The 72,089-nt window shown below is 39.5% G+C and overlaps 4 protein-coding genes across 4 annotated transcripts in view; 1 reads left to right on the top strand and 3 right to left on the bottom strand.

Moving 5' to 3' along the window:
- LOC140949905 (uncharacterized) overlaps positions 1–3,334 on the bottom strand; it is a 17,170-nt gene extending 13,836 nt beyond the window's left edge. The window contains exon 1 of the mRNA XM_073399055.1: positions 2,695–3,334. Coding sequence (XP_073255156.1) covers positions 2,695–3,313 — 619 coding nt within the window. The 5' untranslated portion in view covers positions 3,314–3,334. The remainder of the gene's footprint in view (positions 1–2,694) is intronic.
- Positions 3,335–36,001: 32,667 nt separating this feature from the next.
- LOC140950624 (octanoyl-[acyl-carrier-protein]:protein N-octanoyltransferase LIPT2, mitochondrial-like) lies at positions 36,002–37,780 on the bottom strand. Its single transcript, XM_073399865.1, has 2 exons — positions 37,318–37,780; positions 36,002–36,320 (listed from the first exon to the last, which is right to left on the bottom strand). The coding sequence occupies exons 1-2, from the start codon at positions 37,775–37,777 to the stop codon at positions 36,055–36,057; spliced, it is 726 nt and encodes a 241-aa protein (XP_073255966.1). The 5' UTR covers positions 37,778–37,780; the 3' UTR covers positions 36,002–36,054.
- Positions 37,781–37,822: 42 nt separating this feature from the next.
- Positions 37,823–41,625, top strand: LOC140950451 (pseudouridine-5'-phosphatase-like). Its single transcript, XM_073399680.1, has 3 exons — positions 37,823–37,900; positions 39,886–40,104; positions 40,895–41,625. The coding sequence occupies exons 1-3, from the start codon at positions 37,837–37,839 to the stop codon at positions 41,299–41,301; spliced, it is 690 nt and encodes a 229-aa protein (XP_073255781.1). The 5' UTR covers positions 37,823–37,836; the 3' UTR covers positions 41,302–41,625.
- An 11,883-nt stretch (positions 41,626–53,508) lies between these two features.
- LOC140949926 (conserved oligomeric Golgi complex subunit 6-like) lies at positions 53,509–67,111 on the bottom strand. Its single transcript, XM_073399077.1, has 20 exons — positions 66,996–67,111; positions 66,771–66,914; positions 66,576–66,647; positions 65,652–65,710; positions 65,186–65,297; positions 64,639–64,721; positions 64,122–64,192; positions 63,411–63,504; positions 63,095–63,171; positions 62,227–62,278; positions 61,003–61,091; positions 60,863–60,927; positions 60,329–60,420; positions 59,547–59,661; positions 59,067–59,198; positions 57,826–57,993; positions 57,188–57,295; positions 56,146–56,199; positions 55,508–55,587; positions 53,509–54,319 (listed from the first exon to the last, which is right to left on the bottom strand). The coding sequence occupies exons 1-20, from the start codon at positions 67,080–67,082 to the stop codon at positions 54,172–54,174; spliced, it is 1,902 nt and encodes a 633-aa protein (XP_073255178.1). The 5' UTR covers positions 67,083–67,111; the 3' UTR covers positions 53,509–54,171.
- Between the last annotated feature and the right edge of the window lie 4,978 nt (positions 67,112–72,089).

Genomic DNA, 72,089 nt, shown 5'->3' with positions numbered 1-72,089 from the left:
GATTACTCGAATTAGCAGCGGTCTGTTGCTTTTGCGTTTCCGGTCTCATTCACTTCCGTCACCGAGTGATGCGGTTCACAGCGAGCGAAGTCAATTGGCTGACTCTTCCCCAGTCGTCTCTCATTTACTAGTATTCGGCGTGGAAGACTAGAACGGGCTCTTTAACAGAGGGGATGAAATAATTAATGAGTAGAGACAACTTAGAGACGACTGGGGACGAGTCAGGTCAATTGGTACAAGTTTCCTCTCTTGTCCTTTCTTTTACTCGGTACTTCGTGCCTCGGTCGCTCTTCGGTCACCCTTCGGGCGACGTGCCGTGTGCCAGCGAGGATATGGCTTACGGTTATTGATTTTCAAAAGTCGATCTGGGTCAGATAAGAAGCGAAGAAATCGTTTACAGTAGATTTATAAAGATCCCATTGGGCTAATTAATCGTGCTAAGCGACAGGTATAGACATTTTTCAAGGTGAGACGTTAAATAAGTAATTCATTTATTCACACGAAGCTCCTCTGGACCCTCTGGTTTTAGCCATGTTTTTAAGTAGGAATTATTTTGAATGAATAATGAAACAATTATTGAATTCGGCTTTCGTATCATATGAAGAATTATGGAGATCTCGGAGGGTGTTATCCGCCTCGGCTACGGCCTCGACGGATAACACCCTCCTCGATCTCCATAATTCTTCATAAGATACTCAGCCTCATTCATTAATTGTTAAATATTGTATTCTGATCATCGCTCATTAATTGCCAATTAGTCTCTCCATACAGGGCGTGCGAGAAGGAGAAACGCGTGTCTCCCTCGCGCGTGCCCGTTCTCTCTTTCGCCCACTACTTCCAAGCGACTGCTACGCAGGCTATAGTTTTTCCGGAATCGAGGCCCTTGATTTTCCCGTAGTTATGCAGGCGTATTAAAAATTAAATACACTCGTCTGATAGTCTCTCGGGAAAAACCTCTTTCGTGGTGTATTGAGGCGTTACATTTCTCAGAAAATTGTTGCAATTACTGGAACTCTACGGGCTATATGCCAGGCAGCCGGGAAGGGTTTTCGGAAAACTAAATGCTCGGCAGTCAGAAAATTTTCTAGAATTTCTTCAAAATCCCTTTTTCTAATCGTTTGACAGTATTCTATCTTCATTTAGAATAACCAAGCGATCAGGAAAACAAAACTGGCTTCGCAGCGGAGCGATTGTGCTTTCTTGGGCTTAGAGCGGAGTAGACGCTGTTTCGACACTTACTAGAAAAATTTCGTGAGTAGCATCGCGTGACTCACGGCACGATTTCACTCACCAAGGCTAAATACCCGGCAGTCTGAAAGCGGAGCTGGAAAGTTAAAAAGCAAAAAGCCTCCTCTTCAGCTCCAGAATACATGCATACTAGCTAGCCGCTATTAGTTCCCAAAACAATCGGAGAAAGACTGCGTTGACTTGGAAACTTTATTTCGCAACCTCGACCCGCCTAAATGTTCCTATAGTTTGGCAAAATTTACTCGAATTCTCCTCAAAATATTCTATCATGGTTTAGAATTGATGAGTGACGAGAAATAACAGAGTTTCTTAACCAGAGGTTAAGTATCACTCGGTTTAGAGTACATAGCCTGTGTCGTGGTTGACTCACGGGCACGGTTTTTCCTCCGTCTAAATACCCGCGGTCCGATTTCAACAGGAAGTGTCTCTTGAGCCCCCATTGAAAGTACAGGACACCCTCGGGGAATGCTGTAGTGTCCGCCTATATAATATGCAGGTTTCGATATATAACGTCATATGTAAGGTGTCCAATGCCATTCAAATGAACAGTGGAAGCGTTTAGAATACTCCCAGAGACCATGACGATAGACGTTTTATCAAAATGAACCAATTGATCATAGTACCATAAAAATGGATTGCAACTCCAATTTGAAGAAATCAGATGAGAGTGAAACAAGCTCTATTCAAACAAAACGCATACAAAACAATACTGTACTCCTGTACTGTGAAACTAATCAAATAAGGGACGGACCATTAGAAAACTTATGGGGGGGGGGGGGGGGGGGCGGGCGAAGAACAAAAAAAAAATTGGGGGAAGGGAAAATTTTAATAAGTAGTTTCTTAGAAATCGATTTTGAGATAAATATTAGCGATAAAAAATCACGACGTTTCGACCTCTCCGAGGTCATTTTCAAGTGTATAAAAGTTCTCTAAATTAGCATAAATAAGTTAAAAACAAGTTATAATAGATAAAAATGTGGTGAACGCTAAAATGTGGTAAAATATGTAAAAATGTAAAAAGTGCTAAAAATATTTATAAAGTCAAAAAGCAATGGAAATAAAACAATGTTAACAAGAACTACGCTAAACAAATAATTTGGCGCGAATTGAATCGCACTGTTTGTTAAGCGTCGGTTTCAGTTCTTGGATAAAAAACATTTCAAAAATAAGAAAGTCAAATTTGTTCTGACACTTTCTTAAGATTCTAAAACTTTGTGCGATGTCTTCAGGCTCCATATCATGCTGCTCTCTGAGGTGGTTTCCGATTGCCGATCCTTTGTGTTCTTCAATTGGTTAGTGTAGGTGTCGGCACGTGTAGCACACACTGGAAAGAATACACCACGCATTGTTGACTCACAAGAGGCGGCTTGTCTTCCTTGACCTTAATTTCATCTTTGATCTTCCTACTTGTGTAAACTGGGCTGATGTCTGCGTTGATCTTCCTACTCAGGTCAGCCAGCTGTTTACGTACTACGTTTGCTGATTTCTGGTCTTTGAAGGGCAACATGATTCTGATGGGGGCTTCTCTTTTATCAGCCACTTGGGTGTGTGAATCCTCGGACACTTTGGATTCAATGAATTGGCGAATGGTTGACTGCACAAGGTCGTCTGGATAGCGCAGTCGGGAGAAGATCTCTTTAAGGCGTTCACATTCCTCGTGAAAAAACTTCCACGTAGACGAGAGTTTAAACGCACGGTTAAGCATGGTGTTCAGGAATGACCGTTTGTATCTGGCGTCAACGTGACTGTGGTAGTGTAGCAGAAGTCCAGTGTCCGTTGGTTTTCTGTAAACCGTGGTGTCTAGGCGGCAACCATTCCTGATAACATTCATTCCGAGAAAGGGAAGCTTGCCATTTTCTTCGAGCTCCATTGTAAAATTGATAGAGGGATGACTCTCGTTTAATGTCGTCAGGAATTCTGAGGCTGCTGTCAGATCCGGCATTGCGCTAAGTGTATCATCTACATAGCGCTTGTAGAAGGTAGGCAACTTGTTCTCTGTTTCCAGCTGTTTCTCGATTTTGCACATGAAGGCGTTTGCCATTAGGGGACCTAGTGGCGAGCCCATAGCTACACCGTCCACTTGCTCGTACAAAGTTTTAGAATCTTAAGAAAGTGTCAGAACAAATTTGACTGTCTTATTTTTGTTTTGTTTTTTTTATCCAAGAACTGAAACCGACGCTTAACAAACAGTGCGATTCAATTCGCGCCAAATTATTTGTTTAGAGTAGTTCTTGTTAACATTGTTTTATTTCCATTGTTTTTTGACTTTATAAATATTTTTAGCACTTTTTACATTTTTACATATTTTACCACATTTTAGCGTTCACCACATTTTTATCTATTATAACTTGTTTTTAATTTATTTATGCTAATTTAGAGAACTTTTATACACCTGAAAATGACCTCGGAGAGGTCGAAACGTCGTGATTTTTTATCGCTAATATTTATCTCAGAAGGAAAATTAAATGAAAAACAATTCATGCACGCCAATTAACCCTAAAAATATTCATGCAACGGCCTAAAAAAAATTCATGCAAGGAATTTGATATCGAAAAAAAAAATCCTGCGGCCCGAAAATTCCCCTCCCCCCCCCCCCCCCCCCCCTCCATAACTTTTCTAATGGTCCGTCCCTAAGTTCGTCAAGTCAAGTTTTTTAATGTAAAAATCGAAAAATTTGTGAGGGGGGCGGGGAAACTGGGAATTTTGGGGGGGGAAGCTTCTACCCCTTAAATACCCTAGATAGAACCCTGTTTAAAAGTTGATGGTTCAGGCATAAGCCTCGTTCCTGGAGTCTCTCCTACTCTCGCTCCGAAGAAAGTCTAGGATCATGGTTGGCAGAAGCCAATCGTATTAGTCTTAGAGGGAGTCACCCTTGAAGTAAGGAATTGTAGATTGTGAAAAATATTTCTATTCTTGTGCATGGAAAACTTTCGTATTAAAAGCTGCTAATTATTTATTCTCGTTTCTATGAATTTCTGTATTGACGTGACCGGAAGATAGCTTACATGAAACGTTTTTTCTTCAAATCTCTCAAATACTAATAGAATTAGCGGCACCCCTTAAATCCTGCATGTTAACTACAAATGTTAAATTACTGAAACCATCCTCTTTTCATCAATTACATCTTATAGGTTGTGTTCGAAAAATGCGGGCAAGGACGGGGAGGGGGGTGAGGAGAAAAGGGTGGACTCGTCCCTTCTCCTCCCAGTAATCGTCCTCTTTCTGTTTTTTTGGATGGTCTTTGTTTGTTCCAGTGTTCGATTTTGTATTGTTTTGTTTTGTTGTTGTTTTTTTTCATAAGCGCTTTTCATATCGCAATGTTGGCTCCTACGCTCGTCCTGACCGTGAACCGCTTAGAGTTTGAAACATGTACAGGGCATTACATAAAAAATAAAGTGAAGCTTTTTAGCAGTGATTTGTTTAAGAAGTATTCTGTCACAAGTTTTGGCAGAGCATTCAAATTGCAACACTGAGAACGCTCTTTGTAGCGTTGCGTCTCGCTTGCGAAACAAAAATCAATGTAGAAATGTGATATTTCAATCATCGACGAAAATAAACCTTACACTCATCACAAGAATCATTTGAATGCAATGAAAGTTTACAACACCCGACCAGTGAGCCTCACCATCTAAGTTTCACCCATTAAGATTGTTCATTTTTGCGACCACTGAAGTAATTACTTGCTCCAAAGTAATCAACGCTTTCAAGCGATAGAATTCGTGGACAGACCCCTTCCGGAAAAGCTCGACATGTGATTTCTATTCTATGGATATGAGGTGCTACGAGTAGAGTGCGTGACAGTCAAGTACAAAGCTAACGTCAGACAAAATTAAGCCTCGTTGGTGAATAGGTAAGGATAGTTTAGGGATAGGTAAGGGTAGTTTTAGGGATAGTCTATGACGTCACCCATTGTTATAACGTAGGGAAAAAAATGCGTTCCTCCATATATAATGAAGTGGACAGGTTTACTAATGAGCGAATACTACAATAGACACAATAGGCTTGCCTCGGCTTGCCCGCTAAGTACCTTGAGCCCGGTTTTCACTATTAAAAGGAATAAGAAAGCGATCACCTAGCAACAGGAGAAACGGCTTACTATATCTTATTTAGCGCTAAAACTCGGACATATAAACAAAACGCTTACAGAAAGTGGAGTTGAAAAGTCTTTATTTCAATTTAGTTTGCTTAAATTTGGCTAAGGGTTGATAATTTACAAATTTATTTGCCCAATATTTCGACTAGCCTGAAACGAGTCTTCATCAGGGGCTAGAAAAGCTCAACCTCGTTCCCAGGGTTCTCTCCTACCCGCCCCTGGAGAGAGAACCCTGGGAACGAGGTTGAGAAAAGCTAAGTGAGAATAGAATAAACGGTTACAGTAATTAAAATAATACAAATATAAAAGTAAAAATGTGATTGGTGGAGAAATACAATAGGGCTTATCCTCGCTAACGTTTTGAGGGAATAAACAATTCCCAAGTGTACAACTGTCGTGTGTGAATTTTGCTTGTACTTCCAAACTTTAATGCTTCAAGGGTCAATTCTAAACCAAGGGAAATGTGATACAACTCCTAAGCTTACCACTGAGGGGCATTGATTTTGCTTGTACCAGCAAGTGGGTTAATGATCAAAAACTAATCAATTGTAAACCTACAATACTCGTCACAAATCGTTGAAACAGACACCGCTTCTCTTGAATTTTCTAGAAAATTCTTGAGATTTAGTCCTCACAAAGTTGACTTTTTGTGTCTTAAGAATCGTGTCTGATTTTATTGCTAGCAATTATTAGTCGCGTGTTTCAATTGATCCTTGTTAAGTTATTAATTGGTTTTTTTGTGTAATACGTCAGGATGCTCCCTTGGGGTTTTTACTGCAGAGCTAATTTGTATACAACGGTGGGATTGAGAACTCGCATGATTACCTGACTAACGGCGCGTAAAACGCTGAGATTTTAATAGTTTTTCATTTCCTCGAGACTGAAAGGAGAAAACGATTCTGCAATAGTCAGACAAACTTGAAATAAAGAGTTTTCAGTTCCACTTTGTGTACACGTGCGTATGTTTTGTTTTTATATCCGAGCTTTAGCGTTAAATAAGAAGACGTATGTAACGGATGCTTTAATACATCGTTTTGTTCCTTTACGACTACTTCTTCAGGCTTAAAAAATGGCTCTGGAATCTTACAACATTACATCTGACTACATTTAAAATTTTACACCACACTTTACTCGTCGAGAATGGGGTGAAACTGGTACCACCATTTCTACCCAACTCCTCCTCTGCCTACGCCCTGATCAGGGTTTCGTCATCAGTGAAGTTTTCTAACAACAACGGGGAATTGTCTGCCAAGAGAAACAAATAATTATATAATAGTTATGGTTCTAAGCCAATGAACGGAACATGAACCTCTTAATTATCAAAGATAACACTCCGGCACACATCAAAATGCAAACTTGATACCGTTCACCCTTGGTACTTACTTCAAATTTACTGAAAACTAAGGCAACAAGTTCTGTAAGAAAACGATGCCAACAAATTAATTGATTTTTTTTTGCCTAGGCCACATTATTGAGGTAAACAGAAATACTTAAATATAATGATTGTGAAAAGAAAAAAAATTCCATACTGGCGACTAAACATGATCCGACCTGTTGTCTTGGTCTACTGAAGGAGCGGGAGACGGGAGGCTCTTAGCACAAATGTTGGACGATAGGAGGGACTCTTGTTCAAGAACCAAATTTACGGATAGTTTTCAGTTATCATTATTTATAATATGATAGTTTGTCATAACGAGCTAACAAATTAACAAAAACAAAATACTTTTTCAAAGCAGGGCAAGCAGGGAAGGGAGCAATACTTAAATATGTTTTGAACTTTGAAAAAAAAACATTTATTTGAGGAATACGACAAGGAACTTGATTATTCCCTGATGTGACCAACAAATGTTTTGCAAATCATCCTGAAAGAAAATATTACTAATTCATTGATTTAGCCAGGTGCTTTTAGATCGTACCGTATTTATTCGAATAAGCACCCAACCTCGAATTAGCGCCCACCGCGAATAAGCGCCCACCCTCTCCTGATCCCAATCAAACTCAAATAAGCGGTCATCCCCACCCCACCCACTTAAGTGAATAAATTTTAATAAGAGACTTCCCCTAGGACGGAGTTTTCTTCAGAGTATTGTACAGAAACATTGCTTTGCTACTTCTTCGCGTTTTGTTATTAGCATTTATTGTTTTGTTGCAAAATAAACATACTTCACTTGCTGAAAATGGTGAAAATTTAATAATTGCCCAGCCTCGAATAAGCGCCCACTCTCAAGGTCCAAAAATTTAATAAGCGCTCAGGGCGGTTAATCGAATAAATACGGTATATATTGACATACCTTCACTGATGCTTTCCTGTATATCTTGCGGGTGATCAGCTTGTAGGTAATTCAGCGTAGTGCGTTTGCCCTTCTTACACCTTTTACGAACGATGTAAACGACGAACAAAACAATGATTGCACCAACGGCGGCCGTTGTTGCTATTGCCCAATATGGAAACTGCTCGATGTGGTGGCTGCTGCGATACTGGGGAGATGACGAAAAAGGTTTTTTCGTTGATGAAGCATACGTTACGCTTGCGGATGGGGCAAAAGAAGTCGATGAAGGGTGCAAAGGAGTTTCTGTACGTGTAACAGAGGCAGAGTAAGATGCCCATGTTGTATATGCAGCCGTAAGATTCGTGATGACAGCGGAAGAAAGCACTAAAGTTGGTGAATGGTACAAAGTTGACGGCGTAGGTGTAACAGACGCAGTTGAACGATACGTGATGACAGCGGAAGGTAGCGGTAGGAAGGGACTTGAGGACGACAGAAATTCTTAGAAAACAAAAAGAGAATTGTAGTAATGTCAGCGAAATTCAAAACTTGATTTATAGTACACCGTTACTGTGCAAAGTCTTGGTGGCTCAGGGTTGCGCATCAGTTACCTATCATTTACATGTATAAGCAAAGATACTTGGTAGTAAACATATGCTTTGTCAACTTGACACCTCGCTTATTTAAATCAATTTTCTTTGTTTACTCAAGAAAGATAAACAATACCCACTCCTCGTTTTCATGGTCTTTCATCTCCCGAAATGGAGACGAGAGGAGAGACCCTGGGAACCAAGTTGAACAGCACCCTGAATATTAAATTGACTCTACTGTGAGCTGTGACGTCACCGGGAAAGACCCAAGGTACTGCCAAATGCTGGCTGTTTTCTCACGGGGCAAGAGAGAAGACCTAGGGACTAGGCTGCAAATGAGGAGGAACTCACCAGGATAAAATCCCGTGACGGTGGTGTTTGGTCCGTAACCGCACGATGTTTTACAACCAACTTGGAAAACGTAATACTGGCCTTGTCGCAGCTCCTCGTGGTTATTCCGGGATATTATCCAATGGCTTGATTTTCTGTCAGTCTGGATGATGTGAATAATCTGTCCTGCATTCTTGGCCCACATTAAAATCTGACAGAACTAAAAAGATATTATTGTTCAGAGGAAACAAGGCTGTTCGTCTTGCGCCACTGCCTGAAAAGCACAATTCCTTCGAGGGCGTAGATTTAAGGAAAGCAAACAACTATTTTTTTTTCTTTTTCAAATTGTAAAATTGCCGCACATTCATAGAACCTGTCGCACTTTGCAATATCCATCATCGAACTTTGTAACACTTTGTGGCACACGCACACACATGTACTTACAACAGGGGTTCCAATGCATTCGGAATTCGGGCCGTACGTATAGTACTTTGTTAATAGAGGCCTTTTTGCGTTATTTTATTGTGGAGATAGCAGCTTCACTTAATTGTTACTAAGACTTACTAATTAATTCACAAGAGTTTCAATTCCACTTTTATTACAAAGTATCATCATCAATGAAGGTCATTACCAAGTTCTGCACGTTTTATAACAAAGCGTTATGAATACTCCACTTCCCTCATCTGACAAGTTCGTCACTGGCCAACTTACAAAAGAGTAACGATTTTGCACAAACTGTTAGGTGTGGTTTCGGTAGCATTACCTAGAACAAATACCTATTGTTTTGGAGAATTTGAGCCTGTGAAATAGATCATTTCTTGATACGAATATTGGTAAGCGTAAGAGAGTTTTTTTATGGTGGGGGAGGGGGGGGGGAGGAAGACAGGGGACAGGAACCACGGAGAGTAGGGGGTGGGAAGGGCTCGGGAGCCGGGCAAGAAGGGAGAGAAATAGGGAGTGGGGGTGGAATTGCACAGCGATGCTAGATATTTCGCAGAAGGAGGGAGGCCAAGAAGAAAAGGGTGAGAGCTGCGGTTTCCAAGGTATGTGAGGAGTGAGGTTTGGACCTCTTACATCCCCCCTAGCTCCCCAACACGTTCATGATATCTAAACGCGGTATGAGCCCACCTCTATGCTCGCACGGTTTGTTTGACTCGGTGGATTCCATGTCAGCAGAAAAGCATCATCCTTGCGGCTGTTTCCAGCAATAAATGTGACTCTCAGTCCAGTTACCGCAACAATTGAAGGTTTTATAGATACGGAAATTTTACTGCCCAGACCAGTACCACATACGCTTTGTTTTTTGACGGTAAATGTATAATTGTTAGCACAACGGAGATTCAGGTCCAGACTTAACCGTGACGTAACGTGTCTGGTGGTACCAACACTGCAGTGGATACATTCAGTGACTACCAAATAATTCTGACAAAAAAAGAAAATGAGGGAAGTTATTTTAATGGACTAGTATTAACTATCAGCTCATTTTCAGAACAAACCGAGACCGTAGGGCACAAAAAATGTCTTATCTTCCGGAACTGAATGAGTTCCCCCTAGCCCTCTCCCCTCCCTCCTCTTACACAACGATCTGAATCCGCCAATGTATAGTGGACAATTTTTCAGTCTCAGTCAACCTTGGCCCACTTACTCTAAAGCGGGAACAAACTTAAGCTGCTTAGTAATCCTTGTCTTCTTGCAAGAGTTCCAGTCGGATCTGAGGAGATTGTATTGTTAGGATTTTCAGTCAAAAACGGCTTTTAGGCAAAAGAGGCAATCGTGGATTACTAGAAAACATTTGGGCAAAGTAACTAATCCAAATCACTGCACCTTTGGGCTGTTTGCTCTCACACTTGCTATATGAGAAAAACATCCTGATAAAGTAGCGAATTTCTCGCCATATAAAGACTATATAGGCAGGGAAGGCTGAGAGGAGATGTCAGTTCCGTATGAAAAATGTCAGGGGCACCCAACGAGAATATAGTTCAAAACCACTTAAACATAGCATTCACTTGTTGAACTTAACGTATTTCAGTATCTAAAAGGTAGATATAGGTATATTTTTGTCCCCTAAAAAATTTTCATCTTTTCGGATTTCCTAGCTGAAAGTCTAGTGATGCGAAAATTGTAGGGATCAAAACTTACCTTTTCAAAAATTTCAGCCAGAAAATTGGCTCCCGAAAATTCTAGGTGACCTTTTTACGGTAAAAATCCGTTAAAAATGGGTAGTTCTACCATTTTTTAGATGATCGAAAATCCTAGGAGAGGCAGACAAGCAAGAAATTTTACGACAAATTTCCGAAAATTCTAGATCTCAAATCGTCTTCCGAACAGCTATTTTCCAAAAATTGTCGTTGGGTGCCCCTGAAATGTCTTTGTTTGTACCTGAACAATCCCGATATCGAGCGGAGCTTTCCAGGTGAGATGAACAAGGGTCTTATTATGGTCATCTAATCGTGCTTCCAAGTCTGTAACTGGTTTCAACACTGCCAATGGACATGCAACCACTGTTGTCTGGGCATATTTACCAGATCCATACCTCGTAGACACTCGCAACATTGCAGTCCACCTCGTTCCCCTGCTCACGGATACATTAGTGGAAGTTGTATTGAGGCCACTAATTTGTGTGTAATTGAAATAGCTGTACTGACAGTCATCACACTTGTACTTAAACGAGTAGTACTGCATAGAAAGAAAGGAAACAGTTTGCAATTACTGTTGTCCATATGCGATCTTATCTTAAATCATTATCAATAATATCCTGAGAAAAAAGCCGAGTCATTTGGCGACTCCACCATTGATTTTCCCGCGGAATGACGCCTGAGAAACAAGCGCAAATATTCCATATTGATAACGTAGACAATCAAACTACGAAGGATAATAGGCATTGCCCTTTTTGTGCAAACAAAACTCGTTGTTGTTGCTGTTGTTGCTGTTGTTGCTGCTGATTGGTTAAAGCAAATTCCAACGCGGTATGACCAATCAGAAGCACTGATCAGATCTGGGTGGTGACGCGTCATCTGTATGGAGTTCTGCCGCTCGTTTCTCAGGTATCATTTCGGAAGAAAACCAGCGAGGGCGTCGAGAAGCTGTCGACTGTTTCTTCTCAGGCCACGTCAACAACAGCTTCATTCAAACTTTCAATTGAACACGACAATGCATGAGAAGAAAAAAATATTATTACAGGAAAAAAATTATCAATGAAAATCAATCAACAATCACATTGTCAACGATGGTTAATGTTAGCGACAGAGGTCAGAAGAGCTCGAGATTTCGAAAGAGTCACTACTCTCATTTAGTCTAGACAACATGACATAAGTCGAACAGCCATATACTATTGTATGTATGCGTGACACCTTTCGCAATCGACCACCTATCCAAAGTACCAAAACGAGGATATAAACACTTGACAGCTTTTGCCGGACATTCCCCACTGAAGATGATTTCTCAAACCAAGGCCTAAATTAGTTTCGTTTAAAAAAACAGACCTTAAGGGTTCCCTCACCCCACCTTCCCCACTCCTCAGAAAACAAAATGAAATTTAGACAACTTCAACCTAGACTGCAAAACAGTCGGTTTTCTCCCAAAATCAGTAAAAAATTGACTGCTCTGGCGTACTTGAATACGCAGAAATACGGACTGTTTTGCAGTTTAACTTCAGCCCGCCTTAACCGGTCCTTGATACCACATATAATTTGATGAACAAATCGACAACAACTTTCCATGGTCTTTCCTTATCGACCATAGGAATGACGTGAAAATGTTAAAAGCTCAAGTGGACTGCAAATTTTTGAACATTTTGACGTCATTTCTATGGTCGATGGGAGTGAAGAACTTGGAAAATTGATGGCGATTTGTTTTTTATAAATAGACATGTAACATTGACAGTTTTGACATAAATTTCGGTGGAAGTTCTCGGTAAATCGTGATGCGCGAGAAAAAGAGTAAAACAAATTGCACCAACATCAGGTCATTAACATGGTCTGTACTCTTAGTGACCATAGCTCTCCACCAATTAACGTTCGAGAAATCGCTCAGTTATTGTCAATAACTATCTCTTTGATGTTTTTCTCCTTCATTTTTTAAAATCAGTTATATTTTTGTTAGGTTTATCTAACTAACCGGCTTCACCTTAAACCTGAAAGAAATTTTTGGGCGTGCCAAATCATAACGCAAAACATCGTTCCTCAAACTGCTACTTACATAAAATCCAGCTGGATTGAAATCTGTGGGTGGAGACCAGTGGCAAGTGAGAACAGCGCTGTACGCTTTAACCTGACAGGAAAAGTCTCTGGGCATACCGTTTAACGGTGGAACATACATTGCCAGTTTATAGGGGGAACCTCTGCCATGAGATGTGATGACGGTGATCTCAAACTCGTACGCAGTACCGTAATATGTCACATCAATATAAGAAGAGGTTGAATTAACGATACGTGTGCTCCAGTAGTCACTGAAAGAATAACAACTGCCGGCGCCTCTTATACATCTCCATCTTACCTCGTATTGCTGCCCAAAAAAGACATGGTCAGTAAGCATACATGAACTTGTAAAATCTTACTACCACCTGTTTTTAGCGTTTTTGCATAATTCATATTTCCTAGGGAATTTGGGGGGGGGGGGGGGGTGGCGGGGGACCGGGGCTGTTACCGTATGAAAGACACAAGGGCTACTATAAGAATTAAAACCCTAAAGGAGACAGTGTGGGCGTGGCTCAGGCTATATTTGGCCCCTAAAAGAGACCATACTAACACAGGTTCCGTCGACTCTCGCCTTGCGGACATCCTGCTAAAGCGAAAACGCATAAAGAAAGGACTGAAACAAACTCCCGCTATTACGGACTCTCGCTATTGCAGAAATGTGGACACTTTCCTGCCCCCAAGCGCGACATTTGAATCGTCTTTTCTCTCGCTATAGCGGACACTTGGCGAATGAATACTTCGTCAAAAATCGTGAATCACAAAACATAAATCGACAATACGATAAAGGAAAGTAAAGAATCAATTCTTCTATCGGTTGCGAACATGAGAATTTCCTGCTTGGGGCCGGATCTTTTTTTAGATTTGTGAGGCTACGTTGGAAGCCTTGTTTCACCTTATTTCAAGGCTTAGTTGGAATAAATAAAAAGGCCATTCATGAATCGATCAGTCTTCTTTAGAGCTTACAAACATTTTACGTTATTTTAACACTCTACTGTAAAAACAGGTTTCTGTTATGAGTATACTGGGTCTGCGCAGCATTTCTGCGATAAAAGAGCTTCCAAGAACAATAAAAAACAAAATATTTGACAGCAAGTTAAATAGCCATTCACATTACTGGAGGAGTTTCCATTTGGTTTTTTAAGCCCCTTCTTATGTATCCTCTGTCATTGAACGAGCTTGGAAGTAATAATATATAGCATATTTATAATCTTATCTCTAATCTTTTATGGTCATACAGTACAAATAAAGAAGTAAAGAATTGCCGAAACTGCAATGCTTCTGAGACTTAAAATAAAAAAAACAAATGATTTCTCTCGCACCCCGCTATTACGGACTCTCGCTATTACGGACACTAAATCTTCCCCCCGAGGGTGTCCGTAATACGCTAGTTTTCACACCGCAGAAATTTTAATGCATTCTTTTGTAACAACGAGGTTAGACTTTGGCAATTCCCTTTTATATGGCGGGAATATAAAATGTCAGAATGTGCTCAAAAGACTTCAGTCAGTTCAGAATGCAGCAGCAAGGGCTGTCACCATTGACAGGTAAAAGAAGAGATCATATCAACCCTATTTTGGACGGGCTCCATCCCACTGGCTATACTAGTTGAACAACGTGCTATTATTTATAACTTGATAAATATAGAAAGACAGTTAGTGGTTTAAAAATTTTGACAAAAAGGTCCTTGTAATGGATTAATTCTAGAGGCTTATTCTTAATGCTAATTCTAAATGCATGATTAGCCACGAAGATATCAAGCTTTTGATACAAAAAGTTGCAGCACCGGTCACAAAATGACTGGAATATTTTAATATTCCAGTATTTAAAAGCCCTTGCTCCGATCCATACTTACAAAGTCTGGGATAAACAGGGCCCGTGCAGGGGGAGGGGCTGGGGAAGCCCTGCCGCCCGCCCCCACTTTTGAAAAGAAAAAAAAAACTCAGAAAACTAACCTAAAATAATAATACTAGAAAGGGAAACGAAGAAACGAAAAGACTTTGGTTTCAAACTTCATATCTTCCAAATACGAGTACAAATTACCATGAAAAATGTTAACTTACCGCTGGTTCACTGTAGTACCAATTCCAATGTAAGTACACTTGCAATCCATACTCCGTCCCACTCATATAAGAGGAAGGAGAGCTCACTTTTAGTTTTAGCGGTGGCGCTGTTTTATGGAGAAAGGACGACCAATTACCCCGACCAAAGGCTGTAACAGAATCGACACGTATGAAGTACTTGCTGCCTGCCATAACAGGCAATTTGAAGTTCGTTTCGTTGACATGGATGCTGTGGTAGCCGTGGTAGCAGTAAGAGAGCTGAGTGTCATTTGTTTTACACCAACGGACAAAGTGATACTGCAAGAGAAAAGTTAACAATCTCTCTGAAAGGAACAGTACAACTTAAAGCCCAGTTCGGTAATAATTGAACCTCTATTAAGCGGCCAGTATTCAAACTCCCGAAAAGTTAATTTTGTAGAGAAGAATGACAAATTAAACCTTTTTTTACGCGGCCGGCTGCGGCCACCCTTTGGACGTCTTAACCTGTAGCTGAGAGTTCTCTAATTTGTTCTCACCTCTATTAAGCCGCCATCAAGCGCTGTGGTAAAGGGTATTTTCGTGAACTTGAATTGCTCGTTTTATTGACCGTGAATTGTGAAATCACCTTTCTATCCCTCGTGAAACGTGATTTTCTTAATTGCCGTGAGCCGTCCTTCTGTGTTATATCGGCCTTCAAGATCCTTTTGTACGAGACAACAGAGAGCTTTAGCAACGACCACGGTGACGGCAACGAGGGCGTCAAAAAAGCGATACGTTTATTACGCAAAACAACAACTTTGCACGTACATCACGCTTTTTTTGTACATTTCTTTACCGTCCTTGCACGACTACGACGTGAAAATGCCTAATTGCAAGTTTTATGCAAGAGGTAAATAAGCGACGACGAATCTCTTTTTCTCTCTCTAAACTTAAGTGCGGTCCTCAAGAAATCAACTCCAGGGAAATTCGCCTACACTTACCATTTTCAGCAAATTGGAATAAAGGCGAAAAAGATTGAGAAAACGGGAATTCATTTTAAAACTGACGTTTTCGTTGCCGTTGCCGTCGTCGATGCTAAAGCTCCCTAACTTTAAGCCACGGGGAGGGGGTGGGGGAAAGCTACTTCCCATAAATTCTCCAAAAGATGTTCTCAAAACTTCTCAGCGGATTTGTGTAATAGTCATGCGCACTACGCCATGAAGTCAGATTGCGTAACATTCTCGTCCCCAGAGCAACTCGGCTTAATTTGTATCCGATTAGTGGACCACGTGACCAAGAAACGACGGGCTCTGGGGACGAGAATGATTGCGTAAGCACTGGGGTCGAGATTGTGAGACATGTGAGAAGGTTTAGAAGGAACGACATCGCGGTCGAAGGTGGGATTGTTTCCCACTATCATATTTTGGTAATTTGCAACTTTATTGATTTTATCTCGCTTTTAAGACAGTGTGTGTTTTGCTTTATCCTTTAAACAATTTTCCCCTGTCGAGTAAGTGGAGCGAATCCATCTCCTGAGAGTGTGAAAATGGAGTATGCAACGCATAGTTGCGAGGATGAAACAACCTCCGAAGAGTTGAGATATCGAGTAGCTACAGTGTTTTGCTGCAAACCTAGGGAAAGTTAAGGCCGCTTCAGGGTACAGAGCTTTTGTTTATTAGGGTTGTTTGAATTTTAACTCTGAATTCGTTTAAGGTGTTGACTGATCGTAATAAACGAAGTAAAATGTGATCACGTACTGTTATGAAGTGTGAATCTGTTTATTCAGGTATGTAAGCTCATATTTATAAAGACCCTAAAGCTCTCTTGATTAGACTTAATTCCGATAAATTTGACATTTTCTTCAGTAATTTTCGATGTTCGATAGTCCAGCGCGCGTTGTTGTTACCCTTGCGTTTTGCAATTTCAATACCAAAGGACAAATACGATATGCGAGAAAAACAAAGAGGCATGATATTATTTACCCCCCCCCCCGCCCCTGCTTCAAACATTCCACACAAAATAGAAACCATAATAAGAGTTCTGTTCATCATCACAATCGTCATCGTCATCATCATCATCGTCATCATTATTTTTTTATTCTATAAAACAGTTCTTGTTTACGACGCAGTAGCTACCATTGGTGACCGTCCTTTCTACACATAGTAACGATTTTTGCGAACCCAAAAAGAATTTTTTCAAGCTCTGCAGAGAACGACATTTCTCCCGCAACTGCAAATGTGAAGTTTCGAATCACCAACCAATTTAGTACGATTTTTATCGTAGTTTTAGTACATAGTATTTATATTAGTTATGTTTGTAGTTTTTAGAAGACCGTGTATTTTATTTAGGATATCTCTTTTAATTTTAATAATTATTTTAAAGTTTTTATCATTTTAATGACAATAAACGCCTCCTTTCTCATTAAATTACATATATTGTTGCCCCCCCAGGGATTTCGCCCAGAAGGCGAAATCCCGAGGAGGCACTCCAGTAACTCGTGCGTGTATTAAGGAAAGTACGTACAGTTGAAATATACAGTCAGTGTGCTAGAAAAAAATCTCGATTTGCTTGAACAGGGGCCGCGAGGAATCTGTAGGTAATGATGACGTTTCTATTGTTTGCGCCCGCCAGTACGAAATGGTTAGGATGACGTAAAGACAGAAAAACCCGAAGGGACCGCCTAGGTAGATTTTGTGACATTTATTGTGCAGTCGTACTTGGATACTAGCCTGCGTAGCTGGCGGTATTGTGTAGTAGTCGAGTGAGATTTGGCGGCGGAGCCGTTGTAATATAGTCGAGTGAGATTTGACGGCGGAGCCGTCACGAGCGGCTAAGCCGCGAGAACCTTAGCCTGCGTAGCTGGCGGTATTGTGTGGGTCCCTACTCCCTTTTTTTGGAACACGGCTCCGCCGCCAAAACTTTAATCTCGCACCCACACAATACCGCCAGCTACGCAGGCTACTTGGATACTCGTTTGCGTTACGTGTTATCAGTGACATTCTGTGGAGCAGTTGTTTTAAAAGTTATGGACCAAAAGACACTCGTTAAGCACAGGTGAAGTTATAAGGTGCGTATAATTGTGTATATATAAACACTTGGAGAGTTTGCCAGACACGAGTTCATAAATCTTTGATTTGAAACCTTGCCAGACACTCTTTCTCTCTCTTTGACCGGAATAATACTCAGCCCCAAACAAGCAAGACGAGTGAAGAACGGCTAGCTTATCACTAGCAAAACAATGGACGTTTACAGAAACTCGCCGACAATCAAATTCTGTGCTGAATTATTCCCTGCTCACAGATGTCCTTCTGTTATAAAGTTTAAAACAAGACTAGAATGCGCGAGCGTGAATTGATCAAAGGTCCTTTTTATTTCTAAGGCTTAGTTTCCGGCTAATAAAATGAACTGAATGTAAAAAGTGAAAGAGAAATAGCGAAAAATTCAACTTCTATTTAAATCTTTTCTTTATGGTTTAGAATAAACTATTCTCGCAGAATGTTTTGATCAAATCTGTATAGATTGAACTGAAACTGTGCATGGAACCTTGCGTTTCCTGTATTTATCTCACCTGTTGTATGGAATATGTGTGAAAATCTTCATTATGAATCGGTATATTTCAAAGAGCTACACAACGAACAAGAATACAATTGACCGACAATATACAGAGCGGGGGCAGCTGTAGTGTCGGCTATTACTATTATATTGTATAATGTTACAGGTCAGGGCCTTTCAAGATTGATTCTGTCATTCATTTGCAACACCGTGACGTTCGGCACGGGAGGAGACCCAGCAAAAACATCGATAACAATGAAACGCCGCGCTACAAATGAATAACAGTAAATCTCAAAATACTGAACAGGAGAATTAAGAAAAGAATTTCTTGTTTTCAATGATTGGCAGGTTACCTTGATATCTTTAGTGTCCATATTAAGAGGTGGATCCCACGTGATGGCCATGATGTAATCATCATCAAAACTCGCTTGCAAATTACGAACTTTACCAAAGTATCGACTTATCATTACTGAGATCATGGAGCTCTCTCCAGGGCCAAAGTCTGTTACTGCCTGAACAGAAAATGAATAACTATGGCCGAGCTGCAAGTTAGAGATTGTACAGTTCGTCCCAGGACACGCTTTGTGGCCATTTCGTTGACCGTAGTAGCAGTCTGTACAGTTCCAGTTGACCATGTAATGCTAGGAAAATTAAAAAAGAAAGGTGAACTTTAAGGATTCTTATTTTTATATTGCACTCAATACGGTGGCCAGGTTTGGTTAGCTCTTTTAATGGATGTTTTTGTTGTTCTCCTGATTCAGTGTCCATTTACTGTCGAAAGCTACGTGTAAAGGAAAAAGAAAAATTTGAAAAAAGAAATTCCTAAACGGCGCAAAAACCTCGAAAACAGTTTTGTGACGTCATAAAATGTCACGTGATCATTTTTGGTTTACTTAAATCAGTGTTTTTGAGTCGAAAAAGGAAAATCTAAAATCATTTTTTCAAATTCAAGATCCTGCTTCTCACTTTCAAGGCTATTCACGGTCTCCCTCCTCCCTACATCAGTGAACTTATAACTGTCAAACCCAAATCTACCTACGATCTCCGCTCAAACAACAGTACTCTGCTGCTATCTCCTACACAGAAAATGCTGTCTACACGTGGTGCTCGCTCCTTTGCTACTGCTGCCTCTGCGCTTTGGAACAAACTGCCTGCTTATATTAGAAATGTTGCTTCCTGAAATAATTTAAAGAAATCAATCAAGACCTTCCTTTTTAACGAATCACTTTAAGTTTTATTTTTTACTTTTTCGCCATTCAATATTGTATTTAATTTTATATGAAATTTTTGTAAAGCGCTTTTGGTCACATCTGGAAAGAGCGCTATCGAAATTTTTAATTTATTATGATACGATTTTGGCCAACTATAAAAGGTTTGTGTGACCGGAAAATCAGCTTATTTTGCAAAAAAAAGTGTGAAAAAAATATCATAGGGATCGTTTCTTAAGGAAACTGTATGGTTCCGGGGACTGCACTCAAATTTCTTTGAAGTCCCACAACTCGGGTTTTAAGTGTCGTAGCCAGAAAACGGTTTTTGGTGTTTTCCTCCTCTTCTAAGGTTCTTTCAGATGATATAAGTTTGACTATGAAATTAAAAACTGCATTTAACCCAGTTTGGTGCCGTCAGCCGTTGTGAAGTCATAATTTCACATTTTCGACAAACAAAAACATAATATCATTTGGTCAACAATCGTAGTCTATCTGGCACGTTTGGTCAAGATATAAAAAGAAATGTAAAAGATACGTAAATCTAGCCTTAATAAGACATTTGAGGGGTGGTTTGGCCCAACCGTGACGAAAAGAAAAAAATCACCAGCCTCGCATTTCGACAGCAAATTTCGAGAGGTAGGCACACTTTGCTTGACAATTTTTGTTTTCGAGTCCCGCCCTAACCGCCTGCTGGCCTGTCTACCGTCCGTTTTAGACAAAACTATTCCTTGGTCATGCTTGCGTATACTAAACAGCCGCCTGGTAATATTTGGCCCCTGCCAGTAGTGGTATTTAATCCTGTTATATGTTCTATTTGGGTTATTGTTTCAAATTATTTGAGTGGAGTATTGTTTACTAGAGCACCTTTAGTGCCATTCCATTACAAAAGAAATATATTCAATTAATGTTTACATAATATTACCTTGATTTTACGAGGATTAATTTCAGGTGGTTTCTCCCAAGTTAGAACGATACAATTGGCGTTAACAACAACTGCCTTTAGACTGTGTACTGGAGGATAGTCTTGATAGGATAAAACATAGCAACGTGTAAAAGAGCTATATAGGCTAGAAAAAGAAAACTTGGAGGTTGTAGGAGGGAATTCATTGGTCATTTTCCTTTTTTCCCTTTCCACGAGTCATTTTTAGTCATATGAGGCGTTTTCTTTTTTACTTATACTTTTATCCCTATTCAGACCGGGCTTTTTTTTTTTTCGTTTCCTGCAACCGGGGAGTGACTTCTGGAGCCCCCCCGTCCATAACTTCAAAACCGCTCATGATACGGTCAACAATTAAACTTACACAGTGTGCTCATCATTTCTAACTTCTTTGAATCTCTTATACCTTAGCAAATCGATCTGTATTGTAAAACGATTAGGACATATGGATTACACTTAGACTTAACTATATTATGGTACCATTATGGTATTATTTTTTGGCCGATCGGAGTAGTGAGACACGTGGCAATGACCACAAGGGTTTTAGCTCTAGATCGAATTTTCCCGCTTAGGTGGGGTAAAAAAATAACCCTCCTTTACATGCAATCTTACAACCCCGCCATTCCGGGGGTACACTTTCTCAAGATTATTGAATGGTCGCTAAGCACGTAAACAAGAAAAATTCTGACAAACCACGTTTTTTGTTGATTCATGCTCTTCTACACTCACTTGCAGCAAGCTTCAGTGCTGTGGCATTCTATTGTTACCTTTAATAATGATGTAAAGCCACCGCCAAAGTGAATTTAGCGCGAATTCAGTGTCGCGAATCCGACCCCGGCTAGGCGGGTTACCCCATCTTGAAACGCTTACATGGCAAAATTTTTCCCCGGCTGAGAGGGTTACTGGGTCTGGCAGACCGGGCTACCCGCCTTGGCGGGTCACCCCACCTATCATGTAAACGTGATCAAATTAAAATGAGAGATTATATGGACAGGCGGGTTATCCCACCTTAGCGGGTTACCTCACCTACCTGGGGTCCCCCCCACCTCCATGTAAACAGGCCCTTAGTTGCCCTCTGAAACCTTTCCTTAATATAGTAATGTTGTGGAATGGGAGAAAACAATAGTGAATAGATTTCGGAGAGGCAACCAAGCTCGGTAAATTCTCGCGTGCTGCATGGGAATTTGATGTTGTGCTAAACTCGAGACAATGGGAAGTTCCAGAGCAAAGACTTAGCCTGATATATAACATCCAATCAAACTTGATTGGCTTAAAGCAGTGGTATTTCAGATTAATTTGAAATACCCGAATGAGAAAATCGCAAACCTTTTGTGGGTAGTAGTATGATTTGTATGGTTATACTCGGCATAAAATATGGGAACCATTTGTCAAATGGAAGGTATACGAAAGGGATATCTGTTCTATAGTATTTAAAAGCGTAAGGGGTTGCCCCCCCCCCCCCCCCCCAATTCCTCTAATCGTTAACTCTATTGACCATCCACTACACTCACAAAAAAATGACAATGGCATTGAAAATAATGATGAAGATGATAATGACATTTGTTGTTTTACTTAAATTTAACCCTAATGCATTATGTTTCGTTCTAGTCTGCGAATAAGGTCTCCAATTATGGGGAGTGAAGAGAACTTTCTCCACCCCTCGCACTCGCGACCACTCCAGATGGAGAGCTTGCTGGATCAGTAATTACTAACAACTATACCAACCTCCGCTAATCGTTACCATAACAGCAGCACCAGGACCTTCACCTTTGGAATTGTACGCCTTCACAATGAAAGTGTACTCTGTGTCGTAAAGCAGCCCTGTTACCGTGTAGTTCTGCGTATCTGTCTTTGCAAGGAGTCGGGATTCACTGTTCGAATTTTCATACACGTTATATCCCTAAATTACGGATAAAAAATCTGTGGTAAGACAGTTCTTATCTTTCTTTATTATGGCAATGTACATGAGAAATACAATCAAAAGATATAATTGAACAAACACCAAAAATGTATTGAAAAAGATTACCTGGATAGGAGTTATAAGACTTCCATTCTGTGGGGTCCACCAAGCAAGAGCTACTGCTGTTTTGGTTAGAATCGTATAATTTAGCTTTGTAACACGAACTGCAAAGAACAAGGTGCCGGTCATAATTTTTGATATCGGTGATAAAGCTGACTCTATCTATAAGATAATTATGTGGCAGGCGTCGTATATTATTACACAGGGCGCAGAGGAGTTACTTGTGGCCTTGATTGTTGATTAAATAATTATACGGTTAATACCGCGCATCGCCTTAGTTTTCTTTATTGTAGAATCAAGCAAACATTCTTTTGATCTTCTTATAAACCTGATAAAATAATTATAATATATAATTTAACCAGAGCTAAAAACGAAGCTCCCGTTAATAAATTTATAATTTATATCAAACAATAAACTTGTCACATTCATGTGAATTTTGAGGGAAAGGCTAAGTGATTTTAGGGCCTTTTTACATGGAGGTGGGGGACCCCAGGTAGGTGAGGTAACATGTCGCGGGTAACCCCACCTATCATGTAAACGTGATCAAATCATTGAAATGAGAGATTATATGGACAGCGGGTTATCTCACCTAAGCGGGTTACCACACCTACCTGGGGCCCCCCACCTTCATGTAAACAGGCCCTTAGAGAAAAAAGAGTTTGCAAACAGTTCAATGAAGGGTTGAACAGTTTTTACTTCGAGTTAATAGTCTTATGTACGCCCAAAAAATAGCAATCATCTTCGATCACAGTAGTTTCAGCTGTAGTGTAGGCCTAGCAAACAAATTATTCCTAAACCGCAAAATAACACAGTTGCCCACCTATAAATCACCTTGGTATTTAATAAGGTTAATTGGACAGCCCCAAGTAAAATTTTACGCTATAAACATGATAAAGGCCGATTATAAGACACGATAGTCCTCGATGCAGCCAATTTACATGTTGCAGTTTCTAGGTTCCATTTCTTTGTCAAAAGGGGGGCCAAGATAAAAACAAAATAACGCTGGATTTTTTTGTGTTCGACAAGTTAAGTACTTAACAAAATCTTGCAGACAAATCTGGTGTTGGGTAAACCAGCCTTTTATACTTTTTATACATCACATCTGAGGTACACAGCTGGTACACAGTACTATATGAGGAGATGTTTTTTTTTTTTTGAACAGACCTCGGACGGATTTATTTTGCTCTTTTTTGCTTAACCTATTGCAAGACAAATTGCACTCATTCAATATTCAGGGTGACGGGTGACGATCGGATGACGCTCGTCACCTTAATCGCCGATTCGCTGCTCAATTTTCGCTGCCGAGAACAGGAAAAAAACCCGCTGGCTCCCAGGTTAGCGATGCCCATGTTCGACTATAAATAAAAACAAACAGCAAAGTCATTAAAATTGAGAAAGAGACTACTAACAATCAATAAAAGATTACGATTCAATGGAACATTTACAGGGACAACAATTTTCATTCACGACGACAAGTACTGAGAGTGAAGTATCTCTGAGAATCCTGAGTTTTTAAGCATATAAACTTAAATCCCTTGCAGATTTAATTTGAGCTTGAACCCAGCTTCCCGGTATTTGCTATTTTTAAGATGAACGCGAGGCAAAAAAATAGCTCGAAGCTTTCGAATTCTTTTTACAGCCAAGATTAAAACCAATTATTCCACGGAACGTTTTCTTTCTACTTGCGGTCAGAAAATGTCTAAAGGCTTTTTAAAGTTCTGAAGCTTGCATCACTAATCAAATCTTGTTAACGCGCATACCATAGATACAACGCGCATAAACTAGCCGCATAAACTACGCTCAACTTCATGAAATAAAAAGAAGACATCAATACAATAATTACTCAGGCTTAATAATTACGCAGGTCCTGAAAGCCACCAAAGAAGGCCAGTATCGCTTGAGACTTTTCAACTGTCTTACGCATCAAGCAAGGTGAAGTGAAGCTCATCTTTAAAACTGACGATGCTTTCTGAAATCGGATTTCCGACAAGTGGCGCGTTTCTCAACCAAAAACCCAATAAACAGACCAGCCATGAATAGTTTACCTATTACCCATAGTGCTCCGCTGCGCGCGCTTCGCTCGAGCGAGAACTCCGCTATCATCCAATGCTCCGGAAAACCGCTGAAGGTAATGACTGCGGACGAATAATATTTTCTTCTCGGCACTTCCTACCTCGCCCGGAAAGCTTCCCTTTCCGAATGCGTCGCCCTTCGGCGTACTTTCGTTCCCACCGGGCATTAGATAATATTTAACCAGGTTTGTAACACGATCGCTTGACGGTTTGATAGTTCAAGTTCATCATTAGAGAGATTAAGATTCACGTTTACGCCAAACGGCAAACGTGAATTTGTACCACGTGACCAAGTTTTCCCCTTAGTTTTCGTTTACTGTTTATTGCTTCTACACAAAAATAAGTGGTTTTATGCCAGTTTTAACCAAAGGAATCGTTCTGGACTGTTTTTATCTGCTTATTTTCTTTTTTGAGAAATTCTCAACTGACGTTTGCCGTTTGCCGTGTGCCGTAAACGTGAATCTTAATCTCTCTATTTGTTCATAGTCGAAGGGCGATCGGCTGTAAAATTTTCGCTTCGCTTGCCATCATAAATAACTCCCCTGCGTGCTGTGATTATTATTAATGTTAGGTTGGCATATTGCCCACTCGCACTTCTGTTTAAAGTCTTTAAAGACTCTTCATGTGATTGACAAAAAGTTTTCGGCTGCAAGCATACCTGTTGGTCGGGAAATTAAAATTCTTACATTCTGCCAATTAACCTGCCCATCACCATCCTCCTTACTATAAGCTAGCAACTGGCATAAGGAGAAGAAAAAGAAAAGCAAAAAAGTACGTCGCAAAATTATAGACTAATTGATTGGGTTTTAAAAAGGCAACACAACACTGCACTTGCATCAGTCGATTTGGTACATTTATTTGCCATTTATTTTTATTTGCCTGGGAAAACACCGTAAAGGGACTAGGCAATTAAAGTGTTAACAGATTTTCCGCGCTAACTGGTCCCAATGAAAACCGTGTAAGGGTCTATTGTGCAGGAATCAGGTTGTCGACCGGTCCGACTTCCGGCGCCGCTGTGGCTGGCACACTTATTTTCAAGATAAGGTCAAACGTATTAGGTATTATAGCTGATAACCGAGATCATGTCCCGGGGGGGTACTGCCATAAATGGGCTATATAGGTATGTGCCGCTGTGAAGGGTATAATGGTTTTCAAGCAGTTTACTCTAGGATTTAGGGTATATAAATCAGAGTGTTTGGGTCTAGAATAGGGTATCATTTTTCAGGAAACTGATCAGTTGGTTGAAGATTTTGTCTAGACTAGGTAAACAGCTACTCTAGGACAGGGGGGTTTTGGGAGTTTACTCTAGTATAGGGTAGCAAAATTCAGCTGAATTAGCTCTGGTATAGGTTAAGGGTTCCAGGGTCTCAGCGGCACATCCCCACCCAGAAATTCCTAAAGTACCCCCCCCCCCCCCGGGGATCATGTAGACCCATGAAAATGCAAGCTAGAGATTTGGAAAACATTGATAACGAGACTGCAAAAAATGTGCAAATGTCTACTCAGGTGATACTTAGACTACAAATCTATTTTGATATGAACCAAAATCAAACTCACCTGGATTCTGTACGTGATACTTGGCAAAAGCCCTCTTATTATGTATGAGTGAACAGTTCCAGTTAACACGTAGTAACGAGAATAAGTGCGGTATTTCTGGTAATATATCTGGTAAAAACATACTTTTTTACAAGGCTATTAATAATGTATTAAGTTCGCCGTTGACTGTTCCTCTAATAGAGGGAACAGTCATTGGCGAACTCAAACTCATTCAAAATCGTTCAAAAAACCGCTTTTGAGGCAAAAGAAAGACTATATACCACAGGTAAGCAATTCAACGTTTATGTATCATTGATTTATACACATAGTTAGCGATATATCGGTATAGGTGAGGCAAACGGTAAATCCAGTACATTTACTATAAAATAACAATCGGCTCAGGGGCACCCAACGAGAATATAGTTCAAAACCACTTAAACATAGCATTGTTAAACGTATTTTAGTATTTAAACGGTAGACATAGGCATATTTTTATCCCCTAAAACTTTTTCATCTGTTCGGATTTCCTAGCTGAAAGTCTAGTGATCCGAAAATTATAGGGATCAAAACTTACCTTTTCGAAAATTTCAGCCAGAAAAAAGGCTCCCGAAAATTTTTTAGGGTAAAAATCCGTCAAAAATATGCAATTATACCATTTTCTAGATGTTCGAAAAATCCTAGGAGAGGCAGGCAAGCAAGAAATTTTACAACAAATGTTTCGAAAATTCTAGATCTCAAATCGTCTTCCAAACAGATATTCTTCCGAAAATTGTCGTTGGGTGCCCCTGTCGGCTACACAAACAGATTGTGCGGGCGGCCTGTGTGTAAACCAAATGGATGGCAATACACCCAAATGCTGTTGCGAAAGGTCATTCTTTACAAGGAAAGTAAGGAGAAAGAAGTCTGTTATGTTACCTTATAATTCGTGACCACATGACAGTATGTTGCCGGTGTTTCCCAGGTTATTTGAACTTTGTCAGTCCCTTTCCAAACAAACTGTACATTTCGTGGAGGACTCGTTGCTAAAACAAAGACGATCATGTTACGTTAGCTCTTCTACAAACTAAATTTGAGGCGGTATTACGACTTTATAGCCGGCTAGGGAAGGTTGGTTGCTCAATAGTTCGGTTCATCCTAAATAAATTAGCATAATCTTCAAAAAAATATTACTTTATTTTAAAACTGATACTACTACACGAGAAATTTCTGCAATTTGATTGACTTAGAGCAGTAGTATTTCAGCTTAATTTGAAATACCTACATGTGAAAACTACAAACCTTTCGTGGGTGGTAGTATAAACAAATAATAGCATGATTTGTACGTGATATTTGGCATAAATACCACTCGTGATATTTAAAATTGTCTAAAATTGCCTAACGGCTCGTGAAATTACGTATAACAAGTTTGAAATATCACTCGAGGTATTTATGCCAAATATCACCACCGTGGATCATGCTATTACCTATACAAACACGCGATGGGACCAATATTTCTTTGGATCATACTCAACCTCATCCCGGCAGTAGACTAGGTTGATGACAGATCATTTGACTCATCAGATGCACAAACGTACAGCACTTACTGACTGATTTTGTTGTGGTATTAATGGGGTCTGAGTAGGGTCCTGGTTGCAATCCCAACAGCAGTACTTGAACTTTGAACTCATATTCCGTACATGGCTGCAAGCCACTCACGGGAAAAAAGTTTATTGCCGTAGTGTCGTTATGATGCCAGACAACATGGACCGGTAAAAAGTGATGAGTGATAACTCTACAATAAATAAAATCAACACGGTCAAGCAACTTTCCATTGACCGATTAAGGTACCGGAAGCCAAGACAGTGGTCATTTGATTGTCGAGAATGGCATTGTAGATATTAGGGACCTAACCAATGACAACGCAGGTGACAGTGATGCATGAAGGCGCCCACAGTTCGAGAAAACAGCCTTGGCCAATGGTGGCGCGGCAAATTGATTACCGGAAGTCGGCGTTCAGTCCTTTACGGGCGCTTTCGCTTTCTCACTTGACAGTTGCCTTGTCTTTGGTAGATCTGCAGATTGAGGCCATATTGTGTCACCCTTTATTTACCACCATATTCCCACCAACAAAACATCTACGATTCAGGTAACGCAATTCCAGTAGTGTTGTTCAAGTGACCTTAAGGTGGCCTTTTTTTCTGTTTGTTTGGTTTTTGTTTGTGACGATATTTCCCACACTAAAAACACGAAATAAAAATGTGTCTCCAAGAAACCAGGAATTTGTTTGCAAAAATGGGTGCTTAATTTGTCGTCGACAAAAACCATTAGGTTCCTAAAAAGACGGCCTTCTATCTCTCTGTTGTTTCAGCTTTGGCGAGCATATGCATAACTTAGCTCTGTTGCTTACCTGTAAGAGATCCTTGACCCAATTACTGTAACATTGGGGGGTTTGTTAAGAATTGGAGTCCATACGAGGTACACTAATCCACTATTTACAGGATTCGCCACGACATTTCTGACTTTTAGGCTGTCAGCTAAGAAAATTAAAGTTTCAAGAAAATTGGCACTAATGCTAATAACAACATTATTGTGTGGAGAATAGTTGTAAGTACCCGGCTTAAACACGACCCTTCCTAGGGCTTCACTTTACTGAAATGAGGCAATGTAAAATATCGCTATCAGAACTGAAGACTGAGCATTCTCAGTCATTAAAGGCATGCCGACAAGCTGTTATTGATCACTTGCTAAGTACTGTTCTAGTGATCTTATATTATAGAAGTTCTTTTGGCTATCAATGATCATTGACACTTGAATAGACTGAATTTCGAGAACAAAGGGGGGCGGAACGAAAAGCTTGACGTGCAAAAGATAAAAAACTGATTGAACATCACCGGCTTTTATATCACTTTTATTTTTATTTTCATTTTATATAATAGGGATGTTTTATTTTGTTTGAAAATAAAAAAAAATTAATCTATTTCCAGTTCAATGAAAAACGAAATAATTGTAGACTTTGCTTTCGCTTTATTTTCAATACAAAATTATCATAGGATTTAGGATATTTTCCTACTCCAATACAAACCGTTCTTCGAAAGCATTGCCTCCGACCTCCTTGTCCGACTTTTTACATCAAAAACTGCATTCAGCTTTTTGACATTACTTTCAATTTTCACCTGCAGGTAGAGCGAAAAATAAACAGTTTATTTGGTACTCCAAAGCGATTAAAATTACGCTTTTACCCCCAACCTTTGTCATTTATACGCGCGCCAAAGGTCGGAATAACGAGATAAACTCACGCCTCTCTCGACTTCTGTGATTTATTGCTACTCGCTGTCTTTACAACAGCTATTTTTGCCTCCGCAGGGATTTCGCTCAGAAGGCGAAATCCCGAGGAGGCACTCTAGTAACTCGCGCGTATATTAAGGAAGGTACTTACAGTTGAAATATACAGTCATACTGTCAATATAGGAAAAATCTCGATTTGCTTGAACAGTGGCCGCGAGGAATGGGTAGGTAATGATGACGTTTCTATTGTTTGCGCCCGCAATTACGAAATGGTTAGAATGACGTAAAGACAGAATATCCCCAAGGGACCGCCTAGGCAGATTTTGTGACATTTATTGTTTTGCGTTACGTGTTATCAGTGACGTTCTGTTGAGCAGTTGTTTCAGTGAAAGTTATGGACCAAAATTTTAACGACACTTGTTAAGCGCAGAAAAAGTTATAAGGTGCGTATAACTGTGTATATATAAACACTTGCAGAGTTTGCCAGACACGAGTTCACAAATCTTTCAATGGAAACCTTGCCAGACACTCTTTCTCTGGTCTTCTCCCTCTTTGACCGGAATAATACTCAGCCCCAAACAAGCAAGACGAGTGAACAACGGCTAGCTTCTCACTAGCAGAACGATGGACGATTACAGAAATTCGCCGACAATCAAATTCTGTGCTGACTTATTCCCTGCTCACAGATGTCCTTCCGCTATAAAGTTTAAAATAAGACTAGAATGCGCGAGTGTGAATTGAATTTTAATTTCTAAGGCTTCCTTTCCGGCAAATAAAATGAACTGATTGTAAAAAGTGAAAGAGAAATAGCGAAAAATTCAACTTCGAAACTGAGAATGTTTTGATCAAAGCTATGTAAATTGACCTGAAATTGTGCATGGGACCTTGCGTTTCCTGTATTTATCTCACCTATTGTATGGAATATGTGTGAAAATCTTCCTTATGAATCGGCATACTTCAAAGAGCTACAAAACGAGTAAGAGTGCTATTGACCGACAATATACAGAGCGGGGGCAGCTGCAGTGTCAACTATTACTAGTTATAAGTTATTGGGAGTCAGTCGGTTAACCATTCACCGGTCTTCTCTAATTCCACTGGTAATTCTTTTACATCTTTGCCAGCTAAAAAAAAATGCTCTTGAGTGAATCGTGCAAAGGTCTGTGTGACGGATTTGCTCCCCAGTCGTTGAAAGGTGCTTCAGCCTGGGTCGCAGACACCCTAAAGGTCTTGACAATGGTTGGGCTGGCTGCTGCGCACTCAGGCTACTTCTCCCCTCATGATCATGATGTCGCCTTGTTGTTGCGAGTCCCATTTATGAACAAAGTAATCTTTTGGTAGTTCGCACCCGAGTCGCCGCTGGTTTGCGCGCTAGCCGGCCAGACAAAATCGCCAGCTACGCAGACTACAAGGCTACTATTTCTGTCACCAAGTTTTTCTGCTGAACGGCGCCTAACGAAAATTCAAATTGATCATTTGTTATTATGGTTTTGCCCCCTTTACAATCATTGTCTGAATATTTGCTTGTTTTAGAATATAAATGTCGTAAAAGACAAATTGATCCAAGGGTAACCTGCTGCAAGTAGGTTTCTCAGTTCCGGCAGCTCAGAGATTTTAACATGGAGTCGTTGTTCTCACTGCCATTCGAATTGGTTGGCCTGTTTACGTCCCCAAAGCTGAACCTCTCCTGCAGCCTGACATCCAATCTCGACCCAGGAGCTCTTCTGCGCATGACGTTCAGGGAGGAAGAGCTCTGGGAAACCCTGGAACAATATTGTCTCTGATTGGTTGCAGCAAAAAAAACAATTAAAGTGTTTCTGATTGGTCCATTCAAGTTGGCACCGAGAGCGGGTGAACGTGCGGCGTGTCTGGCGTGTGAGCGGGTTGTTGAAGTAAATACGCCCGGCCGATTCTTGATTGATCAGCGATTCCAAAACAGCATTTGCAAGACTAATTAGAAGGCAGAATAACTGGATTCCCCAATTTTCAAATTAAATAAAAATACACCGACATCTTTACCAGCTATGATTTAAGAAGCGTGACACATTACTGATATTACTTCGACTTCCACGTCATTGTATTCACACGAAGAAGCCGGGTATGAATGAAAACTTTAGCTTCATGTCGTGCTTGTTCAACAGTAATCGGCTCCTGGTGTACAATGCGACTAGATATTTATAGTTGTCTTCTGTTTCCCACGATATTGCATTTCAAAGTAGCTTTACTGAAGCGTTTAATATTCATGAACAAACATAAAAAAAAGGACGCTAAAACCATATTTTCGAAAGTTTTATTGGAATTACCATACGTTTTCTTAACAAGCCATTCCGGTTTCACCTACCGCCTCGTGAAGTTCGAGAATATGCAGATTTCAAGTCTCAAAACTGTGAACATTTAACGGTCGAACGATTTCTTTTTTCAGCAGCTACCACAAGAGCCTTGGGTACCTGGAAATTCTTCAAGGCTTCGCTTCTTCAGTTCTAATCCCGAAGAGGACGAAACTTCGCAATGAAGTAGAAATAGAAGAAGCAAAAAGTTTTGGTTGGATTAAAGACCATGCGCTGTGAGACCCAAATAGCTAGAATTTGGCTACGCCGGCGCAGAGTTTCCTAGAGCTTACGCGAGAAGTCAGAAGCGTAAGCACTGGGGTCGAGATTACACTGACATTTTGCTTCAGTCTTTTGAGCATGCACTTTAGAAACCCACAAATTCTTCGTGGAGGTAGACACGTGACGCGAATGTCAGCGACGCGAACAAATCGTCGTTTGTGGTTTTGCATACTTCTTGCTAATCTTAAACCATAAAAATTTGTTGATTTTTTTCGACTGAAATACGATCATTAAACTTCCATTGATTTATGAATAAAATTAATACTAGGCGCGAGTCGCGACAACATCTGCAGTTTTCTCGGACGCCTTTAACAGTCACTCTTTTCAAAGCTATAACAGTTGAAAACGGCAACGGCTAGATCCCCGAAAGCGAAAAAATGATCCCTGCACTTCGACTGCAAATTGTAAAATGTTCCAAAGAACGCAAACGATCTGACCTCAAAATTTGACTGCAAATGATCTGGAGACCCCAAGAAAATGCCGCTTTTGTGTATGGAATACTTGGGACCGCGCAAAGCCGAGGACAAGGCGTATGTCGACTACATTTTTTTTCTTCTAGGGACTGATAAGTATACTTAATATTCTCACTGGTCTTGTAGCACTCATTGTCCCCGAAACCGCTTAGGAGAGGAGGTCTTGAAAGCCACTTACCCGCCATGAATCCGGTGAACACTTAGAATGAATACACTTCTGCTAATCCACAATCTTTATTATTACAACCGAATGTTTGAGAGGATTAGTATAGCCTCTGAGGAAATTTGCCTGAAGTTTGGGATTATGTTCGGCTTTTTTTTGTGTGTTTTACAGTTTTTAGGGCGGCGATACGCCAGAGCTGACTGTCACTCCCTTCACTCTTTGCATTGTGATTCCGGGGTCTACGGTATTCCATGTTCTAAGAGGGGGTCATTTGCGCTTCACACTAGGGATCATTTGCGATGCATGATGGCCCTAAAGGCCCGACCAAAGTTCAGATCTGACTACTCCCGAGACGCAGCTGGCAGTGGACTTAACAGCACTATCTCACCTTGGGTTCCTCTATAAACATTTTCCGATTGGTAGACCTGCTTTCAATACTGCCAAATAGCATGCGAGCTGTTTTTCTTCTTGAAGTCAAACTAGGCATGTCTTCCTTGTTGTTCAGTGTCTCATAATCGTGTGGCAAATGCAACGGATCGATCGGATACCTCTCGGCGTAAGACTTAAGTCCCAGTTTTCCCGCTGGGTGTTTATCACCTCTAACAAGTAGATGCCAAACCAGAGAAATGACAACAGTGGTAAGAAGTCTATCCATCTTTATGCCCGTGCTAACGAGGACATAACACAGCTAGACTGGCATGGCGTTGTGTCATTAACTTGTTAAATGAAAGGTGTAAGGACGTCATAGCGTCATTACAGTCTCAACCCATGCGCATCAAGGTGGGTCCTACCAATTCGGATTATTAAAAAAAGCCTCTATTGATCTGGCATCAGTTTTTAAAAGATGGAATAAAACGCTAGCCTGTGTAGAGACGCCGCATCCCCTCAGATAAAAATCGGGGAGAGAGATTTTCCAGATTTTTCTCCCCGATTTTTTCTGAGAGGGAGGGAGGAGTCTGTACACTTAGCGTCTGTATCCAGCTATCCACTCTTTATGATTTATTCGGCACCATTCAACGTTTGAACAACTGAGTATGTTTGTGATGCCAATTTTTCATTATAAATACGTGGCATCGATTTAAAGCAAGTACTCTATTCAATATTGTTTCGCTTTCATTTTAAAACTTGTCGTAGCTGTCATAGTTACAAATAGGAGGGCTAATGTTGCAAAAAAAAAAAACAATAAAGCAATGAATAGGAACATAAAGCGAATATAACAGTCATTGTAGTAGAGGTAAGCAATATACCCTTTGCTAAAAAAAACGTACAATATAAATGCCCTAAGGGTGACCTTTTCCAACCAGTTTGACGAATATTTGAACAAGACACTACTTCCGCTTTTTATGGAAAGTTGATTAATAAAAAGAACTATATAAAAGTGCGGCTTTTCGAACTTCAACTGAACAGATGATGCCAAGGCCTTGCGAATAGTAAGTTATGAAACTGAATCGTGCAGGAATAAACCCTTCAATGCTCTTTCTAAGTTTTGATAAAAACCAGTAAGCAAATATCCACTGACACAGCTTAGGAGAGCCCCTCAAAATTGAACGCGCGAATTTTACAAACGTTTACGTAAAAACATCCGTGGAGCTATAATCTGCCTTAGCTGTCAACAAATCACTTTAGCATCTTGGATAATTTGAAGGCCTTCTTTTTAGCCCTGTTGACGGATCTTTGCCACTAACGGTCAATTAAAACCTTCTGAGATAATACGCATCACCCGGAGAGCGACAAAATACTTTTAGCGGCTGCGTTAGCCCATGGGCAGAGTTCCATTTTCTTTGCCACAAGGAGAAGACAAGACAAGAAAACTGACAGAGGTAAGATAAGATAACTTTATTCTATCACATTCAGATTATCTTTTCAAAGAATCCAATCAGAGAATAATTGCATTATTACTACATACTGAAAAGAAACCGCGTTGCTGTGAAAAAAAAAAAAAAAAAATTAGGAATGTGAGTAATGAATGCTAGTACCACACCGGTTTCACAAAAACAACACTTAAAGCTAAATCGCACTGTTGCATTCAATGTGAAATGACGAAAGAACACCACTGAACCTGAAAACATTAAGTCATTATTCAGTCAGTGAATTGTAACAGAAAATTACACTAAAAATTTGCTACATGTTCAGGTCACGTCAACACAGAAATTCGTAAAAACGAGAATAAATATCTGGCAGCTTTTAATACGAATGTTTTCCATGCACAAGAAATATTTTTCAAAATCTACAATTCCTTACTTCATGGGTGACTCCCTCTATTAAGACTAATGTGATTGGCTTCTGCCAACTATGATCCCAGACTTTCCTCGGAGCGAGAGTAACAGAGAACCCAAGGACAAGGTTTAAGCCTGAAGGGTCAACTTTTAAACAGGGTTCTATCTAGGGTATTTTAGGGGTAGAAGCTTACCCCCCAAAAAATACTGTCAGTATTACAGTATATAAGTAACTATATCGGAAAAATCATCCAGACGGGATGAGGTCAGTGCACACACTGTAACATTTCTCAAAATTGTGTCTCAAAATGCATCGGATTGCACCTCAGTGCATATTCATTTTAAAAAAAAATTGAGGGCATGCCCCCAGACCCCCCCTAGGAAGCTCCCCCAAAATAATGATAAATCCTAGATAGAACCCTGTTAAAGTGTAGCCAGCCCCCCCAACATGTTTCTCCCAAAGCGTAATTTCCTTATTATTCTGATTACTTGGGGAATGTGTGAAAATGTTTCAAGTTTTGGCAGTACTTGCGGCCAGTACCGAGCACTGTGTAGAATGGACCCTATAGTTGCGACGTCATTGAAGGAGATCAACTTCAGGTGAGCAACACAAACTCTTAGAGTTGAAGCTTGGATCAGGGCTGCAATCATGCCCAATGCCTGTGTTGTTTTCAGTTTTAGCAACACAGCTGATCCTCAAAAGAGTTATTGGGCTCCTTAAAATTCCATTATAACCAGTCATCTCTCCACCAATGAAATTGCCATAGAGAAGTTGACTCGCCACCAAGTATTAACTCTGTAAGTTAGGAGTAGGTTGGCAGCGAGTCGACTTCTTGGTGGCGATTTTGTTGGTGGCGAGATGACCGTAAACTGCCTCCTGCATGTATTAAGAGAAGCAGGAACTGACTATCATAAAACACTTTCCCCTTTCTCGCTTTCAGGCCATATGCTTAGGAGTAAGCAGGAAATGGTCTAATATGACGTCACAACAGCATTGCACCTAGCTTTCGCAAATGTTTGGTAATGGGACTTATGAGACCTACCGGTAACTTTGGTGTAATAAGGATACAAAATGTGAAAATATTGCATAATACCTAAAGGACAAAATGAAGTACTGATTGTATTGAATTCAATAGTTTTTTCTTTATCTGAATTTGTAGAAATTGGTAATAAAAATCATAAATGTTATAAATATTGTAAATTACACTGTGCTGCATTACGATCCCTTAATGAGGGTTTATCTCCTCAGGAAGGTTAATAAATAATCATTGGACAGTTGATTGTGTATTACTTTTCTCTCTGAGACCTTCCTCAGCGTCATTCAGAATTGTGCAATCAAAAATATTTTGGAAAGATTCAATAAATGCAGGAATTGTATCTTGTGGTTGAATGTTTTGGTTTGTCTCCACTGAGAGTGATGTAACGCCTTTTCCTTCTATTCCACAAGGGATAAAGTGATTAAACCAACTCAGGTCAATGTTGCAGTTCAAGGCAATACCATGAGTGGAAACCCAACGACTTGCATGGACACCTGTTCAAAGAGAACAAAATAAGCAAAACTGATTACTTGCCAATGCTAAAGAATATTATCCAGCTGAAAACTGTTTTAAAGAAATAGGACAAACAAGCCCATAAGGATCATATATGTAATACATTCTATATTAAGGATTGTCAGCAGTGCTGTCAAGACTGCTATAACCTGTGACAAGCAGGAAATTAGTTAGACACATCTCAGATTTGCTACTGTCCAAGATTACCCTAGCATAAAGGTTGGGCAAGAAGCTTATCTTCTGGAGTGAAGAAAACAGCAATGTTTCTTGTAATGTTGAGGTGTGAATATACTTTCAGTACTGATGGGTTGATTCATTATCACTTTGTTTTTTAGTTGAAGAAAATCATTTCTGGTTTTCCATCTGAATTCAAAGGAATCGTCAATACACTATTTAAACTTGGGTTGTTTGTTTAATAAATATCAAAATAAAAATTTGGCCAAGAGGCGCGAAAGCTCAAAGTTGTTAAAAAATTCTCAACTTCCAGCCCTACAACCACGCAATCCTATGGGATTTTTAAAAACACTGATGAGGGAAAAAACAGTACACACTATGAAAAATATGTCACTGAACCGTTTTATTGTTTTTTACCAGCTTTTCTGGACACTGGCCTGCCCAGAGGGAATAGGCACGAATGGGACTTATCCCTACCCAATCCCACAACCTGTAAAGGTTGGCCACACAACCGGGGTCTATGACCCCCACTCTTTTCGAATAGTGGTGTGGGTTCTTTTACGTCCCACAAAAACAGATCAGTGAAAGTGATGTGAGATGGGACCTTATTCGAAAAGACTAGAAAGTCTAACCATTTGCAGATGTCATTACAAAGGCAGCAATTTCTTCTCGGTTATTTAAAGACTCTGAGTGTTAGTCCAGACAGGGTTTGAACCTGCGACCTCCCTCTCAGCAGACCGGCGCTCTCCCAACTAAGCCAACCAGGCGGCGGTATATTCACCACATGGCAGTATATTCACTAACCTATTGCTGCTATTTTGCTGTCTTTTACCCATACTCCTGTGTCACAAGTGGTGGTAGCTGCCACGTTAAATGTCTTGCAAGTTTCAAGCAGAGTCTTTTCTAAAGAACACACATACCATCTTAAGCTCTTTTTGAAACGGGTCAAATCCAAAACAGGATAGCAAACTAATTGTCCTGGTCCATGAAAAGTCATCAGTCCTCCTCTGTTGGTGAGGTGAAACTCGGCGCCTAAATTTTCGAGCCTTTCTCTTTCTTTCCAGTCCAGGTTCTTGTTTCGTATGCCAATAGTAAAAACAGGATGATGTTCGAAGAAAAGCAAGGTATTAGTAGCTTCACTAGTTCCTTTGGCTTTGATATCGTCAAGATGCTGCCTTGCGATTGAAGTTTGAACTTCTAAGGCTGGAAGATAAGACATTTTCTGCAGCTTTCGCGCAATGACCACTCTTCCCATGGCCGCCATCTTGAAACAAGCTTGGTAGCCACGCCTGTGCCGGTTCAAGGTCCCTCTCGTTATCCAACATGGCAGGCGAAGGAAGCAAGAAGTGTACTCATGTTATTTTTGACTTGGATGGCTTAATGCTTGGTAAGTCTGGCAGCGGATTCTGTGAACTTCACTCTATTTTCCTTTTAAGGCAAGTGAAGCTCAGACGCAGCTGTTACGACAAGGAGACGGTCGGTTCCGCGATCTGAAAGAGACAAGTTTGTGTCCTATGTAACTTGCTCGTGCTGGACGCGTGACCTTATTGAGAATAGAGAAAAAAAGGGCTATTTTCGCGATTTCAGAAATTCGGTTCCAGCGAACAACGTTTACCACAAAATTAGTGACACGGAATTTAATACCCTGATGGGAAACCTTTTAACTGGTAACTTAAACGTGCGTTTTAGACAAATACCCACCCCCCCCCCCCTCCCTCCCCCTGTACAAAACAATAGAATTTCTCAAGGTTTTAGGCCTGAAGACCAGATTTTCGAATGACCCTAAGGGTATGCAGCTGGGGGTTAAAACATAATTTGTCAAAACCGATCATGTTGGTAGTTTCTTTCTGTTGCTCTGTTTAATATCGTTATTTTTACAAGCCACACACTTACAAAATATTGTACTCAACAGGGACCGCGGAGCAAGGTGAAAAGTGGGAGGGCTGACAATTGAAAATAATTTTTCAATAAACGACCAACATACACGGTCAGTTCAGATTCAATGCAAGAAAAGACGCAATTACAATTTTAGTATAGAAAATACTACACTGAAGTGATCTGAAAAATTTCTAACTATGGCCGTTCAGGCGTTCACTGTTCAAGTAATGTAATTCTTCTTGCCATCAAATATTTCATTGATTCGAAAGGAGAAAGACAAACTATGAAACTTTTATCCACTCAAAACAACTACTCAGCTTCGTTTGGCTTGAAAAAGCTAGTAGTTTTCTTCATTTCGTCTGATAAAACTGATAAAAAAAACTCTGCCCGAGCTGGAAGTACAAAACACGCTGCCGAACGAAGCGAAGGGGTGGCCAAGGCATGGCGTTTGATCAAGGGGCAAGTCGGCCCCACGGAAACAATTACCGCGAAAAGCACAGGAGCCCCACAAAATGCCTGGCGTTTGAAATTAAAGAAAATACAGAGAATATAGCGGAATATAGACGAAAAAAAACTTGTTTCAAGTCTCTTTTTTATTTTAATTATTTTTCTTTTTAGCGCAAAAAGTGGGGGCGGGGGCGCAAAAAAGTGGTGGGGCCGCGGCCCTACCAGTGCCTTCCCCTCCGCGGTCCCTGCTTAAAAAAATCACAATAAATAAATTAAAATGAGATCCTGTGGATCCTCCTTTTTTAGACCTTGTCCCTAACTTTAAGAATTCCATTTCACTCAGGGGCACCCCGGCGACTTTTTTCAGTAAAATAACTGTTCGAAGGAGCAAATATTGCCTAGAAATTTCTAAAGCTTGAGAAGAGCTAAAATTTCTTGATAACCATTCCATACGTCTAAAATATTAGGAGGTTTTCTAATAGCTTAACTATACGATTTTCGGAGGTTCTGTTATTCACATTTTAATACCAAGATATTGTGATTATTGTTAATAAAAGGTCTCTTAAAACTTCTGGTATAAATACAAAACGGCCCCTCTAATTTTCTAATGAATGCAAGGTTACTTCATGTCCTCAAACTTTCAATCAGACCCATAAGGGTAGTTAACACTTTCGGATGAGACGAAAAAGCCACCTAAAACTTTTATGACGACCAAAGTTCCCCTAAGACATCCGAGCAGATAAAAAGTTTTTAGGGCAACTCCAAATTAACCAAACGAGCTTATAAAGCATAGAGAAAACCATCTTAGACACTTCTAGTGTATTTGGAAACATTTGGTCATTGGGTGCCCCTGTTCACTGCTGAGCAGTTCATTAGCCAGTGAATACAGCCACCTTTCATCACTCCTCATCTGTTGTTAAAGATCCCCAGTGGCTGGATATAGTCTGTCAATGTTATTAATAATATTTTCTGTTTATGTAATTGGGCAAATCTAATTTGCAGCCATACCTAATGTTTATGTTATTTTGCCTTTTTGTAAAATTTTAGACACTGAAATTATCTACACAAGAGTAACTCAGGAAATATTAAATCCTTATGGCAAGGTGTTTGATTGGTCCGTTAAATCCAAGATGATGGGGCGTAGCACTCAAGAGGCAGCCCGAGTGTTGTTGGAAGAACTTCAGCTGCCCTTAAGTACAGATGAACTTATAAAAATGAGTCAAGAAAAGCTTTTTGAGCAGTTTCCATCAGCCACTCTTCTACCCGGTAAGAATTTTGAGTTAGATGGGAGGGGAGGGAGTAATTAGGGTAAGGTGAACTGAATCAGGGAAATACACTAACAATACTGTTAACTGTTGCATATAAGCTCCTTCCCCCACACTTATAAACCCCGTCAGTTACATAGGTCCAATTTGCTTTCACTGAGAAAAAATTGTTACTCTTCTACCCACATATAAGCCATTCCCCCTGCTCCACACAACTTGAACTCCCTTGAAAAGTGCATTCAAGGGAAGCTAGGAAATATTATCAGCTGTAAGTAAATTTTCCATTTATGAATTAACTCTTTAAGCTCCAATATCCACATACAAATTCTCTATTTTGATCTTCTTATATTTCTTTGAAGAACTAGTTAAGATAATTTGTTTTGGGAGAGCAAGGCTGGAGCAGTGGTGAGAGCGCTCGCCTCCCACCAATGTGGTACGGGTTAGAATCCTGGTGTCAACAACATAAATGTGGGTCGAGTTTGTTGTTGGTTCTCTTCCTTGCTCCAAAAAGGTTTTTCTCTGGGTACTGCAGTCGGTTTTTCTCCGGGTACTGCGATCTGGAACGCATGGACACGTTTCAACGAGTTCTCATGAACTCCTAAGTGCTCCGTGGGTAAACAAATTGCAATTTTTTAACAAAGCATTTTCACTTAAGTGATCAATTTATTAATTCTTGTAATATTTTTTCTTGATTATGTATTGATATGGTTAACTGGACCTTTGCATATGCTAACGTCCCATGCTGTAATTTAAGAGATGTAGAGCTACAGAGCTTTCGTTTTATATTTTAGGTGTAGAAAAGCTCGTCCATCACTTCCACAAGCACAACATTCCCATGGCAGTCGCTACAGGATCAGGAACACAAGCATATGACAGAAAAATATCAAACCACAAACACCTCTTCCAACTTATTTCCCATGTCGTCAAATCTGATGATCCGGAACTTCAACAGTGTAAACCAGCGCCGGACATTTTTCTATTGGCTAGCGCTCGATTTCCCGCACAACCTACGTCACCAGATCACGTGCTTGTGTTTGAAGATGCACCAAACGGTGTGACGGCAGCACGTGCTGCTGGAATGAACGTTGTCATGGTACCGGACAAGAACGTGGATAGGGCAAAATGTGCGAATGCTAGTATGGTGTTAAAGTCTCTTGAAGAGTTTGATCCTAGTGAATGGGGATTTCCACCATTTTAATAAGTGGGAACACCTAAATTCCAGTAACCTTTTTAAAAAATATCCAAAGTGAAGAGGGAAGCCATTTTAGGGCAAAATAACAATATGGGAATCTATTAAACATCAAACTACAGATTCGCTATGATCGATCTGTCTGGGCAAATGTGATATCCGTGATGTTTAGTAGAAATAAAGGTCAAGTAGAAAACAAAAAAGCAAACAAATGTTTCTCGTTCCCGCCCGCTTCATTTTGTGGAGGCCGCCTCTCTTTTATTAACCAACAAGCGTTACTTTTAACACTAACTATTCTACAATCCTACGTAACAGACCTTACTTTTCATAAAACAGAGCATTTATTAATTACCGAGTCCTACATTGACGTTTTTAATTCTCCCTACCTATCGAGATGTATCGTATGACGCATCACTTTGTGTTTAAAAAATATCTGCCGTTTCATTTATTAATATCAGACCGATGAACTCAGTCCAACTTATCCCTGGAAAGGGTAATAATTTCTCAAGAAAGCATTCCGTCGACAATAATTAAAAATATAGTCGGGAAAAAAAGCGCACGCCCTTTCTCTTTTTAAAAGAAATCCGGACGAGAAACTCTTTTTTTTTACTTAGCCTTACCTTGTCTACAAGGTCGTTGTTAAAGGCCTCGCGTTTGCTTTCAGCGGAACTGAAGGTGTGGCAAAATGGGCAACAAAAAGATGCAACTTGTCTTGCAACACTGCTGAAAAACGAGTTGAATAGCGATGTTGTACTTTTTAAAACCACCCACATCAAACCTGTCTTGCAACAAATCAGGTTGTTAACAAGCTCGAACGTGGCTGGTAAAACGCGCAACATCGCTTCTCAATTCGTTTTGCAGCAATGTTGCGAACAAGTTGGACGTTGCTGTTGTCTTCGTCGTCTGAAACGAAGATAAGGTAAAGGATTGCACTGATCACTGATTAACTTGAAAAAAGTTAGGCTTACTCTTAATTGCAAGTTGTGCTATCCTCATGTCTTGGGCAACGAGCATGATCCTTTTTTTTTCTTCTTTCTTTTTAACCTCTGATTCACTTGAAAACTATCCGTGCTTCTCCTGCAAGACAATGAGGGCCTCGCTTAAAATTTTACCAAATGATAAGGATCCCAAACACAGAGCTTCTTTTGATTAAACAGAATTCCTTTATTTGTTAAAGCATAACTTTTCGTTTATTTCTAAACGGAGATTTCTCTACTATATCACTATATTACAAAAACACCAGTTGCGGTCGCCCTCTAATGTGCTCCTTCTTTCTTGACGAAGCCCATTGCAATGACAATCGATAGTGGGGGAACACTTGTAGCATTTACTCAGTGATCCTGTGTATACTGATACTTTTCCACACCCTATATCTTATTCTTATGTGCGCAACTAAAATTCAACCAGCAGTTTGTCCATTATGAGTAGCCTGGCACCATTGAAAAGATATAACATTGATTTTGGAGAAAAGTAGAGATAGATCCGTGCAGAATTTTAACGTGACCAGGCTACATGTAAATCAGAAAGATCTGTTTTAGCTCTAAAAGCAGGGCCGTTTTGGTGAGTAAAATAGAGTCCTATTTTTGAGTCTAATTTGGCTCCCTTAAATCCGGGCCAATACAATAAAATTACCAAGGGCTGATTTGGTCTCAAGGGCTGAAATGGACCCCAGCTTGGGCTGGATTAGCCTTTTGACTGAGCTTTTTTGGCCATAAATTGTGCTCAAATGGCTCCAGGAGCGGCTGAATCAGACTTGATCTGCAGGGCTGAATTGACACTTTGGGACTGAAACAGATCTTTTTAATTTTCAGTGTATCATCAGAGGGTGCTTTCTTTAAACATATAAAACAGACTAATAAAAAATCGATATTAAAGCTTGTATTAAACATTAAATCTCGACGCCGCGTGCTTAAGGATATCAAACCCGTAATTGTCAACTGCACAATTTTTTGGATAGACCGTGATTCCCTTTTCACTGGGACCATTTAAAGGCAAAAATCCGTCAACACAGCTGAAAAGAACGCCATGAAATTAGTAAAGACCAGTGAAAGATGCCAAGTTGGATAGTTATTTGTAAAAAACAAATACTAAGAATAATAACGAAGATAGAGCTCAGGAAAGTCGTCAATTTTTACAGACATTTGGATGGTGGGATGCAGGTTAAAATCTCTCGACTTTCTTTGGAGCAATATCTTCGTTCGATTTTAACGTATCATTTTTTAACTTGGAAAGTTTCAGACCTAATTTTAAGGCGCTCTTTCCAGCCTGAGTGTCAATGAACATTTGCTCCGTTCCCTTAGCTGTAATCATCAATTTCACTATTTAGTGTAAATTTCCGATTCTGTAGAACTGTGGTTTAAATTCTGTTTTTCAATCTATAAACTGATCATAAAATATTTCAAGTCCCATTCGATTGACCCTTATAAGGTTGAGAATAAATTAAATTTTCTCTGAGACTGCTGTTTTTACTTAATTAAGCATAGATCTCAATAAAGTCTCTGAATCAGTGAAAATGTCATTATGTTGGAGCTTGAAGTGGCTGAGTGTAAAACTCTCGATGTAGAAGGGCAAGGAGAAACAATTTTTGATATTCCAGGACGTTCAATTATTTTCCCCGGCGGACACCCATCAACTCAGTAACACAGAACTCTGAGAATATCCATTGTTTTTATTTTAATAAAGTGCAGGCTGATACGTAATCTCAGTCCTATCAGGGAAGTAAAGGCACAAACACTTGTGAAGAGCACTGACTACTGAATCCCTTCACTCGATCCGGCAGTAAAACATGCCTCTTTTTAAGGATCTTAATTTCAAATCTCCGCATTAATGATCATCGCTTATCCATTCGCCACGTTGTGCTGGAATAATTATCTTTAACCCACAGAATGCAAATGATCGCCAAGTCACGCTAATGTAAAATCCCTGCACGGAAATGTCAACAACATTCTTGGTTTCCGGGTGGATGGCGTGAAACCCTATACTATTTAACTGTTTTAACACGCACATGATCGCAGGTGTTCAAGAGACCACTCTGCCATTTCACGCTCAGAATCTTCATTGTCTGAACAATCCAAACGAATTCTTGACCATTACCGTTTTTTGGCGTCTTTTGTCCCAGAACATTAAGGCTAATGCGTACATTGACAAGCGTTCCTTGTTGATCATTTACGCGGAGCTTGTCGGTGTGTTTTGATGGACAAATCACGCCTTGTTCTCTATTGTTTTTCGGTGAAACGTTTTAGTCTCTGATGCTAACCAAGTCTCAAGATTTGACAGATCGTATTTGAGTAAAACAATGGTGTCAGGTTATTATCCAATTTGCAGTCAAAAAATGTTTGTTTTATAATTATCTGGGCTGTTACGCACTACACTTCTGAGTTTTAAATTGTTTTGAAATAAAATCGCCTCAAAAAGTGGCTGAAAACTTCTTCCAAATTGTTAAGAACACTGTACGGTAAAATGGTTTTTTTATTAATGTTTGACTAAGAAATTTTCCTTTCAGTGTTAAAAGGCAAAAGAAACAGAAAGAATCAAAGCCTTCTGGCCATGGCGTCCACCGTAAATAACCTCGACGTTTTGCGGCTATCAGGAGCATGTGTTGATATTGATTTAATGTGGTAGAAATCTGCACTAAAATGGGACGCTTTAATGACATGAGCTTTCCGTAAACATTGTGTTTCTAGTAAACTGTGCGTAGATTGGACGATAAACGCCCTCTCGAGATTATTATAGCGATCCTTTTTGTCGGTGAAATAACAGGTACTTGGGAAAAACGCGTTCAGCAACACCAAGAATGAAAAAACCTTAATGGCTGCTGAAAATAAAAACACTGTGTTTGAATTTCTGTTTTCCTTTTATATTAAGCACCATTCTCCCTTTAATAGTAGCTCAATGGGTGCTAAATGGAGTTTTTCTGTCTGTTATATCGCTTGTTCGATAAGATGTTTATTGAGTCGAAACAGCGTCTGAGTTGCACACCTAAGTTTAGCATTGGATGTAAATCTTTTGTCCATGAAAAAAATGAAAGTGGGCCTAAAATGGTATTTTCCCACTGCAACAGATACTACGGGTAGTTGGAAGCTCATGTTAAGGGAGATGGTAAGACAAAATGAGGGCACAATAAAAAAGATTATTGACGGGGAACTCCACTTTTACAAGTAATCGTGGGAAATCAATTTCCTTCTTGATGACCGTATTATTTATTTTTGTAATCATTTACATCGCTGAAACATATTCTTTTGGCCTGGCACATGTTCACTAGCGATGAACGTGACCAGCAGCAAATGTCCCCAAAACCCCCTTGAAACCAAAGCGAGTAAACTGTGGAAAACGTGTGAAGATATCCTATGTTGACACCTGATATATAAGAAATTACTGGAAACTCATCCCAACGCAGGTGGACTCGGTAAGAAGTAAAACTTTGATTTTTGTCTTTGTTTAGGCTCGTGTCCTCGCTAATCAAATATCAACGAGCTAGTCCAACTTTAAGGTCCACTGTACAGAGTGCTGAGTGAAACAGAGACTGTTGATGTAATAGAAAACTTGTTACTAAAATGGCTAGAACTGTGAATTATTGTACGGCTGAGTCCTTAACTGTTCTTCGGATAATTGCGTGAAAATGAGAAGATGAGATTTTGTCATCTACCCCTTTTGAGTATTATAGTACTGTGTGAAATAGAAGGAAACTAATTCTATTGTTCCGAACAAAGTGAATAATTGAATCCCCTTTGGAAGTTGTGCTCTAAAATATCAGACCTCGCTCAGGCCGGTCTTGATATTTTACGAGATCATTGTCTCAATGATATATTACAGCACAACACGTGAGTTGAACAAATCCATGCATGGCATCTAGAATTTATCATGATTTTAATGTTCGGCTAGAGTAGTATTAAATTCCACTTTTTCTTGTTTTGTTTTTTTAGCTTCGCTGTCAACTGTTGGACCAGAAATGTCAGCAGTAAAAGTTTTAAAATAAACACGTTAAAGTAAATGGTAGATCAATTCATGTGCTAAAGACTAATTGAGTTAGTTCTGAAATGGCAAAATCACTTTCTTGTTGGCTTTTCTGTTTCGCATATTATTCTGTTTTAATGCGCTTTTAGTTGACTAGAATGAAATAACAATTATGAATGCTAATTACATTGAGCTAACAAAAGACGATTTTATTGGAGTCGTGCGCCTGGTAACGAGAGCGCGGTACGAAAAAATGCAAGTTTTTCAAATCAGACTCTCTGTAAACGGGAGTTCTTTTTTTTGTTTAATTCAAAGCATGCTCATTTAAACCTCTGCTGATTCAGGTGTCCCTTACCCTGGCTTTCAATGAAATTTCATTGCTATTCTCCTTTGCTGTATTACAAGTTGCAGCCTTTTTCCGTACCGATTAACAAATTGCCAATTTTAAAATTATTTTTTCTTATTTCCATGGGAAAAACCGTTTTCTTAAGACTCATTTCATCTGCCTAAGATTAGGACTAATCCCTTATTTTCTCCCATTCAGTATACTTTCAGCTCATAAGGACATCAATTGGTGTCATTGTTATGAACACACAGAGTAGAAAAATGGAGTCCTTTTTTTCTCTTTTACGGGAAGTGGCCACCTTTATGTCCGCAAAAGGCTTGATATACTTGGAAATACGAAATACTATTAAACTAATAGAAACGTCTCTTTGAGTTAAAGTTTTACGACCAGCACCTCTATATAAACCGGACTAATCTTGGTTTCCTTTACGGATGGACTTTTCAGTTGCGCTAAGAGTGTCTCGTCGCCAAAAGGGCTCCTCAAAGTGGGATGAGTGGTCATTTTCCACGGAAATCGCTTTTTATTTGTTAAAAAGTCATTCGTCATTAACCCCACGTGCAGTCTGTTCCTCGTGATCCAGATAATGGCGGTTAAAATCCCCATTGATCATGCAGTGTTTCCATCGATTGTGGTCAACAGTCGACACGGCTTCGGGAAATAATACACCCAAACAATTGAATCCTCTCATTTTCCAAAGGGTTTCAAATGATTATGCAAAAGCCCTTTTATGAGGACATGTGGCTCATTGAGAACATGTTTATTAAATGAAGCCTTGCTCACCCATATGATTGTCTTTTCCTAGGAAAAGTAGCCCCGAGGACTGCTTTTCATTCTGCATCTGGGTTTTGCATGTGTGGTCTGAGCATATGCTTATCTCTCCCTATCATCGCCAACACCCAAAGCTTTTCTGAAAGACGTTTGGCACATCGGTGAAATAGAATTATCTCTCTTTTCTCATAAATGATTGTTTATTGTTATGCAGTCGTAATCAGGCGATGCAGATGTGTTCGAATATTAAATCTTATGAGGAAATTCAACCCACTCTTGAGAACGGATCACTCCTTACCCCATCCCAAACTGGAATAAGACCTTCTTCTTGAGCTCCATAAAACGGTACTCAAGATTTCTAACACCCGAGGATCAACCATGAGCCATTACCCACGACAAGGCATCCCCAAGAGCGTGTTATTATTTTCTTTCAAAATTCTACATTGTCATTTCACGAATTGAGCCAAAGTACTCTTTGATCATACAATTGTTCTGTGCAGCTCTCCCTTACGGCTTCTGTAAATATTTGTCTAGCATAGGTATTGTTTGTCACAGCCTACCACTGTTCTACAACAGTTTAGACAGTAGACCCTCCTGGTGCCAGCAGTTCGCTTGTATATGTAGCACTTTAGAAACAGCAAGAAATTACAACGGGCGAGGTTTTATCTTTTTAATTGGTGTGGAATATATAAAGAAATTAAAAAAACGAAAGCCGACGTTTTCAAGGCACGTCGTCTCTTAGCAAGCCGGGTGTCCATTATATTCGAGTTAAGTTTTTATGCTTGTTGAATCCTCGTAATTTTTCAAAAAGCAGTTACGTTGTATGTGACGAAGGGCTTGAGTCACTTCAGTCGACACTTATCTTCTGAAAATGAACTGAATCTTTTGCCTTTCTTCTTTGAGCATGCGCATTATGATTCCTATTCTTTGAGGCTTGAGCTCCAAACGTAATAACATCGGGTCTATCTCAACGGGCAAAAAATATGGTTTTGTGATGAAATTTAATATATCCTTTGTTCAACAATTTCTTCTCTAAAACGGACGTTTTCTAGTAAAGGTTAAATTTCAAATCGCGTTGAAATCATTTTTTAATAAGTCGAAAAAGACATTCAAACAAAACTCACTCCTCGTATAAAATTCCCGCTTATTTTTCACTTGGGCAGAACTTCTTTCATTTGATAACCCTTGAGCTATTTAAAGCAGATTTTCGAACAAGCCCGAAATGTTCCTCTTCACTTAATTAAACTGATTTTGACTAATTAACAACAAAAATTGCTAATTCATTGACTTGTGTTCGCCGTTGATCTGATAAGGGGGGATAAACAGTTCATAATTCAGACAAAACTATAATGACTGGTTCCTCGTATATGTTGTATAATACAAGTACCTCGTTTATTTTGTATAATACACTGTTTGGCACTTCGGTTCACGCCCCTTATGTCGATAATGGCTTGATATTCACCCGGGTAGGCGATATCTTAAGGTATTGTTTTCGCGGGCTTTAAAAGAGCAGAGCTTATCGTATTAAGGTTCATTCATTGCAGAGCCTAGCCGGGAGTTTTTCACGAGACCAGCGAATACATCACGATTTGACGAGTCAAAGCGTAAGAGATATTTTATTTTCCAATTTCTTCTAATTGTAAATCGATTATTAACTTATTAACGAGATTTAAGTTTGATTGAAATTAGAGTTCTTTACCGAATCTTAATTTTTAATAAGAAGGGTTATTTTTTTTAGCACCATTTCGTACCTCTCTCCTCATCCGATCGCTTTTTCACCGTCAAGAAGAAATGTCTTCTCAGGAGGAACGATAGCTTCTAAATAATTAAAATTTCCCGCTTTGGAAATAGCGATAACGTAAAAGGGAAACATGAAAACAGGTTGGTTGAGTTTTTCCGCGTCCTCGTTTATAAATTGGTTACCCACGCTAAATTTGAAACCAATCTAGACGGCCTGTCGGCTCCAATTGTCCTTTTATTTACCCAAAACAAATCGGAGAGTCGGTAATCGGAAACTAGGTAAATTTTTCCCAGTGTTATTTTAGAATTAATCACTTTGCAGTTTTGCATTACTTCGTTGAATAATTATGATCGTGATTTGTGATTGATTTCTTCGATCAAGGAAACAATTTATAGAATTAATACGATTGTAAAATATACTGAAAGATTAGATCAGCCAATGTGGTGGATTCAGGCACTGCTCATTTATATGATTTAACTCCAAAAGCGTTCCGATCAATAATTAAAAAAAGAAATACGCCGATAAAGACATAAAAACCACGGGAAAATAAAAAAAGAAACCCTAAAAGTGTTTTAATGTTTTTGTAGATAAGGCATCACTTTTTCTTTTTACAACGTTTTATTAATAATTTAGAACAAGATTTGGGTTTAATATTTTATGAATTTCTCACACACGTATTGAGTTTCAAAACAGTGCGTGTGCTCTTTATCGCCAATTTAACTAACCCGACTTGGAAAAACCTACCGCTAATATTGGTTCAGGCTCGTTAGCCAGTTCTTACGTTTAGAGAACCCAAAATAAATTCCTTTAGTTGTCAGTATTATCTATATGTTTTTTTTCTTCTCCCAAAACGGTCCAAAACTATAAAACTGCACGAACTTTAAAGTCACAGTAATCACACAATGTTAGAACTGTTTTGTTTTTTGTTATTAAACTATTATTTTTTCAGAATCTTATTAGAGTTATACTGACTTGCCTTTTAACAAATCCAAACTGACTTCTGCTTTGTTAATGATGAACAAACAATGATCTGGGATGAAAGACACCCTTGACGTTTTAAAATATTCATGCTGTCGGCAGTGATCTTTTCTTTTTCAGTCGTACACCTATTATATTTTATAAACCCTTCTCGCTAATTCTGTCTTTTTAAAAACAATGTCATGACAATAAGACCAAAATAATGTCCATGTAACCTTATTTGTTTTGGTTTGAAGTAATTATTTCGTTGCTCTTTGCGTTTCCTTCTTTTCTTTTCTTTTTTTTTTCCGAGTTTTTAGTTCCTTTAGCAGATCTCTTTGCTTCCTTCAAGAAGTTATCCTTTATCTATTTCTTTGTTTCGCTGTGAAACGCACCGATTTTCGTTAGCTTTGTGTTACATGCCTGTGTACAGGTTCTTTTTTTAATAAATAATCAAAGCTGTTAATGCATTGAAGTATTTTGATTTAACAAAGCGTGGTCAACAAAACCAGCAGTGACATTATCGAGATTTTTAATTACTTTTTAAACCGCAATCTAAAGAAATAATCGGACAAGTACTCGTATAATCATATTATTTTCCAACTACACAAAAAGAGTTCAGATTGTCATGAATGAGCACTGTTTAAATTGTCATGCTCATATGAAGTTCATTTATTTTTAGGACGAGTTTTCTCAACAACCTACAATGGTTAGCCAAGTTGTATTTCGCCCACCAGAACAAGAGCAAGTACTCAACAGCACTGTCTACGCAGAGGAAAGATGTTACCCTTGGATGTTTCGCGAACAAGCCTCTAAGAAACCCGAAGAAAGCCGAAAACACGTAGGAAGAAGACCGAAAGTGACCGTCCCGGCAACCGTGAAGCGATATCGGCAGCTTCGGAGAAATGCAAGAGAACGGGAAAGACAGGGTCGCCTAAACAGTGCGTTTGACGTGCTTCGCAGCGTTATTCCCGATTATTTATCAGGTAAAGGACCCGAGGGGAAACTAACGCAGATTGAAACATTAAGACTGGCAACACATTACATCGGCGCTCTTTCGGAAATGCTCGATGACGAAGACACAAAGCGAACATTTAACGATTTCTGCGGCTGTGGGTATTTTAGAGAGAACGAGAGCTTCTCTTTCAATGATTTGAGCTGTTTGACGAACATTTAACCTATAATTTTTTCTCGGATTCAGAATGTTACAAAAATGTCGTTAAAACTTGAAGTGGATGCACTGACTTCGTAGTTGGGCCAAATGGCGCATTATGGTAATAAAAAAAACAAAGTTGAAGTAAAAATCCAGCATTGTATATAAAATGAAAATATTTTTATTACAAAAACTTTACTTGATGTAGTTAAATAATAAACATTCATCTACTACTTTAAAAACCATGAAAAGTCGCTTTTTTGTCTTACGACTTGGTTAATTTTAATTCGTTTCATTTTCCAAAATAAGGTGGTCATATCATGGGCATTTTTGTGGAGATGTGAAACTTCTGTCTTGTGTGGTTGCATTGATTTTACCATGTTATCATTACTTAATTTGGTTACGTGATTGTCTTAAGCCTTCGTTTGCGTGCCCCTTTTCATGTGTTTGAGTCAGTACTGATCACTATCATAGTAAATTTGCAGTTAATGGTTCTCAATTGCCACTCATGCTCTTAATAAAAGTACGTGGGTGAAGGCCCTGTGTGCACGAGACGCACGTTTACCTTTGTACGTTTGTATTCAGTAACAGTGAGAAAATCGTCGTGGTAAACCTTTCGTGTACTTAAAGGTGGTAAACGTGGGCGACCAACTCCGTCATACATGAAGAAATAAATATGCGAAACCAAACGATTAACGCTTTGCGGTCACTTTGCCTCCTGCAGGGACCGCGCAGCAAGTTTTCGAGTGGGGGGGCTAAAGAAGAATGCGTAAAGGAAAATTTGGGGGGGGGGGCGTGCTTGTGGGTGTCTATTCAATTTCTCTAAAGTGACGGAGAATGCGAATAACGATAAAACTATTGATTTTTTTCCACATCTTCAGTGATGTTGCTATCGGGTCTGAAAATTCACCATCACTAAATTGAAATATCATAGATTGTTATGTTATATCACTGATATCAACCTTTAATTACTATAAATTATAAGCCAGAAATCCAACGATTTTGCTTGAGCTGCCTTGAACTCAAGGCTGTATAATTACTGAGCAATTATTGCACGAGGCTGAGTATGATATGAAGAGTTATGCAGATCGAGGGGGTTATCGAGTTATCCGCCAAAGCCGAAGGCTTGAGCCCGGTGGATAACACCCTCCGAGATCTGTATATCTTCATATCATACGAAAGCCGAGTTCAATAATTGTTTAATTATTCATTCAAAATATTTACACGGCAAAACAAAAAGGTAACTGAAAATAATTTAGTGAATGATATTAAAGTTACTGTACATCATTTACTCGAAAAGTGCCAAAATTACGCTTTCTGTTTGTGTTGCGGTCGGTAAATTCGTTTGCTATGTCAATGGTGGAAAGCCTGTCCGTTCTTTCTTTGTGTATGTTTAAAACTGTCAGGTTACTAAATCGTTCCTGGTTCATTCTTGAACGGAGCCATGTTTTTAGCCTCCGGGCAGTCGAAAAGGATCTTTCACCGGCTGCACTGGTTGCTGGATTTACGACAATCAGCTTACATAACGTGATAACTTCTTTTATCATTTCCCGTTCTGGGTTGGGTAGCTCTTTAATTTTTACTATGATGTCGTCAAAACAAAAATAATCACCATCCTTCAGCAGCACTTGTAAAATTTCCATCTGGGCGGTTAACACTGAAATATTAACATCATCGTTGTACAGTTTTTCCAGGAAAAAGAGGCCATTTAAAAGACATTTACCCACACTCTGCTAGGTTAGAAGCGAAAAAATATTTTACAATTGTAACGACTAATGCTTCATTCTGTCTATTTATCTGCGCGTTTGTCTTTGCCAGTAACTCTGGTCACTTTCGAATTAACGATTTTTTGCTATTTTTCACTCCGTTACTTTTGTTAAATTAGCCCCTCCCTCTGAGCGGTTCCTGCTCCATGAGTCATTTCGCCCGCTTATTAAGCCCCCTATTTTAGAACGAGGAATATTACATTTGAAGCGAGCTTGTTTTGGTTTATGGCTTAAAGAATGAAGAATATTACTTCTGAAGAGCGTTTGTTTTGTTTTATGGCTTATAGAACGAGGAATATTATATTTGGAGCGCGCAATAGGGGGCAAAATAACCAGGGCGAAATGACCGGTTACCCGATTAACCAGTCAAGTCATTTCTGGACGTAAGTGGCCATATATGGCCGAGCTTAAATGTAGAGAAGACTAGCCATCTGTAAGTTTAGTAACTACATTAATTCTCGCTATTTAAAAACTAATCTTACTTCTCCTTAGTTGTTTTAAGAATATCACGAACACAGAAAATACGAAAAAATCCATTTGCTAAAAAATTCAGTTTATTTTTAGTGCAACCTACTGTTTCTGATTACACTTTAAATAGAAGACATTTGTTTATTCCTTTACACTGTAAAAGCGCAGGAACGTTATTTTCGTATATCATACTATCGATTTCCTTTCTCCGTATTTGCCCCCAATTAAGTCATCAAAATCAATACAAGTTTTTTAAAAAAAAATCACCTGATACGAAGGAACCCAAAAAGTTCCTGGTGTTTCAAGATTTTACAGTTGGATGTGGAAATTTTGACAATGTGCGAAAGATTAAATAAGTTCATCTACCCTGTAGCCAGTTATATTTATGTTCGTCAAATATCAGTTATGAGATGCTTCCTGTAAAAACTTGAAACAAAGTTTGTTCTCAGAGTTAAGAATTAAAGACTATGTCACGGGAATTTCGTCTGTTTTGGTTGTTTGGTTTTATGTTACCATTTCCTCGCTAACAAGGCAAGTGATTTTTCCTGGTAGTATATATTGTTCCGAATTTACAAAACCTAATTTTTAATGAAAGGGCTAATAATAGATTTGAAAATGTAACTTTTATTTTTAACCTGACCAAATAAGTTGTCTTTATAAGACATTTTAATTTGGGATCTTCCTGGCGAAGAAACAGTTAAGATAGTATTTACAAGTATCCCATTCGTTACGTCAGCAATGACGTCACTTGATCCGGGGTACGAGGAACTAGCGTTTTCACATCCGGGTATTTATTTTTTTCGTCCACGATGGCCTCGTATAGAGTTCTGTATGTCGCGCACACAACATCCACCGCTCGCTTGTGGACTGTATCTCTGCAACGAAACATTGAAAATGAGGAATATCCTATATTTTGTCTAAACATTCCTGCATGCAATTTGCCACTCTATGAACTAAAGCCGGGAGAATATTGTGGGTATAGCTTTTGGGCAAACTACAGTTAGTAGACTCTATTAGTTATGATTTCAGGGATCGTTTGTGTGGTTATTACAGCAGTCCCCAATAACACTGACGCGCCCTCGAGAAGTTTCTTCTGTCGTTTGTAACCTAAGTTTTCGTGGACCCTATTGTAAAACACTTATAAGTGAAGTAGGCTTCCTGAATAAAGATTTATTTTTATTTTTATTTCATGAATAGTTTTTCCTTTCCCCACGCTCTGCTAGAGCAATTATTTCACTTGACGAGCGAAGATTTGAGAGGACATTTTCGAATGACAAAGTATTTCCAATTTTGCTGAGAAGCTGGATTATGATGTTGAAAAAAAAAAAAAGGACTTTGGCAGAATGAAATAGCTGAAAGACTTCCTGTACTGCGCATACGTTTTCAGGTTACTAATCCAAAAATATTAAACGAGCCGTGACCGGTTTGCTAAGGAAGAGAAACCAAAGACAACAGGTTTCAGCAGAGAAAAAATTGTCCTTTGAATGACTCTCCTTTCGGAGATTGTATATTGTCACGTGAATGTGGATTTGTAATTTGTAGAAGTTCGTATCATTCTAGGTCATGCTATATCGAAGACGATCCAACTGTGTAAACGAGTTTGCGAGCACTGTCTTCGCTTTTTGAGTGAAAAAATGAGAGAGACCTTTCTCTAACAGAGAGAGGGAAAAAGTCCTGAAAACATTTGATTGACGTTCGCGAAAACTGACTCAGATTTCAACCGACAGTAAAGAGCTTTCGAAGACGCGAGTTATTCTGGTTGCCGTATCGACCAATCATAACAAACGTTTGTCCACCCAAAGATACCATAAATCGTTGCCCAGAGAGTTTGAAATCATTTACTCCGTAGCTTATGGAGTAATGAATTTCACTTCTTCATAAAAATAAATAAGTAAATACTAAACACCCAATCAGATTTTTAAGGATTAAAAAAAAGTAGAGAATTCGATGTTGGCTGCGTTCGCATAAGGGCTATTTTCTATAACTTAAACCTTCGTAACTCTCGTGGACAATTTTCTTCAGTTAATAAAGAAATGTTCCCTTCATGCTTGAGTTTAACTTACCTTAAACGGGTTGTTCTCAAGAGATTGCACTGAGGCATAATTAAACTGTCCGGAGAAGAGAGATATTTGTCAAACTTGGCCTAGGATGAAGGTAAAAAAAAACATTTAGAAGAACGAAAATCTTAGTAAAGAAAGCTACAATTGGATCGGGATGTTTTCAGCACTCGGTTTCTCGAATCTCCGGATAGTTCAAATCCAAAACCGACCTCCCATTCTCTGAAAACCAATCCTATCCTCTTGATTATTAGAAACAATTCCCTATAAGGCAGTTTCTTTACAGCTTACCATTCGGGCAAACTGTAGCTAGCATGAACTAGTACAAAAGTCATTTCAGCCAGTTTGAAAAATATTCGTGACTTGCAGGACTTTTGTTATTTGAATTCATTTCAATAAATAAAAATATAAGCTAGAGATGGGCTCATAATCAGATGTATTTTTTCGTTTACAGGTAGATAAGCATATAACTGGGGGGGCTTATAAGTGGGGGGGGGGGGGGGGGGGGGGCTTTTGAGCTCCAGTTTACGGTGTAAATGAATAAGCTACCTGTTAAAGAAACACTGAAAATGTTTAACAACGACACTCGGACTATGCTGTATAACTGCGAAGATTGTTTCGTTATCTTTAAATAGTATGCTTACCATTGCGTCCTTGACGCTTTGTGAATCCATACCATGTAGAGATGAGAGAGCCACCTAACATGCCATGAAAGAGGAGACAGATTAATGTACTTTTTAGGCGTCTTCAGTCACTATGTTGGACAGAATTTTACTCTCAATCAAATACTGTCCTCATATTCTATTGAGCTTGTGAAGATATTTTGTGCTTCATTCTTTCGTTCAGACCAGATCCCTGAATGTAGTGAGCGAGCTATCAATTCTCCCTTTTTTCTTTTCTATGAGAACTTTACTGCAATTAGATGTAAGTGCTTCAAGCGACCATTAAATAATCTTGAGAAAGTCTAATCGGGATGGCGGGGTTGTAAGATTGCATGTAAACGCAGGTTATTTTTACTCCACCAATCTGGGGCCCTCCACCTCCATGTGAACAGGCCCTTACACTCCAAGGGAGTCATAAAAGATTGTTCAAACTATTGAGCTTTTAAGCTGCAAATCCTCTATTACCGGTTAGGGCCCCCACCCCCCACCCCCCTCTCAAATACGTCCCCTCTCTCTAATAAGCCTCTCCTTTTCAGGCGAAGAAAGTTAATAAGCCCCCCTCTCTGCTTAATTCACCAACTGGAGGTTCGGATTTGTTTTTGATCCTCGGCTGCCTGACCTCCAACCTCTTGCACTTGAGCCTTTCCACTTTGTAATCTAGTTCTTTATGGAGAACTGATACCATAGTCTTCGCTAAAATGAACCCCCCCCCCCCCCTCCGCTCTCAAATACGCCCCCCGTCTCTATTAAGCTACCCCTCAAATGTGTTTGAAATAAGTAAACCCCGGGGGACTTAATAAAGGATTTACGGTATATGGATAAAATCCTTCACATGAATTCCCTTTAGCAGTTCCCTTCTAGCGTTCGACCAAACTAACCTGTATTTTCCCACAGACCAATCTCCTTTTTAGCATTTCAAAAAATGCAATTTAGTTTTCTTTTTCATATTTGACTTTAGACACTTCTGCCCGTGAGAAAAGAATCAGACCGAAAAGGAAAATTAAATAGCCCAACACTTACATACCCTTTGACTGCGATTTTCTTGATAGACTGTATAAAGACTGCCGACACCAGACCGAGCAAGAATAAAGGATGCTTGTTCGCTTATTAAAGTGTCGAGATGCGCTTCCGTCTGAGAAAAAACACACGGCAACGGTGAGAACTAAGACAAACAGGAGTTCAAACGGTGTTTCAGCACATATCAAACTTCGAGACAAGAATTTCAGATACAACGAATACCAAATTCACTTGCCTGCGGCTCATGAATCCACTAGCATATTTTCCGGCTTGGAGAACACCAAACACGCCCTTTTATTTGATGAATAATGCAGGTGGCTACCTCACAAGTTGGACCGGGCCATCTTTACTTAACAAATCCATAACAATTTCGCATGATAGATCATTGAAAATATTTCATAAAAACAAACACAACACGACCAAGGTTGAGTAACTTCACTGCCAGTTTTTTCTCCAATATTTTGTATTTTTCCTTTCTTTTCTTTTTTGGAACAAATACTCTGAAGGTGATGACAAATCATTAGTTGTGAACTATTGAGTTTTAACACTCAATAATTTCGAGAACGATCTCCCACGTGTGTTCTCAATAAAATCCTGCCATGTTATCTAGTCTAAACAACGCACTCTGTGGTTTGAATTCCCTACCTGTCCCGCCAGCATTTCGATGTGTTTATCAGTGAATTCGTAAACCGCTAGAGTACTCTGAATCTGATGAATGCAATTTATCATATAGGCAGCCATGTCGGACGCGTTTAAGTGGCTCGCGGACATCGAACACATCTGCAAAAGTGGATCCACAAGACAAGAGATGATCTGGAGGAGCAAAGTAAAAAGTATTGAAAACTTATAGTGGCGAAACTCCCTTTCGCAACGCTACCGCTAGTTTCCCCGCGAAATTACGTCCGAGGGACGGGCGCAGAAATTTCATACTGATGACGTGAGGGGTAGTACTTCTAATTGGTACAAGCATATTTCCCGCGTGGCACGACCAATCAGAAGCACTATCCAGACCTGGGTAGAGACACGTCATCAGTATGAGCGATTTATTGGTTTATAGAACGGTTACAAACGCGCGTGGCTTTTGGTTGGTTAAGCGAACGCTCGGGTGAATGCCCGAGAAGTTTCTAGAAATCAATCGATACTTCGTTTTGACGTCATACATGTACTGCGACACGATTGGCAAATCGAACTACGCCTTCTCCATATTTTTTTTTTCGGCGGGAAAACGAAAAGGCTATATTTTGATCTTTTCATCCATTGAATGAAAAAACAAATGACGAACATTTACCGAGACTATTTTTCATGGTTATACTAAAATCGCTCTAATGCCAACTACGATTCCTTATTCGCTGTGGAACTTGAGAAATTACTTGTGCATACATCGGGAGAAATGGTCAGACATTTACGCATATCAATGAGCCATTGAGGTGGGCTAATCAGGCATGAATATGCCAAGAAAGTGGCATAATAATAGAGAAAACGAGCGATTTTGGCGCAGCAGAGTGACTAAAATCGTCATTTCGGTACTTAAAAAGATGAATTCTTTAACATTATAGAGCTGACAAGATCGGAGCTTCAAGTCAAACGAATACGTCTCCCAGGCATTATAGCAAACGTTGCAAACAACAAAAATGAACTTTGAAAATTGTTAGGCTAACAAGTTTTCAAAAACCTCAATCGCAATCCGTTTCAATCTTCTTCAAGTTCAGTCCATCCGTGACTTCTTTTGTATCTGCTGTGTTATTTATACCTTCTTTTAATGCTTTGAGCAGTAATTTTTATCTTTCACTCAGTTTGGTGGCCGTTCTCTTTGTTAGAATTTTGATAAATTTCATGACTCCTACACAGTTTGGCTGAAGGAATATCATGATAAGCAAAAAGCTTACACGGGAATAATCAGCTTGTCTGGCATCCAGTGGAATAACAGAAGCATCATGAGATGTAAGCACGTCTTTTAGTAAACTCATGGTCTCTTTTAATGATTCCGTTGGACTAAGATCCGGTGGAGGTAGTTCAATCTAAGCAACAAAAAGAGAAATAAAGAACATCAAGATAATGTAGACTGAACCACTGATGTCTAAGCCACGGTTCATACAACTTCAGGCAAACACATTTCAAGGATTTTTCAAGGACAAATTACAGTTTTCAAGGACTAAGATTTATTTAATAAATCGGCATTCTTCAATCCCCTCCTTGCCGTGTTTTCACCCACCTAGACCTGCGCCATCCGAGAGGTCCGCAGTATTTGCATTCGGTTTACAAAGGGTTTAAGTAGATGTAGGTATAGTCAGTACGTTGGGTGGCATTGAAGTTATGTCAAAGTATACTATACATGTACCACAGTGAACATGCATGTTACAACCCACCTTTTCTAGCAGTTTACTTGCATGACAGTTAAGACTATTGAAGAACATCTTTAGAGCCAGGGCGTTCATGTCTAAAATAGTAACTGTAACCGCCGACTCGTCACTTATAAGGCTCCTGTCAGGAAAACAAAGAACGACGAGAAAACAATGTCATATACGCTACTCCGAAAAATACCAGGCCAAATTTGGACAGTGAATCATGCAAGTTAAAGCTTCTTCATATGAGTCGAGTCGATCAACAATTTGTCAGGGAGGTTAACGGTTAGCCGTAGAACGGCCAAAGTGCAAGGTAAGAGGCGTAAAGTTGAAAAGGTTTAACCGTTTGTGGTAACGTAAGTTAAACTTAAAGGTTTTCATTAACACAATCTGTGATTTTGAAAGTGTCAAGATAGCTTGCTAAATAAGGGCGCCTTCCAAAAGTCAGAACTTGCCGGCCGGACCATGGCCGCATCGGTCATTTTGAAAATGAAATAGACTTTTTCCAAGAGTTTTTGATGAAAAACGATTTCCTTCGTGCATACTATTTAGGATTTGACTGATCTGGCTGGATAGCTTTGATTAAAAGTAAAATTGTCATTACGAAGGGAATGTCCTGACCGGGCAGTTCTGACAAATGGAAAGCGCCCGAAGACTCTTATTTAAGTTATGCACCTTATCGCGAAGTAATGGATCCTACAAATATATAGATCTTGTGAATGTAACTTGTTCACTAAGGAAAAGGCTAGCCATACGTAGCTGCAGCGAATGCAGACTTTTCTAAGTTACTTTGACGAAGACCTTACCCTATTGTTGTACCGTAAAACTTAAGAATATTCGCCAGGCTAAACAGCATCACCGCTCCTGGCTCTGAAACGACAACCTGTTCCACTCGTACCTAAAGCATAGCGGAAACATTAATGTTACTAAAACAATCACTTTGAACCGATGAAATGATAACAGAACTTCTTTCACAAAATCGTTCATGTCATTTATTAAAGACTAGCCTGCGTAGCCGGCGGGATCGTAAGCGCGAACAGAGTTTTGGCAGAGGAGCTGCGACATCACTGGGAGGAGAATGGGGGAGACGCTTTTTCACGTTTCAAAGAGCAATTAACTAGTGGGAAACCGCTTCCAAAAAAAAAAACAAGGATGGTAGAAAAAGATTTTTTCAAAGGTTTCCGATAGCTATGCGAGGTGGCAGGAAACTGATAATTTATGGGAGGGGTGGGGGGGGCTGTTGGAGGGGGGGGGGGGTGGAACACAAATGGAAAGCCGTCCGGGTTAAACATCGAACTTTTCGGGCCTTACACACAAAAAAATTGTCGGTCACTACCTACCTTAAAAGGTCTACATACACCTTCCGTTATGTGACTAAGGATTTCTTTCTGTGTTTGTTCGTCAGCTGTGAAAGATAAGTTTTGTTAAGTAACTTCAATAAAAAATTCAGTTTTAAAGAAGTAAAGTCGTTCACACATACTTGATGTTGAATGTCTAAGTAGACTGTGTAATAGTTCCTTTTCTGATGCTATAGCTTGATGAAGCCACGCTAACATGTCTCCAACATATCTAAAATAAAAGAAATATGCCGAGAAACTCACGTCACTTGTGCTCTAAGGGTTTAATTTGTCAGCTGGCATTAAACATGCCGTCACACAAAATTTTAGCAGCTCTCACAAATTCTCCCTTGCAAAGCAGCTTAGGGCCTTGTCGGCCGGCCGCAATGTCACTTATTTTACCAACCGAGATCATTTTTATTTAACGGCAATTGAACTGAGTGGAGTGTAATTTGGTCGGATATCATAAGCGTGATTTTAAAATTGGACGAGCACGCAGGACACGAAGTTTAATTACCACTTTATTACAACCATTTTAAAATTGCAGAATTCAGTCAGTACCAATGCTTTGTTGATCTAATAGCCGAATTGCTGTAAAGTCGAAACAAAAAGGCTTTTTAGTACATCTCATTTTGTAAATGTATTTGAAACCGAAATGATGCGATATAGAACAAAAATGGTGCGTTTTAGAACAGAAATGATTGTTATTTAGAAAATGGACGATGCGATTTAGAACAGGTGTGATTTAGCTGGAAATTTTGCCAAAACGGCGCGTCTCTCTTCGACTACATGATCGCAATATCGCACGAAATTGAATAAGAAAGAGGATGAGATTTAACCTTAAGTTTTTTGCGTATTCTCAAAAAATCCACTCCCCCGAAAGCTTCATTTTCACCAGAAAAGTTTGCACGGTTATTTTTATTAAAAGAGGTTGAGCCCTCACCTGAGCGCAAAATGATAAACAAGAGAAAGAAAAATTCGTTGTCGCGTGTTCGCGCCCTTCATAAAACGTGTAATTAGGGATTTTCACGCCGTAGTCGTACAGTGACGGCAAAGAAATGTACAAAAAAGCGTGATGCACGTGCCAAGTTGTTGTTTTGCTAATCAAACCTATTGATTTTTTGACGTTCTCGCTGCCGTCGCCGTCGTCGTTGCTAAAGCTCCCTTCTTAGTAAAATGACGACAGCTATCACGTTTTCCCGCCAAAATGACGCGGGTTTACGCGCGCGCACCGCTCAGAATTGGGAAAAATAATGTCATCCTCATGGTCGTCCTCAACTTACAATCTTAAGGTCTCTAATAGTGTAAGAATGAATACGAATCTGCTTCAGTTTTCAAGTAATTTGAAGATAACAACATTTCCCTACCTAACTGGATCATGAGAATGTAATTCAATTGGTCTGGGTGTTCCTCCTGGACCTAAGACAAGAAAAAGAAAAATGCACAGTTAATCTTTTAATATCCTCATGAAAATTCAATAAACAGTATTATTTCAGAAGAACTCAACCCTGAAAATTACAAATTCAGCATCGTAAAACTGCTACGAATAAGTAGAGCTCACTTCCGTGCCCAGCAACTATGCTTTGTTCCTGCGACAAAAGAAATTGTTTACGCTAAGCTATGTGCAAATGGACGCAACAACTCCCAACTCTGTTGGGCCAACAATGGACACTGTTGGAAGTTGTTGGGTAAGTGCTAGCAGTGGTGTGCAAACAGATGCATCAACTACCAACAATGTTACCACCTGCATTACATCCTGGGAAGGATACAACCCATAAGGCTTTGGAAACTGTGTGTAATGAGCATGCGTGGCCCCAACAATGTTGGAAGACCCGTGCACACAGATCCAACATTATTGCACAATGCTTAGGCAATCACGGAACAAAAGAAATGTTGGGAGTTGTTGGCACATAAATTTGACTGGTTTCAAACTTTCCGCAACAACTCCGAACAATGCACAACATGCAACAGGGTGTGCAAATGGACGCAACACGTAACATCCAACAATGTTGCGTCCATTTGCAAGGGGCTCAAGAAAAGAGTTCATCGACCCCAAGACTGTTTGGGACACCAACATGGATGCCATTTTATTGTTTTGGGACACCAATATGGCGGAAGTGACATCATGTAAAAAGGCCTATGCAAAAGCACTGCTGAAGAGGTTTTGACTGTGAAAAATCAAACAATAAAGATCAAACTCAAAAGTCAGAGATGTAAGCTGTACAGTGTACTTACCTCCTCTTGTGAGAGCATCTATAAAACATCTAACCACAGCTGTTCTTCTAGCAGTTCCATATTCATCTAAAGTATACCTAAGAAGGTAGGGCATAAAATAAGCTAATCATTACACGATCTTCTAAAAATGCAAGTGCAGGGGGTATGTATGACCTTCACTAGATAAACCAGACAAAAAGAAAAGTCGCAAAAACAACTATGTACAGTGTACTGAGAGACCCAAAAAAATCTCAGTTATTAAAAAAAAAAGGCTATTTAATTCATGTACTATTTATTTCTTTGCCTATTAAATTTATTTAATTAGTTAGCCACTTACTTGAATAACACAGGTCTGTCCTGTAAGGCAGCCATTCCTCTGCTTAGCAAGTTTGAAATATCTGGAAGGTCTCCTGTTAGGCTTCTACATTCATCTGAAAATTAATTTATTGTACATGTTAATGCAGTGATTTTGTTACCTCTGTGTCCTGCACCCCTGATGCATAAAAATCACCAACGACGCAAAATAGTTCATGGCATCATCCTGTAGGATGCAGAGAATGATCTATCGATTTGAAGATTTTTTAGTAGAATATTCTGTTCGTGTGATTTCTGTGGCTGCTGTTTAAAAATGCATATTTATTTTAGTCTTTTTAATTTTTGTGCTTTAAATATACAGAAGGACTATATTTTAATTTCGTTAAACTGCAATTAACAGTTTTGGCGTCTGTCTCCAGATTAACTGTCTGGTTACATACGCTGTAAAGGCCCAAGTATTTTCAATTTAGGATTTCTTGTTTTTTTGAACTGGGACTCATTCGTTCTGGACTGGGACTCATGATTTTTCACAAGATGAGTCCCAAGACTCAGCAGCACTCACCATAAAAGTTCTACTTGTAACAAAATCACTGTTAATGTAGGAGAGAGGGTTCAGTGTATTTTACAAATACTGTTATATGGCACTGCTATAAACAGTTGCGGAAAATTTCAATAACATAAATGCTTCATTGACAGAATTAATTTTGTTCCAGCAGAGGAATAACCCGCTCACCTTGACTCCATCTATAAAGTTTCTCATAACTTGACTCAAGATGTAAGGCCATTGCCTCCATAATCTGCAAGCTGATTAAAATAACCAAGAAAAAAATGAAAAAAAAACTTTGTTTACAACTGTATGGTGGAAGTGCACATGGTTTTTCTAGCAAGTTCACCGGAACTTCACTCACTGTGTTTCAGACACTAACAATACATATGCACATGTATATTTCTTCATTTTTGAACATACCATCAGCATGAGGTAATGTATTTTCCCCTACAATATCTAGCCTTGCACTCAACATTGCAATAGCTGATCAATATAACACTTTTCATGTAGCACACACTGTAACAGCGTGCAAAGAAAGTCATGTCTGATACCCCGAGGCTAGTGGATTTTGCAATCGGGCCAGTGATTTCTGTAATCAATGCTGGCTAGGATGACTTCAATCATAATATTATTATTTGCTAGTCCTTTTTTCATTTGTTGGCCATGGCTATTACTGGCTGGCTGGTTTTGTTACTGTACTTACCCTGCTGTTTGTTGCTTTGTCCTCAACAGAACTTTGCAGTCATTGTGAATTTCTTTTACTCTTCCAAGTGCTTCAAAGAAATTCTGCAAAAAAAGTAATACATTATGGGGTTGACTAGAGTAACAACCAGGGCCCAGTTGTTTTGAAAAGCCGACTAGCTCTAACACGTGGTTAAATTTTAATTCAGGCTTTTTCTTTTGAAATCTCCATTTTCTTCAGAGCATCTAATCATCCAATTAATATCCTTTGAAGTATTGAATTATCATCACAAAAAGAATTAGGATAATCCAAGTGGGGTAACAAGAACCAGAATTCGAGTTATCAGGGTAATTTTCAGTGAAATTTTGATCAAGGGAAAGGAAATTTATAAGTTTGAGTTAGTGAGGAATTAGAGTTATCCTAGTTCGAGTTAGACGAGTAAAAACGATTGAAAAGTGGGGTGAAATTCAAGGCAAATTCAAGTTAGCGAGGAGTTTGAGTTATTGGGTTCTGCTGTATGAACAAAAATAAAGCATTCTGACAGTTACAAATATGTACACGCATAAACCTCTGCCATGGGTCCATTCCTTGTTCCCTTGAGAGCCTGGGTCTCCTCAGGTTTTAATTGGAATCTTGAAATAAAAGCATCAGCCACTGTTTCCTTCATCTGAATTCTTTGGCTAAAACAAAAGAGCACTTAATTAAATATCTCATTACTGGTCAATCCCTGGACAGAGGTACAAAATTGCAACACCGCTGTCTTATTTAATACCATTGAGTAGAAACAAAATAGCCAAACAAACAAACAAAACATACTTCCAAAAAGGACAGAAATTTAGGATTTGTACATATTTAGGTCTACTGTTTCTAACCCCCATGTTTGTGTGATTGACCATGCCTTCAGGCTGCTCATGATTAAAAAGTGTGCATGTAACAGTGTGACCTTGTGGTTAAATCTTAGTTAAATCTAATTCATCCTTGGTTAGATCCATAAATACACCACAAGAAAGCGGTAATTATTTTTTGCGCATTACCTTTCACTTTGAAGCTTCGTAGTTTTGCTGATTAGGTCTGAGGTCTGGTCTCTTGCAGACTAACAAAAACACAACAGAAAAAGCAGACAATTACCAGAGGGTTTTTGTACACTATCCCTGGGGAATTCCCCCGGGGGGGGGGGGGGGGTACTACCATATATGGGCTATATAGGTATGTGCCGCTGTGAAGGGTATGGTTTTCAAGCAGTTTACTCTAGGACAGGGTATATAAATCAGAGCGTTTGGCTCTAGAATAGGGTATCATTTTTCAGGAAACTGATCAGTTGGTTGAAGATTTTATCTAGACTAGGTACACAGCTACTCTAGGATAGGGGGATTTGGGGATTTTACTCTAGTATAGGGTAGCAAAATTCAGCTGAACTAGCTCTGGTAAAGGTTAAGGGTTCCAGGCCCCAGCGGCACATCCCCACCCAGAAATTCCTACAGTGCCCCCCACGGGGGAATTCCAGAGTCATAACAAGTGCATTAGTATGCATTCAATGGGCCCCTTGTGTGTCCAAATTGTGTTTTACAATAACTAGGTGATTAAATTCTTGTGTGCCAAATGGTTGAAAGCTAAGGTCAATAATACTATACACCAAGAAAACTATGTGATGGTCACACAATTTCTTTTTCTTTTTCTTTTTCTTATGTGCACAATTTTCCCAATAATTCCAATTGAAATGGAAGTCAAAAACTATCAATGTTATTCAAACATTGCTTCTCACTTCCACTACAAGAAAGATTTGCAAAGATGAAAGAACAGTTGCACTTTGATATAAGAAGGGTGCCTTAGGCTGTTCTGTAATGTGCCAGTCTTGATCAACCATAATTTATACCGAATACAACTATTCCAGCATCGTGCCCATCAAACTTCATAGGGAAGTCAAGGTATCATTATAGCGTCATGATATAAAAGCTAACCTTAAGCCTGCTTGTCATTTCCGTGCAACATCTGCTCATTTCTTCAATGTCTGAATGCACATCATCGAGTTGCTACAAGACGCAAACTCAAGAGTTGAGGAACAGTAATTTAAAGTAGTAGAGAACACTGTATTTAAGTTAGTTTTGAAACTAGCTTAAACTCAAACATGATGAGGCAATCTTCTTATCTCTTACCTGCTTTACTTCCCTGAATGCAATCTCGAAGCTCTCGTTGATAGCTAAACTTCTTTTTTCAATGTTTCCACGCAAATTTCGTCGAGATCGCAAACTATTATCAGCAAAAAATGTCGAGAGGGCCTTCAGGGCCTCCACCATTTCCTGCAGAATAACAACAAATTTTGCTCGATTAACCTTTTTTTCCTACCAAGAGAATACATATGGATATAGAAATACTTTTACCTTGTCATTGTCTAGTCTAGTTTCTAGGATCTTGTTTAGTTTTCTTGATAGCGGGTTGTTTGGTTGGGATTCACTGCCCTCCGCCATATTGGAAAATATCCTACGTGGCCATACGATTGCGCATGTTGCTCTCAGAACACCGCTGTCCAAATGAACTGCATTCATACTTCCCCTCTCCTCTCTGTCACAGATCCGGATGAAAAAACATCTTTTTTCATGTAATCACCTGGCCAGGAGCCATCACATTTTCTGTCAATCAAGTCCTATGCCCAACAACTCGTTTTCACAGACCAAAATTTGATATCAAATACAGTCGAACCCCGCTTGAGGGTCTGGAAGGGTAATTTCGGGATCCGGGATTTGACCAAAATACGGTACGCGATTCGGAAAACGCAAAATATATTGGCGGGAAACGCCATGTGTGTGCTGTGCTACCCAGGCAGCGCGATTCACCAAAATTTGGGCACAGGATGAGGGATGTCTGTCGGGAATTCGGGAAATCATGACGACTCAAATACACGTTCTAGCGGCAAATGCGATTCAACAAGGCTAGCGTTCAGTGTGTCTCCTTCAGGGGCGGATCTAGGGGGAGGGTGCAGGGGTGCGCACCCCCCCCCCCCATCCCCTGAGATGACCTGTGGTTTTCTAATACAACTGGTATTCTGCAAAAGAAAAAAACTATGTGGTTTATTGGTGATGAAGTAGAGCAAGAGACGAGTGCACCCCCTCCTAAAAAAAATCCTGGATCCGCCCCTGTCCTTTCAACTGAGCAAATTATACATAGTGATCTGGTTAATGATTAACTAACTGAAACTGTCAAGTAGTGAGCAGACGAACGGACAGAAGACCCACTGTTTCAACCACATGCCAGGAAAGTGCAAGTGGTGCAATAGCATACCAGTAAAAGAAAATTTTCCTAAATCCAATATGGCGGACAGTTGAGAAAATCAACAGAGCAGGCAAAAATCCTGCACATGCGCAGGTCGCGACATAGCTCCTTTAAAAAAAATAACTAGTTATGCAGAGAACAGTTTTTATAATTGAGCTGATTTTTGAGCGTTTCCGTGGATTTTGCCCGCGGAATGACGATTTTGTGAAGATTAGAAGTGTTCACAATGCTAAAATGTTCTCTTTTATTCCTTCTGTATTTTGCTTGTACAAAAGGTTTTTTGTTTTAATTAAATAACATGACCCTCTTAATACGGACACTTTCTATGGTCCCTTCAGTGTCCGTATTAACGAGGTTTGACAGGGCTCCTGGGTTTGACTGTATGTCCTAAAAATCTATTCCGATTATACTAACCCCCCTCGGATAAAAGCCCCTTCGTTTGTAAGCCTTCTTAAAACCCCTTACCTCTGCCTATAAAGAGCACTTTTTGGTATCATACTATGCATGTGTATTGACACCAATACGAAATAGAGCTTCCATTTCGCGAGAAAATACGACACAGCAGCCTAGTCCCTAGGCGTTCTCTCTTGACCCGTTGTCCGCGCGAAGTCCGGGAAAGAGCGGGCGAGAGTTCTCGGTGAGTCTCTCTCGGTGACGTCATAGCTCACGGTAGAGTCCAGGATTGACCGCGCCGAGAATTCCTAGGGACTAGGCTGGAGAAACAGCATAACGCGAAAACTGATTTGTAAAGGTAGATTTCAAAGCTACAGTCAGAAATTCGGAAGCTTTTCTTTAGATGTTTTTAAAACAAAAAGTAGCTTAAAGTGTTCATTAATACATAACAAGACAATGAGGATGAAGTGTTAAGTTTATTTCATCCTGTTCAATCTTGCATTGCAGGGGATGAGTGCAGTTCAATAATATTTTTGACACGAAAACATTCCCCAGTCACAGCACATGACTAAGCCACCTGCCATTCTCCAACCAAACTGAGCAAATTGAAAAGTATGTTTATTTCTCTGCGAGACAAATAAGAAAGATTATTGACTGACGGCGAAAGAAGAGCAAATTAAAGCTGGCCTGGTGATAATCGCGGTCAATGTCCTGTTTAAATAGTGTTAATTATAGATGATTGCGTAGAATCTTTGTGCAGGTCCTTTTAGTATACACAGTGCATTTGCTCTTGACTCAGTGACTTGGGGCCAAATAGGACACATTTACGGAAAGATTGGTATTCAAGGGTGTTAATTAAATAATAAATAACGCCACAAATTTTGATAGAGTTGAGCAAAATCAAGGGTTGCATGGTTCGGTAAAACTTTCAATTAACGCGAATAACTCATAACTGCTTCTAGAAATTGTTAATTCGCTCCAATTAGATTTACGTTGATATTTAGAGCACTTGATATTTGATGACTAGTATGCCTACGCATACAAGCTCATTAATTTGTAAAACGCAAGATTACGATTTAACAGCTAGGTCTTTGTTAAGACGCAGTGCCAACGAAGACCCCTGGTGGTTAGAAAATAAGCTCACTGAGTACTGCAAAACATTGAAAATTTCCTGTTCGGAAATTTCAAAGGTGAGGAACTCGAATTTTGAATATGAAAAGCATATTCACAATTATCTGAATACCGTTTTCCCATATCCTATACCTGCGACTGGAAATCTCAAACTGATTCCAAATATGGATATGACAAACTTTCATTCTGTGGATTTAATTACTTTCCAGTAATTGCAAGATTTAGGCTAATACTTCAGAATTCAGGTAAGCTTCCGTTCGTTTCGGAGTTAAGGCTCACAGCGATGTCCTCAACGAGATTAAACTGAGTTTGTCTAACTTCAGTAGGACCCAAGAGGACATATCCATCTTTGAGAAGCTATGTTCAACAAACCAGATAGACAAGTATTAGTGTGAATTTTGTGTCATAAACGTTTTCTACGAATGCGAAAAAAGTTGCATGACCTGGCTATACCATTCGAGAATCAAAAACCCGTGTGCAGACGTAGTTGATGAAAAGTTTGAAAGCCGGTCCATCTTGTAATTTTGTTTACAAAAATGTAATATACTATCAATATATATGACACAAAATCGATCCACATTCAAGTAAAAAAATTAGTTTCTCGTTAAAATCCAGGTCATTAGCCAGAGCTATATGTTTTAATGCTTCTACCAATTGCTAGTGAATTGTTTGGAGAAACCACAGGGTTGCGAAAACTATTAGGGAACAAATCTCAAACAATGGGCGAACGACCAATCGGAGATGGGGTTCACAAATTTCAGTAAAACTCGACACAAACCAAGCCATTAATAAATTGTTTGAATTCAGTCTTGTATTGAAGTCTGGGTGTGAATATGCAACGTTCACCTGTTCTTCGGCTTGTCGTTCCATACCCTAACCTGGTACGTGGATACCTAAATGTTAGGTGAGGTTGATCTTAAAAATTAGTTTGTTGCAAAACATTTGTAGCTTTTTTTGACCTCAATTTTCTATTTTGTGGGCAGCTGGCATGCATGTTCAAGTTTGCGTACTTGTATCCGAAGGCAAGTTATGTCACAGTTCCAAAACAAATATCACCAAGGTCAACATTTAGAAGCGATAAACTGAAAATCTTAAAAAAAATTCGTACTCAAGAAAAAGGTGATGATTTACTGTTTTTTTTTTTAAACATATGATCTATACTATCTGCGTGAATCAATGACAATTTGGCATACATTTCTCGATATAACTAAATCTTAATAAAGCCTCTTCTCGCTTTCATTTCAGTCTGCTAGGAATTAATAACTACTGGTACGGACATATAGCCATCTAAATTAGGCTCATCTCGCTTAAAAAGGAAGTTGGGCTTTCTACAGCTAAAACATATTACTTTTCCACAGTCGCCACACGCTACAGATTGGATATAAATACCATGACCGAGTTAAAAGTTTCAATCATAGTCTTCTGTACTTTTTGGAAGTTATAATGAGTGACACTTTTTTATCGCTTGAATTTCAACACAGAAATTTCTTGAAATCATTTTTCTTTATCCCAGCGATTTCGCCAAATTTTTAAATTTGCTTGATTTTAAACAATGTCAACGTTATTTAGCATAAAGATGTTTCACTGAAACACCACAGTGTTATGACGATCAGTCGAAAGTTTTGATTTACTCGTATTCAGCTACGATATGGCTGATATTTAATGGCGAAAGAAGTTTGCGAAAACTCAAATGAAGACTGGTCAACTTCATATGTAATTTGTTTGGTTATCCTTCAAACGTAGAAGCTAGCAAACCTTTTTGGCTTGTTATTTTCGAGACGAAACACCTGACGATTAATTTTTTACGATAACAGTTGTTTTTCTTTGTTTTGAATATTTCGAAGAAAAACATTAGATGAAGATCAAGTGTTGATGAAATAGTATTCTTTCTATCTTTAATGATAATAGCCATTATGAGCGCGGTTTTTGATGATGCAACTCGGCTCATGTAAACTAGAAAAATTCCAGTTTTTTTTTCTTATGACGAAGACAATTCAGTTTTCTATATTTCTAAACATCAATCTTTGCCAAGTCGGGCGTCTTTCCAGGCCTTCTCGGTCAATGCATCTCAAAAACTCGCTAGGACATCCACGTGACTCAAAACGCATGGTCCGTGCGGAATAATGAGGCCTAGGGAGTAAGCAACATAGCCAGTGTACAGATCCCCCCCCTTCCCCTCAGGAAAAATCGGAGAAGGGACCCCAGTAGACTCCAGATACCTCAAACCCTCGCGCTTATTCGAACCGAAGTCGTTTCCCCTTGGATTTCCTTATTCATACATTAACTGTAATTTTACCCTAGGCCCTCGGCAACTCGAACTCCCCCGCCCCATCGGTACGTATACCTCCCCTGAAATCGAAATAATTTTTGTCTCCCTTCAGATCATTTCTATATAATTTTACCCTCGATAACTCGAAACATGTCGTGACAAGTCGGGAAAAAAGAATAGCGTACTGAAGTCTAAAACACTAAACAGTGTCAATTCTTTGTCTTTACCTTTATGTCACTCCAGTTCAAATTCAGTGTCCATCCCTGTTTCAAGCTTTGAGGCTTTTTTGTTTTTCAAAATATCAGTCTAGATCATCTGCTGCCCTTAAAGTGAAGTGTGCATGATACTTGCATTCCCTCCCCATCCATTTGCCTTATTTCAAGTTCTGAATGTTCATGGGTGTTTAAAAAGG

Source organism: Porites lutea, chromosome 10, assembly GCF_958299795.1.
Source record: "Porites lutea chromosome 10, jaPorLute2.1, whole genome shotgun sequence".
NCBI classification, from domain to species: Eukaryota; Metazoa; Cnidaria; class Anthozoa; order Scleractinia; family Poritidae; genus Porites; species Porites lutea.
This window is presented reverse-complemented; position numbering and strand designations above follow the sequence as displayed.

What these genes read in the sequence shown, in the direction of transcription:
- LOC140949926 (XM_073399077.1), bottom strand. Translation starts at nt 67,082, where the DNA reads ATGGCGGAGGGCAGTGAATCCCAACCAAACAACCCGCTATCAAGAAAA. An exon ending in ACTTAGACATTCAACATCAA is followed by an intron (nt 60,928 to 61,002) that starts GTATGTGTGAAC and finishes TATCTTTCACAG; the next exon opens with CTGACGAACAAACACAGAAA. An exon ending in AAGAAAATCGCAGTCAAAGG is followed by an intron (nt 56,200 to 57,187) that starts GTATGTAAGTGT and finishes ATGGCATGTTAG; the next exon opens with GTGGCTCTCTCATCTCTACA.
- LOC140950451 (XM_073399680.1), top strand. Translation starts at nt 37,837, where the DNA reads ATGGCAGGCGAAGGAAGCAAGAAGTGTACTCATGTTATTTTTGACTTG. An exon ending in CTTGGATGGCTTAATGCTTG is followed by an intron (nt 37,901 to 39,885) that starts GTAAGTCTGGCA and finishes GTAAAATTTTAG; the next exon opens with ACACTGAAATTATCTACACA. An exon ending in ATCAGCCACTCTTCTACCCG is followed by an intron (nt 40,105 to 40,894) that starts GTAAGAATTTTG and finishes TTTATATTTTAG; the next exon opens with GTGTAGAAAAGCTCGTCCAT.
- LOC140950624 (XM_073399865.1), bottom strand. Translation starts at nt 37,777, where the DNA reads ATGGCGGCCATGGGAAGAGTGGTCATTGCGCGAAAGCTGCAGAAAATG. An exon ending in CAGCAAAATAGCAGCAATAG is followed by an intron (nt 36,321 to 37,317) that starts GTTAGTGAATAT and finishes CTCTTTGAACAG; the next exon opens with GTGTCCATGCAAGTCGTTGG.